The following is a 72,089-nucleotide window of genomic DNA, read 5'->3' as shown; positions in this document are numbered from 1 at the left end:
TTTAAGGACTACTTTTAAAAATAAAACTTAGAAATGAACTAGCTTTCTAAACTCTTTGATACAACCTGAAAAGATTCCAGACCCACTTATAACTCTAATGTGGCTAAAGGGAGTTGAGGGTGGGGATGATGGGGTACAGAGAAATCCATTAGAACACTGTTCAAAATGACCAAAGGGAGCCAATGTAAAGCAATGTATAGCAGTACTCTAGAGTGAGACTAGGGTCAAGTAGGCCACTGCAAATCCTAGTATTCCACTAACATGTCCAGAGGATCAGCAGGGCAGTCCTGACTGCTAAGGAGTTATTTGCAAGAAGAATCATGGAACTTTATGGGAGGCAATTGACCCAAAGAAGGCTGAAGTATGTAAGCTTGGTCCAAGGACAATGGGTCATTGTCAGAGGGGAGGGGTAATTCTGAGGTTAACAAGGTTTATATGCTCAGATTTCTCTATGGCCCTGGTTTTATCCAGGGAGGAACATGTTCGATAAGAAGCTGATTGTCAGTATTGTAAGACACAGGTAAGGCAGGGTGGCTCCGTGGCCTGTAATGGAACATAACCCAAGTGATGGGTGGGGTAAATTCCTCAGTTCAGCTTGAAGGCAGTCAGCACATGTTGCAGCAGTTTCACACTGGAAATGCCATTGAGATCAGCCACCTGGGATTCCCTTGGCCAGTGTGATATGTGTGACAGAGGTAAGACTGTGGCCACCTGGTTGCTGGATATCTGCACAACCACCTGATATCTGAGCAAGTACGGTGGGAGGAGGGGAGGGGAAAGACTCCCATGTCATAGCCAGGAGGATTAACTCTGGGAGCCTTCTGAGGATTTCCTCAGTGACTCCAAAAGTCCTGGTAAGGGGCTGGAGCTTCCTAAGAGGAGCCAGATCAGGCATTCTTGTGAAAAATCTCTTGGTCTGTTGCCTGCCTAGCCTCCCCAAGGCTTATGTGGCTCTGGGAAATACAGGTTAGGTTTCCAAGTGACTTTTATTTAAAAAGCCCAGCTCCTCTCACTGCTTCCTCTCCTCCATCCCCCACCCCCCCTCAACACACACGTGGTACTTCAAAAGCAATAATATTTAATGATCACCTGCAGGATTCGGTATGGGTACCAACAGCACTGAAATAATGGTTCTTATTATAGAACTGTTTAATCTAGTTAGGGAGACAGCATATGTTTAAAAATGTAAAGCGGAATGAAACATGAAATACATATTAAAATAAAGCATTCTAGACCAGGCATGATGGCCCACACCTGTAATCCCAGCACTTTGGGAGGCCAAGGTAGGTGGATCACTTGACCCCAAGGAGTTCAAGACCAGGCTGGGCAACATGGCAAAACCTTTTTTTTTTTGGAGACGGTGTTTCACTCTTGTCGCCCAGGCTGGAGTGCAATGATGAGATCTTGGCTCACTGTAACCTCCACCTCCCAGGTTCAGGCAATTCTCTTGCCTCAGCCTCCCGAGTAGCTGGGATTACAGGCATATACCACCATGCCCAGCTAATTTTTGTATTTTTAGTAGAGATGGGGTTTCACCATGTTGGTTGGCCAGGTTGGTCTCAAACTCCTGACCTTAGGCGATCCACCCACCTCAGCCTCCCAAAGTGCGGAGATTTCAGGCATGAGCCACCGTGCCTGTCCAAAACCTTATCTCTATAAAAATTAGCTGGGTGTGGTGGTATGCACCTGTAGTCCCAGCTACTCAGGAGGCTGAGGTGGAAGGATGGTTTGAGCCTGGAAGGTTGAGGCTGCAGTGAGCAGTGATTGCGCCACTGCACTCCAGCCTGGGTGACAGAGCAAGACCCTGTCTCAATAAGTAAATAAATAAATAAAGCATTCTGTATAGCTATTGTGTTGCAATGAACAACATAGTGGATTCATTCAGGAAAGGTTCTTGATGAAAACATTGAGAGGAATGTTTTACTGTTTCCGCTTGTGAAGAAGAAATCCCAGTCCCCTCTGTAAAACATTACTTCAGGCAGCAAGTCAGATACACTTACAGATGTGTTCACAGACGTTCACACACACAATAAAAGAGAAAGTTATCTGAAGCGAAGCAAGGTCATTGAACAGCACTTTCAACAATTCCCCAGGGCACAATCCACAGTTCTGTTGCCTTCCTCGCAAGATGACAAAGCAAGTAATAGCCGTGAAAACCTTAAGTGCCCATATTTGAATCTCCTGGGCACTGTGAAGAGGGAAGCAGACCCAATATACATTCAAAATTCACTCCATAAGAGCTGAGCACCTACAAAGTGGGAACTGGAAGCAACCAGGCTGTTTAAGTAAGGCATTCAGGTTGAAAACCAAATCTTCCCCTGTGTGGTCATGAAGAAGGCTCTTACGTTTTCTCTGATCATGGGTTCTGTCCTCATCTGTAAAATGGGGATAATAACACTCACCTAAAGAATTGTGAGGATGCAGTGTATATACACATACATGTAGAAGACATCTGGCATATGGAAAGCACTCAATACATTAGGCTTGCAGTTCTGCACATGGAAATGTGTGTCTCTCTAACCACAAAACTGGGAAAGACAGTGGTGTGTGGTTACAGGAAACATAAAAATTCAGTGAAACCGAAAGTTCCTGGCTGGACCCAGAAGAATCATTCTGGAATCCAGGTTCCCACCCATTTTCCAACGCTGGACTCGTGTATGTGTGTGTGTCTGTGTGTGTGTGTGTGTGTGTTTTAATCAAGGGATAGATCATTGCAGTCAAGAGCTGATGTCAAGGTCAGTTTTGCTGAACTAAGTGCCTAGAAGCCAGGTATCTGAGGAACCTCTACTTCCAGAATTGTCCCTTCTTGGGTGCTGTCAACACTGCTGCTGCTCTGGGGCTGGGGGCTGCTGACACTGCTTCTCTGTCTTTGATGCTTCTCCCAGTCAGGGTTACTACTGAGTGCTGGCCACTACTGCTGCCAGTCTGGGCCTGGGGACTGATGCCAGGCAGGGTTAGGAAGAAAGAAGGAGGTGTTTGCATCCTATGTTGGGCTTGCCTCTCTTGGTGCTGGGCTGGGGTCTGGCACTGGGACACCTTCTCTTGTCTCTGGTGCTTCTTGATAGCCCCAGTCCTTACATTTCCTTGAAAGGAAAAATGTGTGTTTCCAACTGAAATAGAGAAAACCCTGGAATGTCTGCATGGCTTAATCTACCATTTAATTCTCTAATCTACCATTTAATAATGCTTTGAAAATTATATCATTTAATCCAAACGGCAACATTGGAATGTGGATATTATTTTCCCCATTGTACATATGACAAAACTTAAGATCAAACAGGTAAAACTCTTTCACAGCTAGTTGAGGGCAGAGTCAGGATACAAACCCAAGATTTTCTGACACCAAAACCCCTCTTCTTTCCATACCTCTATAATTACAGATGAAGCTCTTGAGGGGAAAGACCTAATCTTATGAATTTTTGTATCCCCAGTATCTTAATAGTTGCTAACACATACAAAGTGCCCAATTATAATTGGTGAATAAATGGATGCATGAATGAATACTGAGTGCAAGCACAAGGCATTAATGAAACTACTCAATTATAATAGGGCTGCCCCCTTTTGACAAACAAAGTTCAGATGCAGAGAGCATGTTGTTTATGAATAATGGAGGCTCCGATTAATTTTGCAATGCGTGGCAGAAGGTGATGGACAGGTGAATCCTGGGTGTGAAGACACATCCAATCCAGGACACAATATGCATCAAAGACCTGACCAAAAACAGATATGTCTTTGCATGAGTCTGCCTGGACATGAGCCTATGATGAGAACAAACAGGAATATCAGTGGCAGGCCAACCTGACAAGTGGCTTCTGCAGTTACACACACATGGATATTAAACAGTGGAAGTGAGCTGAAACAGGCAAAGGGAACATGCTAAATATTAGAGAGGAAATGAAATATCCCAGAGGAAGGGAAACGTAAGCAGAAAAAAAAAAAAGCTCATTGTATACAAAGGAAGAAAAGTTACTAGATTGTTGTACAGATCAGGAAATGAAAAGAAATTCTTTTCAGAAGCTTCTATTCCTCTGTCCACAATACTAAGAAAGGATAAGCTCTCCTGAGCATTGTGGACCCTGCTTTCTCTCTGCACCCCCTCACCCTGTAAATTTCTTTTTTGTAAAAGACACTCTAACAACAGCTTTAGAAAGCATAAGTGTTTCTCCACCAACAGAAGACCCGCCATAAGAGTTGGATTACAGGCACAAAAGAGCTCAAGAAAAGACCCAGAAATCTAAGTAACATGATAAAAAGAAAGCACCATGTTATCTCTGGTAATTGACAGTTGTGAGTCATAAAATTTCACTCTATTTTGTAACATTGCAACTCATTTACAAATTCATTCAGTCACCAGTATTTAGTAACTGTTACCAACAGACATAAAACCGGGAGCTAGGGACGGTCGCACTGTCCTGCCTTCAAGGAGTTCACATTCATTGGGGGATAAAAGGGGTATGATTATATATCTTATTAGAAATAAGGTATATAGGCCGGGCATGGTGGCTCACACCTGTAATCTCTGGACTTTGAGAGGCTGAGGCTGGCAGATCACTTGAGGTCAGGAGTTTGAAACCAGTCTGGCCAACATGGTGAAACCCCATCTCTACTGAAAATACAAAAATTAGCCAGGCGTGGTGGCATGTGCCTGTAATTCCAGCTAGGGGAGGCTGAGGTAGGAGAATCGCTTGAACCTGCGAGGTGGAGCTTGCAGTGAGCTGAGATCACGCCACTGTACTCCAGCCTGAAAGACAGAGTGAGACTCCATCTCAAAAAAAAAAAAAAAAAAAGAAGAAGAAGAAAAGAAAGAAAGAAGATATATAAACACTCTGAAAGCCCTGTCTAGAGGATGGGTGGGAATGGGACTGAAGGTTTCCACAGAGGAGGCTATCTGTGAATTACATCTTAAATAATAAGTAACAAAAGGGGGTAGTGGCAGATCCTGACACAGGGAACAGCATGAGGTAAGGCTTAGAAGCCTGCTTAAATACTATAAATAGCATAAGGGGCAAATCCAGGCAATGTAGGGCCTGGAGATTCTGTTTTTGGGGAGACTTCATTAATAAAAACAATAAAAAACATAAATATAACATTAAATATTAAAGTGAAGGTTTACTTAGAATAAGAAAGTAGAACACAACAATTTACAAATGTAAAAGCTGACAAATACCAGAAACTTCACAAAATCCAGAAAAATAAAATAATATTGAATTAATTATCTACCTAACAAAACTCTATAATACTTTTTTCCCAACAGTTTTCGGGGGCTTTTACTCTTTGCTAGCCTCTTTATATGGCAACAGTTTTACCATATAATATGTATTTAAAAAGAAAGATACCATTGATTTCTCTATTATGATTGGCAAATATTGATTTTTATTATTACCTGTTTGGAAAAATGTATATCAATTTCAAACTCTTTGTTAGCAATGCCATGTAAATTTTTAGGAGTGTTATTAATTTGGGGAAACATCTATCAAGTGTCTTTATACATGAGCTATAAGATTTCAGGCCATTACAAGGTTTCTTTTTGGCAGTGATTAATTTCAATTCTCTTTGAATTAATGACATCATCAGCCTGTTGTCATTAATGTTTTCATTATGGTGGCATATCATGTGTTTTATTTTATCTACCTTGATGTCAGTTATTTTGTGTCAAATCAGCAAGAAATTTAATATTTTTTCATTATATTCACATGCTTTACTCTTCTTCATTAATTGGGTTATCAAACAATATCCACAAGCCTTTTTATTACTTTTATTCAAAATTTATCTCTTCTGAATGAATTGCTTTTCAGTGTCAGAATAATTTCTATAGATTTTATCACTCTTTTTAAATCAATTTCCTATTTCATTATCTGAATTTTTAAATATTTCTTTAATAAATAGACTTATACATGCTAAAAGGAGGTATCTTTTATACACATCCAAATCAGGAATCTATAAATTATCATTTGTTCTATTGAAATGTTCATAAGTGACTGAGAAATTATGGTTAAATATGATTTTTGAGCTTCATTAACTGTTCAATAAACTTTTTGCATCATCTTTGTATCTTTGTTGCAAACCTTGAATAGCTTTATATATGGGCAAATCAGAATATTACATCTAGAAAAAAAAGTCCAGGTTGGTATATGTGTTCAAATAATCCACTTGGGAGATGAGCCAGAAAACATACATCTCTCACAAAATATCAAAGTAATCCACAACCTCAGGAACCATGGGGCAGGATTAATCTCCAGCAAGATTAAGGAATGAGTTGTACATGGCTCATAATCTGCGAACTTATTAATGATCTTAATAAGATCTTGGTCCTCACTTTTCTAAGAGTTGTGTTGTCACAACCTTCCATTGAAAATGTTGCATTGTGCAGGTTAGAGTTGAACAGATTTGTTTCATGTTGTTAAAGTCACACATGAAGGCTTTTCACTCAGCAAAATAGTTAAATATGAATATGATATGTATTCCATACAAATGTATTCCACTATATCCAAACTATAACTCCAACCCAACTTTTTGTATGCATCGCCAAAATGCTTATGGTCACTCCAATGCTGCCCAACACAAGGGCTCATGTGACAGAGGGGAGGCGGAAGTGGGAAGAAACAGTATCCTTAAATAATCTCATGGTTAAAATATCTTGCTTTTCCAAACTTATGACAAAACAAATACCCTTATTTATAAAAGTATAAAAATCCCTCCCTTCCTCCCTTCCTTCCTTCCCTAATTCTCTCCATCTCCTCTTTCCTACATAATTTAGTCCAAAAACCATTAGTCAGGACCAAGCAAGGCATGTGTTTCTTAGGGGGTAGTGGTGGCAGCAGATGCCCAGCATGAGGTAACAAAGTCCAAATGGGGAGAGAGAAGAGGGCATCTGTTGGGGGGGACAGGGGGAGGGGAAATGGATAAATGTGGGATGTTGAACTCAAGAAGGATGAAAAGTTTATCCATGAGGCCCAATGCACGGTGTTGGAGTCAAGAGTGGTAAAGAGGAAGTCTGTACTTGGGGTAGGATGGGCTGGGGTGGCGGTAGTTGTTGCCCAGAGTAGTGTGTCAGAGCCCAAATAAGGTGAGAAGAAAGCCAGTGCATGGGTGGGGGGGTCTGGGCATGGGCCGAGGTAGGCATCTAGGTAGCTGGGGTTGAAGGTGGGGGAGAAGATTGACAACATAAAGGGAGAATTGATCTAACAGGTAAATAAATTGAGGTTTTGGTAGGCAAGTTTCTTGCTGTCAGAGAATGGAGTTATAATATGCTAAGGAGACAACTAAAATTAACCTTGAAGTATTGAATTGGAATTGGAGGTATCAGTGTGAAATCCTATGTAGAAAGGTATAAACACAAAAACAGATGTACATCTGTATAGATGCATATATTCCCTAGCTTCTCCACTGAGAGGGCCTGAGAATAGCAACAAGAGGGCCAGAGGAATGAGCACGCTTCATGCCCAGCTCTTGGTTTCTCAATGCCCAGATTTGAAGCAGGGAAAACAAACCTGGACATTGTGTTATTTTGGAAAGCAAAATGTGATCAAAGATGGGGACATGACAAAATTCAGAGAAGCCAACTTGAAAGGGTTCATGCTGGCCAAATCTGGCACAACTTGAGATCAAAATAAAAAATGATAATAACACATTATCACTCATTGAATAAAATAAGAAACATGAATCCATACTGATATGTTAATAAATGCATAAATAAATTCAGAGAAGGAAAATCTTTTACTTACAATAGAATACCAAATAATAAATGTAGATGGAATGAGGGAATTAGCAAATCATTTTTTGGCAACCATTACAGTAATAGTTCAAGTCATTAGTGAATGCTAAAACTAGTGGGTAAAGGTTTGATAAGGATTGGAATATTCAGTTAATCTCAAAATACCTCCTCACAGTTCAAGACCAGCCTGGGCAACATAGTGAGACCCTCATCTCTAAAAAGCAAAAAATTAGCTGGGCATGGTGACATGCACCTGTAGTCCCAGCTACTCAGAAGTTCAAGGTTACAATGAGCTGAGATGGTGCCACTGCATTCCAGCCTGGGTGACAGGGTGAGACCCAGTCTCAAAACAAACAAACAAATAAACCCAAAATATTTAAACAACAAAAAAAGAACCTCCTCACAAAGTACATAAATTACAAAGGGAGAAAGAGTAACTTTAAACTACAGACACCCAACAACCACCACCTCAATCACAATCGAAGTTAATATAACATTAACAGGACAAATGAAAATTATGTACCACCCGAGAAAATGCAATGAGACCACAGCATTACTTCTGTGATCCTGCTAAAAATGCATAAGCTGAATCGAATCCTGAGGAAACAGCAGATGAACCCAAATTGAGGGACAATTTTAAAAATAACCAGCCTGTAATTTTCAAAAACATTGAGGTCATAAAAGTCAAGGTGAGACTAAAACACTGTTCCAGATTGAAGGAATGTAAACAGACCAAAAAGTAAATGCAGCACATGACCCTAAATGGAATCACCTTGCTATAAGCACATTATTAGGATAATTGTCAAAACTGTTTGGTTCTCTGGATTACATAGTAATAATGCATCTATTTTTATAATTTTCTGTCACTTTAAAATTATTTTTTCTAAAAAAATTATCCATACAGCCACATCGAAGTACAGCTACAGCCCCTCCATGAACCTCAGAGAGGACCCATACTGATAGGGGTCCTTATCCTTAAGCTTGATTAGATTCATGATAAATCTGTTTCTGCCTGTAAGTACATGAAGATGAGATGTATTTCTAGAAATGAAAGTACTATCTAAAGGCCGGGCACAGTGGCTCACGCCTGTAATCCCAACACTTTGGGATGCTGAGGCAGGCAGATCACAAGGTCAGGAGATCGAGACCATCCTGGCTAACATGGTGAAACCCCATCTCTACTAAAAATGCAAAAAATTAGCTAGGCGTGGTGGTGGGTGCCTGTAGTCACAGCTACTCGGGAGGCTGAGGCAGGAGAATGGCGTGAACCCGGGAGGCAGAGCTTGCAGTGAGCCGAGATCATGCCACTGCACTCCTGCCTGGGCAACAGAGCAAGACTCGATCTAAAAAAACAAAAAACAAAACAAAACAAAAAAGTACTACCTAAATAAGTATAAATGGGATATTAGGGGAACTATGTTTTCAGTATCATGCTCATGCTCTTGCTATTTCTTCTTAATTGTCTTCAATCCCTGGAGTTATGATGTGTGTCCAGACTAAACATCTTCTAACTTAAATACTAGCTGGTTAATCCTTTTGATCTGCAGTAACATTTATAATGCTTTTCAAATGTCAAGGGACTTTCATCAATTCTCCCTAATTATCTGATGATTGCCACTCTTTATTTTTCCACAATCTCCTTGAAGTTGCCTTGACCCTCCTTGGAACCTTCATTTTAGGTCCAGGTAGCTATTTTTCCCTTTGTTCCTTTGAGTTCGGTCCAAGAATTTAATGTGTATACCTTCAGTTAGCCATCATAGGTCCAAACTCTTTGCCAGATCATGAAAATAAATGACAAGAGAGGCCATGATGGCATAAACCACACACAATGCAAAATAGACACGACTGAGGAAAGCACATTGCAATCTCATTGACTGAAAGCACTTGGCAGCATTTGCAGCAAAGGAAAATGATATATTAAAAGCATACTGTAATATATAACAAAAACAAAAATCACTAAACAAATCATTGTTACATGGGTGGGTCTAAAAGGATTTCACCTGGTGTGACTAAAGTGTGGGGAACAGTGGGAAGTTGGTTGAGGTCAGAGTATTGAGAGTTTTGATTGACATACAAAGCAGTTTAACTTTATTCAGTGAACAATAGAGTGTTTTTGTAGTTATTTTGGTAAATCAGGGTTGTGTCTCAGGAAGAACCCAAAGGTAGTGTGAGGAACAGATGAAATAATAAATGCCTAGAGACAGAAGACTGGTCAGATGCTGTTATAAGAGTCCAGATATCAAAAGATCTGATCTAAGGCAGGAGCAGTGGGAATTGAGATAAAAGAAAAGGCTTGTTAAATCTTTTGCAGACTAAATCATTGGGGCTCAGTCTCCTACTGAATATGTTACATGATATGAGAAAACAATTAAAGGCATTTGGCTTCCAGCTTGGATGGCTTGGGGGAATTTTGAGAGTAGCAGACATTATTAGCTACCTGTACAATCATTCACCCCATAGCAGATTTGCTGGTTATCTCCCAACAGACCTTGTTCCTTGGGAACAAGGCTGTGCACAATGTATCAAGCAAAAAATGGCACTAACCAGCCTCCTTTGCAATATAAGCAGAAATCTTAACTGGGACATCCAGGAAGCCTCCTTAAAATAAAGAATTTGAGCCCTTCTCTCTCATTTCCTTAATCCTACTTTCATGTCACAGCCTAGCAGGTGCAATGGGCTGGACTGTGACATGGAAGCCTCATACAGAAGAGTAGAAAACTGATAAGGAGCACAGTTCTGTCTTTATTCATGGAGCTAAGACAATTGTCCTAGATTGTCTGCCTCAGAATTTCTTTGTATATATAATCTACGATTGAATTAGATCTTTGTTAATATCAGCCACATCTAATCATAATGGATTCAACTACCTTCTCTCTTTTTGAACAGAACCCTGACTCTACTCAGACACCCTCCTCTCTCAAGGCAACCATATGGTGCAAGAGAGGCAGGCTTATCACAGTGGATAAGCCTTTCCATTTTACAGTAGATGGTTTTGCACATCTACTGTAATTTAACACAATTCTGACCAATGGAATGAGAGGAGAAGTCTTCTAGAGGGTCCCTGGGAAAGGTTTTCCTTGCTGATATGAAGAGACACAAGAAAAGAAATATCCCCTCTCTTCTTCCAATGGACACTGCCTTGTGTGAATGTGATGCCTGGAACTGCAGCAGCCATCTCATCAGAGGCTAGCCTGAGGGTAAACCAATGGGCTGAAAATGGCAGAAAGTGAAAAGAAAAAGAAGCTGCATCTTGCCTGATATCATTTATCATCTGAATCAACTAATCAAGGCACTGGATTATTTCCAGAATGCTGATTATGTGAAGTAATACATTTTCTTTATTGTTCAAACCAATTGAGTCTGGGTTTTCTGTTAGGGTGGAAAGCATCCTCACTATGTTATTAACCCAAAAAATGGATAATCAGTTTGGGAAAGGGATCCAGAAAATAATTTATTTCTAAAATGTTGACTTTGATGATTTGTTATGACAAGTAGAAAACTTGAAATAGAGGTGGTGCACAATTTGGGTATTTGGGGAACACATATAGATAGTAGTTGGAGTCATGATTTGGGAGAACTCCTCAGGAAGCACATGCCTGTTGGGAAAGGGGTCATGGATAAATGCCTGGGAAGCAACTTAATTTAAAGCATGAACAAACGAGTGTCAGAGAAAAGGACAGAGAAAGAAGAGACAAAAGTAAGGATTTTTTCCTGAAATCATCCAAACAGTGGTGATTTCAGGAAACAAGAGGATGGAACTTTAAGAAGGGGAAATTGCTGCAGATAAGAGGCTGTGGGATTTATCAGTATGGAGTTCATAACTTTTGAGACTAGTTTTAGTAAAGAGAGGGTGCAGGAGCTTATTTAAAGTGACCTGAGGGGACTGAGAGTATTGGGTGCTTCAGTGTCTCTCGAATATTCAAGTAATGTTGTTTTAAAAGAAAAAAAGTACAGATTGCCACACAGATTTTGATTAATTAGTTCTGGAGTTGAAGTTCAGAAGGCTGCATTTTAAACAAGGGCTGTAGTGTGAGTTGTTCATGAACCACACCTTAAGGAGCCACTACTCTTTCATGAATTATTTATGAAGGATGGAAGAGGAGGGTGGCAATTTGAGGCCAGGCAGGGTTGATGGAAGGCATCTATATTGGGGAAGACTCAAGCATGATTGAAAGGATATGAGAGGGATGACAGACAGAAGACATAAGAGCTGATATCTGGTAACACAAAACCCCAGAGAAGAAGGTGTTGGTAAAGGAGGAAGGATTCCCCAGAACAGAAAAGAGACAGACAATCGGGGTGTCTTAGTCCATTCAGGCTGCTTTAACAAAATAACATAGACTGGATGGCTTATAATCAACAGAAATGCATTTCTTATGGTTCTGGAGGCTGGGGAAGTCCAAGATCAAGGTATTGGCAGATTTCGTTTCTGGTGAAGGCTTACTTTCTGGTTCATAGATGGCACCTTCTTGGTGTGTCCTCACCTGGTGGAAGGGGAAAATGAGCTCCCTTGGGCCTCTTTTATAAGGGCACTAATACCCTCATGAGGTCTCTGCCCTAAGAATCTAATCATCTCCCAAAGGCCCCCGCTTTCCAGCACCATTACCCTTTGGGTTAGAATTTCGACTTATGAATTTGGGAGGACATAAACATTTATATACCATAGCAGAGGGGTAAACCTATCTACCCCAAACTACTTGCAACTAGGCTTTATGTGTGTCTTCATGCACTGCTCTTTCTGCTTTCTCTGTTCACATGGGGTTGGTCACCCCACCCTCTCTTCTGGAAAGCCTTAGAGTTACCATGAAAGATTCTTCCAAATTGTTCCCTCCTCAATAAACACACAAATGAATAAAATGCCACAAGTGGAAATTGACAGTTAAAAGATATTGATTCAATAGAAAACATTATTTTAATCGATTAAATATTTTACAACGAAATGGACTACTTCCAGAGGTCATGAATTTCTTGTGTTATAAGATTTCCAGCTAGAAAATATTCTGACAAATGTTGCAGGCAGAATTGATGTACTGGAGAAAAGTTTGAGCCAGATGAGTTCCCTTTCAACTCTGAGATTCTAGGATTCTAGATAATATTGGAATATAAGAACCTCCATAGGGAAAGAGAAAAGGGCAAGTCAGGGATAGAGCTGGGGAGCAATTTGGAACTTTGGACAGCACGAGAATACTGGGATATGATAAAAGTAGAGGACAGAAGCCAGGTGTGGTGGTGCAGACCTGTAGTCCTAGCTACTGAGGAGGATGAGGCCTTGAAATTGCTTGAGCCCAGGAGTTTGAGTTCCAGTGAGCTAGGATTGCATTCCAGCATAGGTAACAGAGCAAGACCCTGTCTCTAAAAATAATAGCATAAAATTTTAAACAAATTGCTCCCTTAAAAAAAAGGCTGGGTGTGGCGGCTCACACCTGTAATCCCAGCACTTTGGGAGGCTGAGACAGGAGGATCACATGAGCCCAGTGGTCTGAGACCAGCCTGGGCAAGATGGTGAAACCCTATCTCTACAAAAACAAGTTTTTAAAATTAGCTGGGTGGGTGTGGTGGTGCATACATGTAGTCCTGCTACTTGCGAGCTGAGGCAGGAAGATCCCTTGATCCCAGGAGTTCAAGGCTGCAGTGAGTTATTATCACACCACTGTACTCCAGCCTGGGTGACGATGCAAGACCCTGTCTCTCTCTAAAACAAAACAAAACAAAACAAAACAAAAAAAACAGCAGCAGCAGCAAGAAGGGTGGCATTCAAAGTAGGTTTTACCTTCGATATGATTTTTGTCTTAGGCTGGCTGAATATTTTTCTAACTCCCAGCTAACTGATGGTGCCACAGTTTGATGTCAATTTCATGTCAAATTTTGAAACTGCCTCAGGCTATGTCTATGTCTCAGTCTTGCACTAGAGAATTTTCAGTCCATCACTGAGACTAATCCTAATGATTTCAAGGTGAATGAATTGTTGCATAAGGCATGAAAAAGATGATCAAATGTTGTTGGCTTCGAAATGCTCAGCTTTTATAAACAAAAATGGCAACAATTATCAACAGCCAATACATTAAGGCATGGCAGAGAGTAGAGATTGTTTGGGGAGGATTTTTTTTTCCAAAATGAATTCATTTAATAACTGGTGATGATTTTTTTTTCTTTGAGATGGGAGTCTCACTCTGTCACCCAGGCTGTAGTGCAGTGGTGCAATCTGGGCTCACTGCAACCTCTTCCTCCCAGGTTCAAGCAATTCTCATGCCTCAGCCTGCTGAGTAGCTGGGATTACAGGTGTGCGTCACCACACCAGGCTAGGTTTTTGTATTTTTAGTAGAGACGGGGTTTCACCATGTTGGCCAGGCTGGTCTCAAACTCCTGACCTCAAGTGATCCGCCCGCCTTGGCCTCCCAAAGTGCTGGGATTACAGGCATGAGCCACCACACCCGGCCACTGGTGATGATTAATGTGTTGCTTTTTCCATGAGTAAAGTATATATGGCTGATTATCACTAAGTGAAAGGCTAAATGCAAGTAAGAAAATAAAGAATAAAGACAGCAGAGGTGCTGTGCTCATTGTGAAAGACAAAATTGTTGAGTACTAGTAATTATATTAATTAATTGGCATGAATAATGTAACAGGAAAAAGGACTGATTAATATCATTAGTAATGAACTTGAATTACATAACAACCTCTTCATGGCATTGCATGGATTTCAAAGACACTCTTTTAGGCACACACATCCCTTGAATTATCAATTTCTAGTTCATAATGGGAAAAGCAAGTGTGGGTGGGCAGGTGACTTGTGATAGGTCATGTAGCAAATAGCTTGCAGAATCCAATCTAGGAACAGAGTTCAACCACTGTCCTGTCTAATCCTCCAAATATCGATTTGTAACTCAAGCTCTTGTCAGAAAGGATTGTACTGTTGGAAGAATATAAACATTTGGCTGAAATAGGAGTGGTGGAAATACTTGAAATGACTTCACAGTGACTGAAGGAGATTATTTCCTGGTGGAATGGCTTGTTGAGGTAGTGCTGAAAATGCTTGGTTCGAGTTCTTTCCCATCATTAATGGTGTGTAGCACAAATGCATAATGGGCACGGTTGGACTCAATCTATTTTATGCATCCATGCCTGACATTACAAGGGACCTAGATACTATTATTAGAATATGTTTCAAACCCTCTGGCATACTTTTCTATCTCAATGGATTTTAAACATCTCCCGAATTCTTGAGGGGGCCACTGATGAACTTCCTTGGAGCAAATGATTGTACCTTTGAACGAGTCCAATAAGTTACTTTGTAGATTATAGACTGCTGTGCAGTGGTGGCTGAGCAAGAGAACTTGAAATGGGTTTAAAGAATACAAGCCAGTTGGCCCCAAAATTTCATTGATAGGGAATAGTGAAAAGCTCTCAGTGTGGAAATATTTGGAAATATTTATCTGTGGCTCTGCAATAGGAAGGAGAGAAGGGTTCCAGGGTATGCGTCTTCCTAATCTGAAGGAAGATAGTGATTTTTATAACAGTGTAGAGTGTATTCAGCACAGAATGGAGTGCATTTTGGTTGGAGAGCAAGGTATGTAAGGAGAAGGAGCAAATGTACGTAAAAAAAAAAATGTAGGTGAGATAAAAACATGAAGGGTTTGGAAGCAAAGAAGAAGTTTGGACTTTATTTCCTCTAGTAATTTTCCTCTGATCCTCCCGGAGGAGCTTAGATACTTCTATTAAGTGCTCACATGATATCATTTATCAAACACATGTCAGGTTTATTGTTGTTATTGCTTCTTCAATTGTGTGATTTCCCCCATTAAACTCAAATTCTGTGAGGCAGGAACTATGTCAGTCTTGTTCACCTTCCTCTTCCTAGGCACCCAGCAAAGACTCTGGTACACAGCAAGTGCTCAACACACACTTGTTAAATAAGTGAATGAATGAATAATGGGAAGCCATTGATGGCCACTAAGTTGGGGAGGCCTATGGTTTAAAAGAATCATATGGCAGTGAGATGCACCCCACCCAGGCAAGAAGATTTGGGAGTCTGCTACTCCTTAACTTTATCAGCTGCTGGGCTAGGAGTGTATCTCACCTGAATTCAAGCTACTGAATTGTCAGTGCTTGTCACTTAAGAGAGCTGCCAGGCATGCTCCTTCCATCTCTTCCACCACTGAGGAACTTCACTGTGATCATGCCATGACTTGGCCTTAAAATCACAGTTGAGAAATTGAGTCTCAGGGGACTTTGTGATTTTGTGAGGTTCCATGGTAGTTTGTAAGGAGGAAAGCTGACTAGAGTTCAAGTTTCCCAATTCCTACCCAAGAGTACTTCTTGATATGCCTTTCTGCAACTTTTTTTTTTTTTTTTTTTTTTTTTTTTTGAGATTGGGTCTTGCTCTGTCACCCAGGTTGGAGTGCAGTGATGTGATCTCAGCTCACTGCAACCTCCACCAGCCAGGCCCAGGCAATCCTCCCACCTCAGCTTTCTGAGTAGCTGAGATCACAGGCACACACCACCACATCCAGCTAATTTTTTTGTATTTTTGGTAGGCCTGCCTCAGCCTCCCAAAGTGCTGGGATTACAGGTGTGAGCCACCATACCCAGTTTAGAAAGAGCTTATTGTTTTGACATTAGGTTAGACTTAGAAGAAGAGAGGCTTAGCAAGTAAAATGAGTGAAACTCCTAATTCCAGAGAATCTGCTAACTGTGTCAAGAAAATGATGGTTTTGATCCAATATTCTTATATAACAATGGTAAATATGGATCTGTCTGCTGAACAAAGTGTTTAGGATGAAAACTGTAGTACAAAGAACAGAAAGAACGGCAGGAGAAAAATGGGAGATTGTGGGGTGAAGAGTAAAACATCAGTGAGGATGACATAAAATGCTAATTGCCACCAAATAGTTATTCCTTTTTTCTCTTTTATAAAAGAATTCTGAGTTTTAGCTAAGCAGATTACTACATAACAAAAAAACTATATTTCTCAGGCTCCCTTCAGTGTATGTGGCTATGTTTTGTGTAATGAGATTTCATTACAGGCAGCTTCTGAAATGGTCCCCAATGACCTCTGTCTCCTGATACTCACCTGCTTGGGCAAATCCTCTTCTTGAATATGGGCTGGACCTAGTGACTCATTTCTAATGAATAGAATAGGACCAAAGTGAGGGATGTCATTTCCAAGATTAGGTTACAAAGAGACTTTGGCTTCATCTTGGGGTACTTTCTTTTCGTTCTTGTTATGAGGAAAGCCAGCTGCCATGTTGTGATCTGCTCCATGGAGAAACGTACGTGGCAAGAAATTGATGTATCCACACAAGAGCCAGTGAGGACCGGAGGCCTGCCAACAGCTTTGTGAGTGATCTCAGAAACATATCCTTCCCGGGTGAGCTTTCAGATGACTGTAGACCCTGTCAACACTTTGACTGCAACCGTGTGGGATACTCTGAGCCAAGAGCACCCAATTAAGTTGTGCCGGAATTCCTGGCCCACAGAAACAGCGAGATAGTAAGCATTTGTTGTTTTAAGCTGCTAAGTTTTGGTGTAATTTGATACACAGCAATAGACAATTAACACAGATATAAAGGAAGCGCTATGAGGCACCTCCAGAAAGTTTCCAGACAAGAAGAAGACAACAGAGCCACTATGCACATGGCTGTGCTGGTTGAGCTCCATCAGCCATCTTGGATCACAAAGTCAAGAACACCCTCTAGGGGTGGCAGAGTTTTGAGTTAGAAGGACCTTAGTCTTCTGAATACCTTGTGGAATTCCTTTATGGGTCATGGACTGTCTACCTTCAGATTCCTTAACTTAAACTTCCCCGAAATGGCCAGTGTTATTGCTTTCTGGTGTTAGGTCAGTGCAAAAGTCATTGTGGTTTTTGCCGTTTAATATATTGAAGTAAACCTAATCCTGACTGATATAGATGGATGGTGATAGAAACAGGGATTCTAAGAGTGAAAGGGAGTGTGAATCAGGCTGTATGAGAATGAATAGTGGAGACTGGGACTCTTGTAGGATGATGAGCAACAGATTCAGGAATATTTATTATAAAAAGAAGAAAAAGGGTGGGCGTGGTGGCTCACGCCTGTAATCCCAGCACTTTCAGAGGCCAAGGCAGGTGGATCACCTGAAGTCAGGAGTTCAACACCAGCCTGGCCAACATGGTGAAACCCCGTCTCTACTAAAAATACAAAAATTAGTTGGGTGTGGTTGCGCACGCCTGTAGTCCCAGCTACTCAGGAGGCTGAGGCAGGAGAATCGCTTGAACCTGAGAGGTGGAGGTTGCAGTGAGCTGAGGTTGTGCCACTGCACTCCAGCCTGGGCAACAGAGCAAGATTCCGTCTCCAAAAAAAAACAACAAAAAAAAACCTGTCACTAACAGCTATTGCAAAAGATGGCCCAAATAACACTAGCCCAGTGACAGTTAAAATATGGGTTCCCAAATCCCCTAGGCAAAAACATTATTAAAACCTTTCTTTCAAAATAAAGAAATATAAAATATTTCTGATATTTAAAAACAACTTAAGTTCAATATAAAAATTTTGTACATCGTGCCTGATACCTCTTTCAGTTCCATTTTATTGGACAAATATTTATTGATTGTATATTATGTGTTTGGCAATTAAAATGTTACCATTTTATCGTTATCAGTATTATATTTTTTGGTTTTTTAGTTGTAAATTTCCTCTACAATAAATTATTATTATTAACATTATTATGTATTCATTGCTTAAGCAACTTACAATAGTTAATACTCTAACCAATAACACACCAATAAATTCTATGTCGACTTTTCATTTCTAACAGAGGAAAAAAGTTTCTTCTGGATATTGGCAAATCAACAGAGGGTCAATATGTCTGTACCCTTAATCCTATCAGTGCTCCAAGAAAAAAATTAAAACATCACTTTAAATGTGATACTGGCATTAAATCAGCTATCACCAGAAAAATACATTCTTGACAAGCCTTCCTGATAATTCTATCTGCCAAAGGCAAGGAAAGCAGAGAAGGGAAAATGCTACTTTGGATCTACTCACAGCCTATAAGAAAAAATGTGTTGAAAAAGTAGAAGCACTACAATTTTGGAAGAATAAAATGATGTCCAATATTTTGTGATAGCCAAGGAGGAGAAAACTGGACATAATCTGCCATGATTATTTTCTATATGCTAATTGTTTTTTTATTACAAAATAGCTGTTCATTGCAGAGAAATGTAGAAAACTGAGAAACTTACAAAGGAGAAAATAGTAATCCAGAGACAACAATGTTAACATTTTGATGTATACCTTCCTGGCTTTTAAATACATGTATTGTGTTTCTCTTATTATATAATTTGTATTATACTTTACATAAAATTTTATACTCTGCTTTCTCCCATTCACCATAGATCATAAACATTTTTACATTTTATTACATGGTCTACTGAGACATTATTTTAGTGTTTATGTGATACTCTATTAAAGGAAAATACTGATAGTTGATTTTCATTGGCATTATGTGCTAGATACTACATAATAAGTGCATGGTTGGATTATCTCATTTAATGCTCATGACAATCTCCATGCTAAGTACCATTAGGATCCCCATTTATATGGAGATTTAGGGGAAATAACTTGGCCAAGGCTCTAAAGGTAAGAATTAAAAGATTCAGATTTGAATCCAGATAATTTAAAACTGGAGTCTGTGTTCTCAACTATTACATTATAGTATTTCTCTTATTGTAGGAATTTGCAAAAATTTACTTCACCAATTCCCTATTGTTGAACTTCTAAGGTGTTTCCATTTATAGGCTATTATAAGTAATTATGTTATTAGAATTATGACAACATAATTCTACTTAACACAATATAACACAATATAATGTTATAACACTTAACACAATATAATATTAATAGTAGTTAATAATTCTACTTGACACAACATAATTCAACAATTTTGGCCATATGCTTTTGTGAATATCCACTGTCACTGCCTTAAGATAAAGTTATAGAAGTGAAATTGCTAGATGAAAAGCTATACATAATTCTGAGACATTCAATTTGATTAAAAATATATTAGCCAATTTGATAGAAAAAATCATTTTTTTAATCTGTGTTAAAATAATCATCATTGTATTAATGATATATTAATAGTATATTTATTGCCTACTCAGATTTATTTTTAAAATCTCCAATATATTTTTATCCAATATATTTTGTTTTTTCATTTCTCTTAAATTTGGGGACAGGGTTTCACTCTGTTGCACAGATTGGAGTGCAGTGGTGCAATCACAGCTCACTGCAGCCTTGACCTCCAAGGGCTCAGGTGATCCTCCCACCTCATCTTCCTGAGAAGCTGGGACCACAGGCATGAGCCACCATGCCTGACTGACTTTTGCATTTTTTGTAGAGACAGAGTTTCACCATGTTGCTCAGGGTGGTCTTGAATTCCTGGGCTACAGTGATCTGCCTGTCTTGGCCTCCCAAAGTGCTGGGATTGCAGATGTGAGCCACCTCATGTAGGCAATAATTCTTTATATACTCATAGTTGTCAAAATTTATCATGAATTTTGCAAATTTTTCTTCTAAAATTTGCCCTTAAATTCTATTTATGGTGTCTTTTCATAGAAGGATTTAAAATTTTTTGGTAATATATCAATCTTTAACTTTTTTTTATTTGCTTTTAAGTTTAGGAAGGCTTTGTGGCTTTGTGTTCTCTGAGTTTGCACAAATATTTAATACTATTTTTGAGCAGTTCTTAATGAGTTTCTTTGGTAAATTGAATTGATTTTTAAAGCCATGTGAATAGCTTAAAAATGAATTCAATTCACTAAAGAAACACACATAAATATGTGACCTGGTCTGATTTGTACGTCACATATCTAAGTATACAATCTGCAAATCAGACCATACTCAGCATTCTGGGGTAGATGAGAATTGCTTTATATGTTATGACCTTATTGCATATTTGACTTTTTATTAGTGGATGGTGAAACATAATTAAAGGTAATATTGTTTAGATACAGGTCATTTTAACATCTTTCATTTGTTTCTGAGAAACAATATGATATATCCCTGAAAGGATTTCCTGTAAAGCAACTCTAACCATCTGCAGTTTAGAGTGGTTATCTCAGTGAGTGACAGACCGTTCTCTCGTGCAAAATCTCTTGCTTTATCTACTGGGATTGCCATGGGAGGAAGTAAATAATTCCTGTCGTTCACAAACATTACGGTGTTTCTATTGGCATGATCTTTTCATTCTTTCAGCTACCATTCTATATTTTCATGTATGATATATTTAGCATTATTATAAACCACAAAGCACCTACTTCTCTGCAGTGGTTTGCTGATATTACAGCCCAGCATTGCGGGTATCCTACTATACCCCCTCTCTGTATCTTTCTTGTTTCCCTATCAATCTGGATGTGTCTTTTTGGAACTTTCTTCCAGTTTCTAGAGCTGACTTGATTTCCAGATTAAGAGCTGTTAACTTCCAGATTAACCTCCTTGATTTCCAGGGTAAGCTCCTTCAAATGAATTGAAAGAGGACTCTTTTCTCTATCAGAGTTTTACTTGTTGTCATAGATGTCAGCAATTGGGATGGTACCAGTGTCTGTGCTGAACTGGGGAGACCAGGAAAACTGATGCAACAATAATTGGAAGATCATGCTTTCTGAAATTTAATTTTTTAATAAATCTGAAATTCGTTTTGGTGTTTGATGTGAAGTGAGAGTCTAAACTTACATTAATTTCCTTAAAAAGTAATTTACTTTCTCAGTGATTTCATGTGCTACTTCTTTCCCCCCCCTCCCCAAGACGGAGTCTTGCTGTGTTGCCCAGGCTGGAGTGCACTGGCAAGATCTTGGCTTACTGTAACCTCTGCCTCCCTGGTTCAAGCAATTCTCCTGCCTCAGCCTCCCAAGTAGCTGGGATTATAGGCGCGTGCCACCACACCTGGCTAATTTCTGTATTTTTGGTAGAGATGGGGTTTCACCATGTTGGTCAGGCTGGTCTCGAACTCCTGACCTCCTGATCCACCCAACTCAGCCTCCCAAAATGCTGGGATTACAAGTGCTACTTCTTTCATACATTAAATTTATATATGTGTATGGATATATATAATATGTGTATACATATGTGTGTATACATTCCATAGATTTTACATATCTTTTTAGTCTCCCATTCTATTTATCAATTTCTTTAGTCTTGTGCCACTCCCATGTTGTTTTTATTAATAGAGTTTTAAAGTTTATTTTAATATTAGATAGTAGTGATTCAAATCATCTTCTGTGCAACTAATCAATTTATTGTCTCTCGGCTCCAAATTTACCCTTCACTGAATGCTCTGGGAAAATTGAGCTGAGTCCTTTAACTATTTTTCTTTACCAGCTGTGTATGATGTTAATCTTTGTCTGTAAAAGACAATAAAGAATAATTGCAAGAGGAAGGTGCCTTCTTTCCTGGTTCTGGTGTGCAAGCATGGCTTTCTCAGCATGGCTTCTCCAGCCTGCCTCTTGCAGGGCACAGTGGTCAGTAGCACCCAGCGGCCAGCACTTTCCCCCAGCACTATAGAATACACATTTCAAGCAAGTCCACTAGTACAGTACCACAGTGATTTCTCTGTCATTTTGTTAGCCACAATCGTGCCATCCACAAGGTCTGGATCTGGGGTAAAGTGGGGAGTGGAGGGAGCTCTTTCTTCTAGCAGCCTTAGAATCCATGGCTGCCTATTATATGTGCTTGCTTTTTTTTTTTAGACGAAGTCTCACTTTGTCACCCAGACTGGAGTGCAGTGACGTGATCTCGGCTCACTGCCACCTCTTCCTCCCGGGTTCAAGCGATTCTCCTGCCTCAGCCTCCCGAGTAGCTGGGATTACAGGTGTGCACTACCATGCCCAGGTAATTTTTTGTATTTTTTAGTAAAGACAGGGTTTCACCATGTTGGCCAGGCTGGTCTCAAATTCCTGACCTCAGGTGATCCACCCATCTCAGCCTCCCAAAGTGCTGAGATTACAGGTGTGAGCCACAGCACCTGTCCTATATATACTATTCTTACATTATCTAGCTTGCTTTACTTCTTACTAGCTAACCCCTTATTACTCCAATCCCCCTTATGGTTGATAATTCTTTTTGTTGTTGTTGTTGTAATTTTTGTGAGACAGGGTCTCACTCTCTCAAAGGCTGGAGTGCAGTGGCATGATCATGGTTCACTGCAGCCTCAACCTCCTGAGCTCAAGTGATCCTCCAACTCAACCTCCTGAGTAGCTGGGACCACAGGCACATGCCACCACACCCAGATAATTTTTTAAAAATTTTGTTGTAGAGATGACTTCTCACTATGTTGCGCAGGTTGGTCTGGAACTTCTGGCCTCAAGCAGTCCTCCCACCTCAGCCTCCCAAAGTACTGAGATTACAGGCAGAAGCCACTGTGTCTGGCCTAATAATTCTTAATATTAAATTTTCATTGTTTAAATTATTGTTTTGTTTCTGTGTCCTCAATGAACCCTGAATCTTTTTCAAAAATTTTATAAAATCTTCTTTTTATTTTTCCAGATGAATTTTATAATTAATATGTAAATGGAAACTATCATCACAGCAAACTAACACAGGAACAGAAAACCAAACACCGCATTTTCTCACTCCTAAGTGGGAGTTGAACAACGAGAACACGTGGACACAGGGAGGGGAACATCACACACCAGGGCCCGTCGGGGGATAGGGAGCAAGGGGAGGGAGAGCATTAGGACAAATACCTAATGCATGAGGGGCTTAAAACCTAGATGACGGGTTGATGGGTGCAGCAAACCACCATGGCCCATGTATACCTATGTAACAAACCTGCACGTTCTGCACATGTATCCTATGACTTAAAGTATAATTTTTAAAAAAATCTTTTAGATTTTTCATTAGAATCTCATTAATTCTATATACTAATATGTGAAAATTGACGTATTTTCAATATTGAACATTTCCTTCTAGACCAGCCTTCTTTTATGTTCTTCAGAAAAAAAAAATCATTTTCTTTATAGGTCCTACACATTTCTTGTTAATTCCTAGATATTTTATTGGCTCTTTTTATGAATGTAATCTTTTCCATTATATTTTCTATCTGGTTCAGAAGCAAAGGTTAATTTGACTGTTCTCCTGCAATCTGGCTGTAAGAGGATTGGTCTTCTGCAGAACTCCACAGAACTTGGATCCAAGTCAAGCATTAAAATCAATCCTGGCATAATATTGAGGCGGCGGATCAGGCCACTGGTAATATAACCTACAAATGCAAGACTTAAACTCGTGTCTCAGTTCTAGTTTCTATGATTGCATAACAAATTAACCCCAACACTTAGTGGCATAAAACAACCATTTATTATGCCCATGAACCAGATTTTGGTAGGACATAGCTTCTGTCTGCTCCTTGATGCCTGGGGCTAAGCTGGAAGACTCAAAGGCTGGAAACTGAAATCATCTGAAACCTCATTAACTTTCATATGTGGCAGTTCACGTTTGCAGTTAGCTAAGGGGCCTGAGTTCTTCTCCACATTGGCCTTTACATGTCATCTCTCCACATGGGCTAGTCTAGGTTTCCTCACAGCATGTTGGCTGGTTTCCCCAATGCAAGCCTCCCAAAAAGAAAGAGCCAGATGGAAGCTGTGTTCTATTTATGAACTAGCCTTGAAAATCACATGGCAGTACTTCCTCTGTATTCTATTGGTTGGAGAAGCCACAAGCACAACGTAGTTCAAGACTCTATACTTGATGAGGTATGTTAAGGTTCTAGAAGCACATATGGAATCAGAAATGTTGCTGTAACAATTTCTGGGAAATAGACTCTGTCATAGTCCCCAAAAATATCAATGGAAGGACTGATGCTCCTCAAACCATGAATGCTGTGGTGATAGCAAAGGGATGAAGAATAGTCTTTCTGTCATAATCTTGATCATGCTTGGTGAGCAACTGGTCTTTCCCTGGGGCCATGATACCTCTCCTAGTGTCTGACTCCTGGCCAATCACATAAATCTCAGTGTGCTTTTTCAGAATGTGATAGTGCAATATAAAACTCAGATGTCATGCTACTGCTTCAGTCGCTATGAGTCTCCTCAATAAATGCTGTCTCAGAGGCCTATTTGTAAGTGATCTCGCAATTTGCCTTTGTTGCTCAAAGTTGGACTTTTCTGCCATATAAAAATCTAATTTTTATTTATAGTCACATTATTGAACTTTTTATTGCTTGTAAAATGTTTTCAGATGACTCTTTTGAGTTTTCTAGGTAACAGATGATCCAAATGATGACAATTTTGCTTTCTTACTTTTTATTGTCTTATATTGGCCAAAATTCACAGGAAAATGGTAAATAAGAGTGCTGATAGAGGAAGTCTTTGTCTTCTCATTACTGTAAGTGACAAAGCTCTGTGTTTAGCCATTAAAGCACGATATTGGTAGTTGGTTTGAGATATACTTACATTATAATTTTAAAGAAGCATCTTCCTAGTCCTTAATTGCTAAGAGTCTTTTTTTAGAAAAAAATCAGATCAAATCTTCTTTTTAGCATCTGCGGAGATTATTTTTCTTCTTTAAGCCTTTGGTGTAAATGTTTTATATTAGTAGATTTCCTTACATTAAGTCATACTTGGAATAAGCTCTATTTGGTCTTGGTGCGTTTTCTGGTATTAAATTCAATCAGCCATTAATCTTTCGCATACATATCTTGCAGCATCCCATATTTATTATATGAAGTGTTCTCATTGTCATTACAGCTGCATTCCCTTATCTGTGGGGGATATGTTCCAAAACCCCTAGAGATGCCTAAAACTGCAGACAGTACCAAACCATATATAGCTACACCTTATATATACCGAACATATATATACTACTTTGTTTGTATACATGCCTAGGATAAAGTTTAATTTATAAATGAGGCACAACAAGAGACTAACAACAATAACTAATAATAAAACAGAACCATTATAGCAATAGGTTAGCATCACTACTCTTGTACTTCGGAGCCAGTGTGAAGTAAAATAAAGGTTACTTGAACATAACACTGCAATACTGAAACAGTCAATCTGATAACTGAGAGGGCTACTAAGTACCTAATGGGCAGGTAGCGCCTAAGTGTGGATGTGCCAGACAAAGGATGATTCACACCCTGGTCAGGACTTAGTGGGATGGCCCAAGATTTCATCACACTGCTCAGAATGGTGCACAATTTAAAACATTCATTGTTTATTTCTGAGATTTTTCATTTAATATTTTCAGACTTAGGTTGACTGTGGGTAGCTGAAACCATGTAAAACTATGGATAAGGTGTGGTGGGGGACTACTCTATTTTCTAAATAGTAATAACATTGTTTTCTTTCCTCCAAAGTTATTTTGGAGAGGTTTTAAGAAATGATTGCTATTTCCCAGTGGTTGACATGTCTTTGAAATATTATTACTACAACTTAAATATTAAGAAAATGCATTTGTTTGTAGAAAATATGTATGTTATTTCAGAATGTGTTAGTCAGATGAAGCAGGTTAACAAATTAATCCCCAAATCTCAGTGGTTTTCACACAACAAATGTTTATTCGCAGTTACACTATATGTTAAATGGCAGGTTGGTAGGAAGCTCTACTCTAGGACTCAGATTGAGGGAATGTCCAAAATCACTTAATGCTGCTATCTTACCTCGTGGTTTTAGCCTTCCCTTTAACAGCAGAGGGAGTGAATGGAGAACTTACTCTTTTTCTGAAACTCTTTGACCCAAAAGCAACAATGTCACTTCCATTTATAGCCTATTCATTAGAGCTAGTCACGTGGCCCTGCCTGAGTACAAGAATATGTGGTCAAGCAAATGAAAATTCAGAGGACAGTAAATACTGCCAAAATGCCCACGAATCTAAACGGAAGGTGGTTTAGGGGTATAATACTGAGATTTACAACGAAGTTAGAGTAAATGTTAGAATGAGCATTTGCACAAATGTTTTACTGTAAATGAGGAAGACAAGTGGGAGGCATCTAAAAAAGACCAATGTGACTGTGGAGAAACTCCTCTAATTAGCTAAAATGTGAAAAGAACATTTTTAAAATATGAAAGAAAGGATGGAGTACAGGGACTGGAATTACTCTCTCCCTTCAAAAAACCTAACGAATGGGCAAAATCAATGAAAAAGCTGTTTTTAAGAAATTGGACATCAGGCAGCTAATGACAGTAATGCAAGAGAGATAGGTAAAAAATGAGCCAAGCCATATAATTGCTCCAGATTATTGCCTTGAGAAAGTTTCCAGTCTCCAGCACAGGGAAGGGGAAACCAGGTCAACTCTGAACTGAGGAAACAGATTTCAGGATCTGGGAGACAGAAGATGCCTGGAGTTCATAAGACAGAATACCAGACAAGAGAGATCTGCACAGAGATTGAACTCTGGAGGTCTGCAGAGGGTCCCCCTCTAGTATGCAGCAGAGTACTGATCAGCACATATTTGTGATGACATTACCGGAGGCTGAGGAAAGAACTATTCAAAATGATTAGAGGTAATACTGCCCAGTGCTAACATTGAGCTGGGAATAGTGCCTATTTCCATCAGCCAGAATGGAAAACTTTACAATTCACAGGGTGTTAGTAGAATACTCAGGAAGGTTTGCTTCTGTAATGAGAAATAATCAGCTCTGGATTAAAAGATATTCTGGTGCTGTCTAACAAATCTTAAAAACCAGAGCCGAGGGATCAAACTCTTTACAAGTAACTTAGCTGCTTCCCAGAATCAGGCTCAAGAAATAGTTATAAGTATACAAAAACATCCAGCTCCCAACAAGGTAAAATTCTTAATGTCTGGCAGTCAATACATAATTACTAGGCATGGGCTGGGTGCGGTGGCTCACACCTGTAATCCCAGCACTTTGGGAGGCCGAGGTGAACAGATCACAAGGTCAGGAGATCGAGACCATCCTGGCTAACATGGTGAAACCCCATCTCTACTAAAAATACAAAAAATTAGCTGGGCGTGGTGGCACGCCTCTGTAGTCCCAGCTACTCGGGAGGTGGAGGCAGGGGAATTGCTTGAACCCGGGAGGTGGAGGTTGCAGTGAGCCGAGATCGCACCAGCGCACTCTAGCCTGGGTGACAGAGTGAGACTCTGTCTCAAATAAATAAATAAATAAATAAATAATACTAGTCATGAAAAAGTGGGAAAATATAACCCATATTGAGGAGGAAAATTAATAACTGAAACTGAGCTAGGACTGACACAGATGTTAGAATTAGCAGACAAGGATGTTAAAAGTTAATGCAACAGTATTCCTTGTGTTTGAGACATTAAGTAAGCACATGCAAGGTATGAAAAAGACCCAAACCAAATTTCTAGAGATAAAAATACAACGTCTGAAATAAAAAATGCCCTGGATGGGATTAATTAATGGTAGATCAGACACTACAGAAGAAAAGTTTAATGAATTTTAAAACATAAAGCAATGGAAACTATTCAAAGTGAAAAATACAGAAAGAAAAAAGTTTAAAAAGGGAACATAGCTTCAGTGTATTGAGAGACAACTTTAAGCAGTTTAATATATGTATCTCCAAAGATAAGGAGGTGGAAGAAAGAAGAAATATTTGAAAAAAATGGTAGAAAACTTTCCAAATTTCATGAAAACTGTAAACCCATAAATCCAAAAGTTAAGTAAACCACAAACACAAGAACCATAATGATAACTACACCCTGGCACATTATAATTATAATTTTTAAATAATAATAATCTGGGCCAGGCACAGTGGTTCACGCCTGTAATCCCAGCACTTTGGGAGGCCGAGGCAGGCAGATCACGAGGTCAGGAGATCGAGACCATCCTGACTAACATGGTGAAACCCTGTCTCTACTAAAAATACAAAAAATTACCCGGGCATGGTGGCGGGTGCCTATAGTCCCAGCTACTTGGGAGGCTGAGGCAGGAGAATGGCGTGAACCCGAGAGGCAGAGCTTGCAGTGAGCCGAGATTGGGCCACTGTACTCCAGCCTGGGTGACACAGTGAGACTCCGTCTCAAAAAAAATAGAACAGCATAGACCAAATTACATTACCAGAAAGGCAAATGGCCATAAATAATGGAAGCTTATAAAAAATAATACAGGGCACTCATTAAAGCTAGCTCAAGGAGAAGAATAAGAATAGATTTTACTTCATATTCTCTGAGATGGATATTGACAATCAGACTGGAAATATAGATTAGACATTGATCAGAAAGAACTGAAATCCCACCTAGATTAAGAGTTATCTGAGAGAGCTTACTTTCAAGTAAGTTTAACCCTCTGGGACTCATGGAATTAATTCTCAAAATACTAGTACTATGGATTAGATGGCAGATCTTTAAGGAATCTTGCAAAATATGAGAGTTCCTAAATATTTGGAAACTGGTAACTATTACCTTGAGTTTTATAAAAGAAAAAAAAATAGAATTTGCATGATTTAAGATACCAGTGCTAAAAGAGATATGTAGAGTCTCATCTGATTAGATAAGTGACCCCCAATATTGGTACCTGGTGGAATACTACAGGATTCGGCTGTCAGTTTATCCTGTTCATAATATAGTTTGCTACGAACACAATAAAATTTAATGAGAACATATGTGCTCACATGAAAATAAGTCATATGAAAGTCATATGGAAATAATGGAAATAAATCGTCTAAATTATATAAACTGCTTATGTACGGGATTGGGGACAGAAGGGTAAAGTGTAGTATATTTAGAAAAATGTATGTTAGATCTAATATGGCATAGATTATTTAAATAGCAGGAAAAGTGATTTAAAAATATATTTTAGAGCTACAAATAAACAATTCCACTTTAGAGTGGGCAAAAAACTACCAAGATTATCTTGTCAAAGCCTTCATTTTACAGTTGTCAAAACAGATGTCAAGAGAGGTAAAGTGCCTTTCCCACCCTCCCAGCAAGTTAGCTGCATGATTTAATTCTTTATCATCTATCATGCTGGTGTTCTCTCTCTCTCTCTCGATTACTGTCTTTCAGGATCCACTCTTCTGGGAAAGGATGAGGTTTCCTCTGCTAAATGCAATTGATCTTTTCAGAGGAAAAATATAGTCACTGCCTTGGACTGAAACAGGAATTTTCAACTGGATTGAGGATTTCTGGGGAAAGAAAACTAAATCAATGATTGGCCCAGTCTGTCAGACTATTGGTGTCGTTTAATCCCACACTTGGCTCTCTCTAAAGAAGAAAAACCCTGCCCTGTGAGCTCTACTCCCTCCTCCTGCAGAAAAGGCATTCTCCTATCCAGATGGATCCTCATCTGCCTGTCTGGTCTCTCTGACCTCACCTGCAATAAGCCTTCCACCATTCACTATGCTCCAAAGACACTGGCATTCGTTCTCTTCCTCCAACAAAGCTGTCTTAGAAAACCTTTCTCTATACATGCTGTTCCTTTGCCTGAAAGCTCTGCCACCAAGTCTTTGGATGACTGGCCAGAGGTTTCAGCTTAGCTGTCACCTCCCCAAAGAAGTCATCATCATCCTAATTGTGCCTGCCCACCTTCCTGACAACTCTCCATTCCATTACTGTTTTACTTTTTTCATAGAATTTTTCACCATTTGAGATTGTATTTTTCTTTTAATTCATTTATGTATTTATTGTTTGTCCCTCCACGCATTCTAAAATGAAAACATCAGAAGAACAAGGTCCTTTGACAGTGTTTACTGCTGAATCTGCAGTGCCTAGAAGAGTAGCTGGCTCATGGGAATGGCTCAATAAATATTTGTTGAATAAATGAATGAATGAAGTTGCTACTTAGACGGTCTGCCCTTTTTAAGTTGGCATTATAATAGTTGGCTTTATTTGAGCCCCATATTATGTGCATACATATAAGAATCAGGCAGAGTAAAGGGACTCCTCTTACCAAACTAGTTACTATTTAACTACTACATATCTTTGTACCTGAAATAGAAGCCAGAATTTCAGAGCTTGAAGAACTTCAAGAATCATGATGATGATGATGATGATGATGACAATGATGATGATGATGATAGATAACTGAAACCCAGAGGAGTGAAGTCACTAGTTCAAAGTGATACAGATATTTTCAGGTGAAGTTGAGACATAATCCAGGCTTCTGGACTTCCAATACCATGCTTTTTCTATTGAACTAAACTCCCTCTATAAGAGACTACATGCCAACTAACAATGATGGAAAGGATGACAGATGGTAGAAGAAAGTCAGAAAAAAACAATTGATTAGCAATGTCTACCACAGGTACAGAATCAAGAAATGGTGATACACACTAACTCTAGTCTAGAAGGGGGAAGAATGTCCAACAGCTTATAATATCATAAATCAGGAAATCCTAATGCAGCAAAGCTATTACAATTATAAAGGGTATGGGATTTTTTTCCTCAGAAGAGGACAGCCATAAGCCTCCTATAGCAAAGCTATCCTGTATGAGAAGCTTTGAGGGTTTTTGTGGTTGTCCCATTTATTTAGGTAAATCAAATCAATTTTCAATGCTCATGGAAGATCTCCTCCTAGGAGAAATGTGATGCAAATGTAAAAAGCCATGATTTTTCACAACTGTCACATAAAATTCTGTCTTTTGTATGCGTGTCAGAGTTATAAAACTATAGCTAAACATGGATATAGGACTGAATTCATTCAACATGACTTGTGTAGGAGGATGGTATTAGATAAGATAGATACATGTACTCTGTAAGAACTTTACGCTCTAAAATTACTGTTTTCAAGTATCTCAAACTACCTTCAAGAAGTAACATTCTCAAAACTTGCATTTTTGGCAGGGCTTTTTTAAGTTCATAAATGATTAAACATGGAATCTTTTTTATAATATTTTGTAAAGATGGAGACTGCATTTACATTTATGCCATACTTTCATTAGCTCTAGAGTGGTATGACTTTCTTCAAAATGATAAATTTCAAAGTGTTACTTGCTTACCACAATATGTTGGACGGAAATTAAGGAGGAGAAGCTATATTATTCAATAGAAGCTCGGAAATAGAAAGCTTAGTTCTCTCAAACAATACATTATAGGTGTGGGGTAAGCTGAGAATTTGGTCATCATATGGATGTGGAGGGAACCCCTTACTTCACTTTATATTGTCAGTACTGAGAGAAATGTCCAGCTACATTCAAGGACACCAGTGCACTTTTCTGAGAAGAAAGTGAGAAGCAACATCAACAACACCAGGCATGGAATTTTAGATCCTTGTTAGCAATGGCAGCCTGAAATAGTCATTTAACTTCTAAGTATATTGATGATAATGATAATGCTCTGGCTCTCTCCGAAGGTTGTTATGAGTATCAAAAGGGCTAACGTCCGTGAAAGTGCTTCATAAACTACAAACTACTACATAAATGTATTTTTGTATGAAAAAAAGACCTGGCTGGGTATACTGGGGTCAAGGTTAAGAATTCAGACAACTTTCAGTATAACTGACAGGGAGCCCTGTGTGTTTGTTTAATTCTGCTCTTTCGGAATTTTATATATATAATGTCTTAGTCTGTTTGGGCTGCTATAACAGAAATATCTTAAACTGGGCAATTTATGAATAATAGAAATTTATTTCTCACAGTTCTGGAGGCTAGGAAGTCCAAGATTAAGTCTCCCGCAGATCTGGTGTCTGGTGAGGGCTTGCTCTCTCTTCAAAGATGGCGCCTTCTTGCTGCATCCTCACCTGAAGGAAGGGAGGAATGCAGTATCTTCACATGGCAGAAGGGCAAAAAGGGCAACAGGTACAAGCTTGCTCCCTCAAGCCTTTATATAAGAGCACGAATATCATCCATAAGGGCAGTGCCCTCATGGCCTAATTGTCTCGTAAAGGCCATCCCTCTTAATACTGTTGCATTGAGGATTAAGTTTCAACATGAAATTTGGACATTCCAGCCACAGTGTATATATGTATATATATATGGCTATATCTATGTGTCTATATCTATATAGATAGATAGATAGATAGATAGATAGATATAGCCAGATATATAGATAGATAGATAGAGCCAGATATATATATATATAGAGAGAGAGAGAGCCAGGTATATATATATATATCTGTTCTTTGAAAAGGCTAGACTCAAGATACCCCAGTAACAATGAGCATACCTAGGGTCCAAATTTTAGTTTCTAATATCATTTTCCACTAAAAGGAACCAAGATACTTTGGAGAGATGGCTGATTTCAGGACTAGGGCAGAGAAAATAAAATGTAAGCCTGGTACATCTTATGTGAGAAGGTAAGGAAGCAATTATGAGCCTTGTCAAAAGGACACAGAGGCAGCTTGAAGGGACTTCCACTAGCCAAATTTGGGGAAATTGATCATCAAAATAATTAAAGAAAATAATGTACTATCAGTCATTAAAAAAAATTCATTCATATTGATAATACATAGATAAATGGGGAAGAAGAAAAACATGCTCTAAAGCCCATTATTGAGAAAATTGACAAAATTGGAATATGAACTGCAGATTAAATTATTGCATTCATGTTAAGTTTCTGGAATTTGTTAATTGTACTGTGGTTACGTAAGAATATATTTCCTGAGGAAAAACACACTGAAGCACTGAGAGTTAAAAGGCATGGTTTATACAACCTACTCTCTATCAGTTCATATATATGTGCATATATATATATATAAAGTGTTCTATTAGAAAAGCATGGACGTGGGTTTGTTTCCTGGTTTTACCACTTACTCACTGCTTTAATTTTTTCTTTTTGTTTCTTCTTCTGCAACCAAAGTACAAAGGGGCAGGTAAAATAGAGGCATAAGAGGTAAAGGGGGTCTATATAGAGGAAAAATTCTCTTTAGGTAAACTTTTTTTTTGAGACAGAGTTGTGCTCTGTCACCAGGCTGGAGTGCAGTGGCGCAGTCTTGGCTCACTGCAACCTCCATTTCCTGGGTTCAAGTGATTCTCCTGCCTCAGCCTCCCAAGTAGCTAGGACTACAGACATGCGCCACCACACCCAGCTAATTTTGTGTTTTTAGTAGAGATGGGGTTTCTGCATGTTGGTCAGGCTGGTCTCGAACTCCCGACCTCAGGTGATCCACCCACCTTGGCCTCCCAGAGTGTTGGGGTTACATGCGTGAGCCACAGTACCCAGTCTAGGTAAACTTTTAAAGTATAATAGTCATACATAAAAGTACACACTCAATAAGCGTATAACTTGACGAATTATCAAAAAGTAAACCACCCATGTGTCGCAGCATCCACATCAAGAAACAGCGGGTAACATCACCAGCTTCCCAGAAGCCACTCTTTTGCACTCATCCAATCACTGCCCCGACAAGAAAAACTACCACCCTGACTTCTAACAGGATAGGTTAGTATTGCCTGTTTATGAACTTTATAAAAACTATATAAACTACTAACTTCTTTCTCTCCACATTATGTTTGTAAGTTCCATGTTGTGTGAACTTGTGGCTCATTTATTTCTTTGCTGCATAGCACTGTGTTTATACACAAACTACAATTTGTTCTTCATTTTACTGATGATGGATGTTGGGTTGTTTCCAGTCTGGGACTATTGCAAATAGTGTAACTAAGGACATTTTTGGACATGTCTTTTGGTAAACATGTGCATTTACTTTAGTCATATACCTAGGCTAAGATTGCTGAGTCATAGGATGGACACACACACACACACACACACACACATACACACACACACACACACACGAGTGGGTTCTCGAATAATGTTGTTTCATTCTACATCATTTTGTTATAATTTTTTTTTGACACAGAGTCTCTCTGTGTCACCCAGGCTGGAGTGCAGTGGTGTGACCTTGGCTCACTGCAACCTCTACCTTCTAGGTTCAAGCAATTCTCCTGCCTCAACCTCCTGAGTAGCTGGGATTGCAGTTGCATGCCATCATGCCCGGCTAATTTTTGTATTTTTAGTAGAGACAGGGTTTCACCATGTTGTCCAGGCTGGTCTCGAATTCCTGAACTCAAGTGCTCCACCCACCTCAGCCTTCCAAAGTGTTGGGATTACAGGCATTTTGTTATAATGTTGATGAGAAAAAAAAGTAGATTCCTGGTTGGGGCCACTGTCTGTGTAAAGTCTGCATGTTCTCTTTGTATTTGTCTGGGTGTTCTCCAGGTACTCTGATTTCCTCCCACATCCCAAAGATGTAAACATTCGGTGAACCAGTGTTTCTACATAGTCCCAGTCTGGGTAAGCATGTGTGTGTGTGTGTGTGTGCGTGTGTGTGTGTGTGTGTGTGTGTGAGAGAGAGAGAGAGAGTGTGTGTGCCCTGCAATGGAATGGTGTTCTGTCCAGGGTTGGCTCCCACTTGCACCCTGAGTTGCAGGGATGGGCTCTGGCCACCCATGACCCTGACCTGGAATAGTGATTGGAAAATGAATGACTGAATTGAATGAATACAAATTGTTGTCAAATAAAAATTTGTCAGGTATATGATAATCATACAAATGCATGGCAATAAAGGATGTGGTATAAAAGTGCTCAGTGAGCCTGCCATGTTTGTTATTGTTCATTTTAGAACTACATGGATGTGTTATTACTGTTTTTACTTTGCAAAGAGGTGGTGGGTCCTTGATTTGACCCACCACCACTAAAACTGCCATCAGTCACTGATTCACCAAAAGTTAGGTAAATAATTCTCTTGTTTTTATTAATCTTTCTTAAATGTATGTATAGCTCCCATTTATTTCAGTGTTTAATACTGAAAATGTCTTGGGTCTTTGTTTAGAAATTTAATGATGTTTTTGTGACCAGAAATATGTGGCAGGAACTTAACTCTTGCTTGTATCAATTAGCCTATGGTGAAATTGGTTTTGTTTTATGTCAGTTCATTTAAAGTCACAGTTTCTAAGAACCTATCAGTGATGTTAAGTGAGCATTTACTATGCCTGTGTGTGTGTGTATTATTTTTTGACAGATGTTGCCAAATAGTTTTCTGAAGTACCTAAACCAATTTCTACCCTCTTTCATAGTGTATGAAAATTCCAATTATTTTACATCCTTCCTAACACTTGGTATTGTCTGTTTCTTCTTTGCCATTTTAGTGAGTGTATTACTTTTCTATAGCTATATAATAAATTACCACAAACTTAAAGGCTTAAAACAATACACATTTATTATATCACAGTTTCTGTTTATTAAGAGTACACTCTAACTGGGTCCTCTGCTCACAGTCTTCCAAGGCTACCATAAAGATGTGGGCTGGGCTGGGTTCTCATTTGGAGGCTTGACTGGGCCAGAATCTTCTTCCAGGTTTATTCAGGTTGCTGACAGAATTTATTTCCTTCCTGCTGTATGACTGATGGCCCTAGTTTTTTTGTGGGCCATTGGCAGGAAGCTGAGTTCAGTTCCCAGAAGCTGCCCACAGTTTCTAGATGCCACCTTCAACTCCTTCCCACATGGGCTCCCTTAAAATGGCTGCTCACTTCACCAAGCTCACAAGAGTCTCTAACTTTAGTATGCTAATACAGAGTCTTATATAAGATTACGTTAAATAGGAGTGACATCCCATCATCTTTGCCATATTCTATCAGTTAGAGGCACATCACAAGTCCCGCCCATAGTCAAGGCAAGGCAGTTACACAAAGGCATAAACACTAGGAGGCAGGGTTCATTGGGGGTCATCTTGGATTCTGTCTGACAGTGAGCATATTGTGGTATTGCACTGTAATTTCAATTTATACTGAAAGACTATTCTTTCTTCATAACTAATCAAAGAGGAAAACACTGTTTACTTAGAAAATTTGTTCTGAAATATCCAAATTATTTTTTCCTCCATATTGTGAATTAAATTCCCTCCATTTTGCTTTGCTAGTGTGGATATGGGCCCAAAGTCCAGGTTTCAGCTTTCCCGTCCTAGATAAAGTCTAGCTTACATAAAGGTTTAACATTCTGCCAACTCAAGTATCCATGCCATTTTAATTGGACACAAAGGACAGAGACCTGAGTCATAGCAAGAGGTAGTCCAGAGATTTTGGGTACATTTCTGAAATATAAGGAATTTTTATTCAGTTGCCTGGAAATGTGACTTGGCCTCTTCTTTCTTGCTTACTTCCTCTAAATGCATGAAAAATCACTCTGCACTATTAAGCAATGGCAATTTCACCCTAGGGGCAATGGCACTTGAGGAGTGAATACTGGGATCTCTGAGGTTTGTTTATCACTTCTTTTAACTTTCTAAAGTGGTTGGAAACTTCCCTAGAAGGAAGGTACTGAGTAACTATTAAGCATCATTATGGTTAATATGTTTGCTGAATCACACATTATAATGGAATCTTCCATGTTGATCACAAAGAAAAGGTGATCCTTATTCCTTCAATATTAAGAATCTTAAAAGTCACCCAACTAGATAAGAACTGCATTTTTAAATGTTTATTCACTGTAGAAAATACTGTTGGCCAGGCGCAGTGGCTCACACCTGTAATCCCAGCACTTTGGGATGCTGAGGTGGGTAGATGACTTGAGCTCAGGAGTTCGAGACCAGCCTGGGCAACAGGGTGAAACCCCGACTCTACAAAAAATAAAAAAAATTAGCTGGTCCCAGCTACTTGGAAGGCTGTGTCCCAGCTACTCGGGAGGCTGAGGTAAAAGGATCGGTTGAGTCCAGGAGGTCAAGGCTGCAGTAAGCTGTGATCGCACCACGGTACTTCAGCCTGGGCAAGGGAGCAATGTTAAGTTCCCATTAAGTCCCCGTATCAAGAAAAAAAGAGAGAGAGAATAGTTTCACAGATTAAATAATATGACCAGTTGTAGTAATACACAATAAAGTGAGAGTTTTTGAATCAAATAATACCAAGGAGATTCGAGAAAATAATTGTTTGATTGAGCTTAAGGACTCAATGCTGCTTTCCTAAATTTAGAAAACATGAAAGCTCCTCTCTCTATATATTTAACAAAGATATGCATATATTTATATATATATATTTACCCAAAAAGCTCCTCTTAGAGAGATATATATTTAGATATATATATTTAGAGATACATACATATTTAGATACACATATCTATTTACTTCTAACAATCTTTTAAATTTTTGATAATCTTATTAACAGAAATGTATAGAAGGAAATTTACACTGTGGGAAACACACTGTCAACTATAGCAGTATATCCATAGGAGAGTGAGTGCATCTAACAGGAAATGTCACAAGAATAATTCCACCTGAAGCTGTCTTTGAGTCATCTTTACAATAAGACTAAAAAGAAATTTATTCAGATTTGAATTCCCTTGTAAGGAAGTGCAAAATATATGCCAAAATATCCAGAACTCTGAAAGAAACACCTGAAAATTATTTATAATGAAAAAAGTTCAACTATCATAAGCAGTAAATTTGAATTTCTGCTGAATATGGAAAATTACTACTCCCTAAATCTGATTTTAGAAGCAAAAGTCATAGGGAACAAACTGAAACAAATTCATGCCACAAACTGAAGGCATAATAAGTGACAATCAAGTTCTATTGTATTTATGAAAACTCAAGGAGTCAATCCATTCTACATTACCTGTTTTCAGCAGTTATTTTTGCTCCTTTGAAAAAAGGTCCTTGGGAATAATTTTTCAACATTCATTTGTTCTATTCTGCTGGGTGTGCCCAAAGCTAAAATTTTCCTTTGAAATAACACTGTTAAGCAAGACTATAGTGATAGAGCGAACAATTTTGAATTAACTGGAAAAAAAAAGTTCTATCTCTGGAGAGTTAGATGAATGCCAAATAAGCAACTATAAATTTCTATTCTAAAATAATGACGATTTTCATTAACTCTGCGACAGTATACTAAGAGCTCTGGTATCATGATATGGTGGCAGAAAATGGGGCCTAGGAATTTGAATCTCCTCACTTTCTAGTTTAAGGCAAACTAATGTAAACCACCCCAATATGCCAGGATTATATATATTTTTACTTATTATATATATGTATTATGAAATCTTCTTAAGGATTTTGCAAGATGATATTATTACCAATATAGTAAATATTATTATCTATATTTGCTAAAAACAAAAAACAAAAAACTAAAGCTTGAAAGCCCCAGGGTCACACGACCGACCAGTCAGTGATAGAGCTAGAAGCCAAACCCTGCTGTGTGTGGTTCTAAATCACATTGTCTTCCACTGCTGAGGAAGCTCTTTATTTCATTTATGTCAGGTAACATTCCTGAGGCGGTCATTCTTCCCCACCTTGACTTATCATCCTATTGCTTGAAGCCTCTGTGATTGATTCAAATCAACGAGTACAGATTCTAACATTGTTAAAGTGCAATCAGGGTGAACACCTATCCACCAGGTTTTTGAGGCTGGGCTACGCTAGAGGACATCTAGACAGCTGCCAATCTGGCTTTGCAAGTGCTCTGCAATTCAGCTCTAACTTCTCTAATCCCTATTTAAATTTAGTGGATACCACGTCTGTCACTAGTCCTGAGAACAATGCCAACACTTGGTCTAGCCTCTCTCAACACTTTTTCTTCTCTCTTCCATTGCTTCTCAAACCAATGTGCAAAATCCAGGTAAGCAGTTGGATGATGATGTGCCAAGATGTAGTTTTCTTTGTATTCTTATTGGTTTGGATTCACTGAGATTCCATCTTTTTCTTAATTAAAAAAAAATTATGTGGGTATGTAGAAGGTATATATATTTATGAATTCCATGAGATATTTGATACAGGCATGCAATGCGTAACAATCACATTGGGGTGTGTGGGTGTACCATTACCTCAATCACTTATCCTTTGTGTTACAAACAATCCAGTTATACTCTTTTGGTTATTTTTAAATGTGCAATTAAATTATTTTTTACCATCGTCACCCTGTTGTGCAAGCAAATACAAGATCTTATTCATTACTGAGATTATTAAATCTGTGGACTAATACTTTTTACCAGTTCCAGAAATTGTGCAATGGTTATTTCTCTATATATTACTACTGCCACAGTCCCTCTCTTCCCTCCTTATGGGACTCCAATTACATTTATGTTAGGGTTTCTAGCTTACTCTCATGTAATTCTTATATTCTTTTCTGTTATCCTGTTATTTTAGAAAATTCCCCTTGTGCTCTATTTTGAATATTTTCTATTAACCTGTCTTGGTGAGTTCACTAATTTTGTCATTTGCTATACAATCTATATTAAAATAAAAAACAACAAACAACTTTATTGAGATATAATTCACATACCATAAAATTCACCCATTTGAAGTTAAATCAGTTAGGGGGAGAATGCAGTTTGAGAAAAGGGTCTAGGAACAAGCCACAGTCACAGGCATATCTTGGAAGGCTGAATTAGCCAGTGAGTCCTGCCCAGCAACACATTCCTGCTGCTATGTGCAGAGTCCATGTTTCTTGTGCACTTCCTGGTACGTTCACCTTTCTGATCCACCAGGGCTTTTTGTTTCTGGATGATGCTTGCTTTAAACTTAAATCTATCCCTACCTCTGCCTTGCATTTGAACACAAGATACTTTTTCCCCCAGATCTCTCTCCCCCAAAGACCTTAGGTGGCAAGCAAAACAAGTAATTGATTCATTTAATGTAGTAATATAATGTGTTATACATTATACATTAATATGTATATGTTGCTCTGTCTGTTTAGAATGCAAAAGAAGATTCCTAGAGATGAAATACCATAACCTATATTTTCTCAAGGAAAGATTCATGGACCATTTTCTTTAAGGAGTGCATGTAAAAATGCTCATGTCTGGGCTTCATGCCAGATCTACTAAATCAGAATCTCTTGAAATGAGCCTCCAAATCTAAGCTTTTTACAAGCTCTCCCCAGCTAGTTCTTATGGACCTTAGAGTTTGGAAACCAAAGCTTTAGCTCATAAATATAAATCTCAAATATCTATGGACTTCAAGCCCAGGTCAGATAGGCACAATGTAATTGCAGAGGTCTCTAAGAGTTTCAGCTGTGCCACTCTGACTACACTACGGCGCCACCACCAATTTCAACATCAAACAAAACTAACCTAGTTTTAAGTAAATGACTATTTATCTAATATATGCATAAAATTCAACTGTATATGGACTCCTAGGGGACAGATGTGGAAGCAAGTGAAAATAGTTCTTAATATTTGAGTGGTAGAAAGGATCTGCAAGACCAACTTCTATTCTGGTCCAAAACAGATAGAGAAAGAAGTTTGGAAGTGATTAATTTAAAATGATACATCCGTTTCGAGTCTCAGCTGAGAGCACTGATGGAGTGGCTGGAAAGCATCATCACAGTGAACATGAGTAGAGCTGGAGCAAGGCTCTTGTCAGCCCGAAGAGTTTTCTACACTGCTCCTTCATTCTGTGTTTAACGCTATCAGCCTAGAATTCCCTTAAGGGAAATTAAAACTAATCTTAGCATGACATAAAGGCTATCTCCTGTATTGCTGACCTCTAGTTAAATAAATATGTCCAACATGTGCATGGGGAGTATTTGCATGTGATTGGAAAGGCTTTAATAAAGGCAAGATAATGTGTCTACTAGGTACTCTGTTCAGACTCTAAAAATCTAGGCTAGTTAGTTTGTGTTATTAGTCTTTTTTGGTAATCTGCCTCTTTGCTTCTGGTGTCTTGGTGACATGGCTCTGCAATTTCTTTTTTTGTTTGTTTGAGATGGAGTCTTGCTCTGTCACCCAGGCTGGAGTGCAGTGGCACAATCTCGGCTCACTGCAACCTCCGCCTCCCAGGTTCAAGCAATTCTCCTGCCTCAGCCTCCCAAGTAGCTGGGCTTACAGGTACGTGCCACCATGCCAGGCTAATTTTTGTATTTTTAGTAGAGACAGGCCAGGCTGGTTTCGAATTCTTGACCTCAGGTGATCTGCCCGCCTCAGCTTCCCAAAGTGCTAGGATTACAGGCATGAGCCACCACGCCTGGCCAGCTCTGCAATTTCTAAATGGAAAACTCTGGTACATTCATTGTTGGTAAGCTAGCAGCCAGGAAATAATGGAAAGCTACTATTGCTGTAATATTTTTCTTTATTTTTTAATCATGGCCTATATAGTATAAACACTGAAATATGTAAGAGAATACTTTAAACCTCTTAGAAAAAAAATAGGATAATATATTTATGACTTCAGATCGAAAGGAATTTCGATGAGGCACAAAAAGCCTAACTGATAAAGGAAAAGCCTAATAAATTAGATCCTATCAAAATTTAAAACTTCAGCATGATAAAAGACACTATAAACAAAGTTAAAGGCAAGTGACAGGTTGGGAGAAGATATTTGTGACACATAATACAAAGGTTTAGTATCCAGAATATGCAAAGACAGCATACAATTCAATAAGAAAAAGAACCCGACAGAAAATGCACAAAGGCGTTCTCATTGTTCAACTCCCACTTAGAGTGAGAACATGCAGTGTTTGGTTTTCTGTTCCTGTGTTAGTTTGCTGAGAATGATGGTTTCCAGCTTCATCCATGTCCCTGCAAAGGACATAAACTCATCCTTTTTTATGGCTGCATAGTACTGGGAGGGGAACATCACACACCAGGGCCTGTCGGGGGTGGGGAGCTAGAGGAGAGATAGCATTAGGAGAAATAGCTAATGTAGATAACGGGTGCAGCAAACCACCAAGGCACGTGTATACCTATGTAACAAACCTGCACTTTCTGCACATGTATCCCAGAACATAAAGTATAATAAAAGAAAATGCGCAAAGGCAGTTAGCAAGCAATTCACAGAACACAAAATTAAAATGACCCATAGACCTAGAAAAAGTGACTAGATTCACTAGTATTGAGAGAAATGCAATAAAAGCCATAAGATACCACTTCTCATCCATCAAATTAGGAAAAATAAAAATATCTGAATGGACTGGACATTGCAAACTACAGAAACCAACCACAGTTAGTTTAAACAGAAAATCAATGTATAAAATCCTACCAGCAAACAGTTACTGATTGCTGACTGTGTGCCAGCCACAGTTTCAAGTGCTTTACAGGTATTTGCTCATTTACTCCTCACAAAAGCCTGTAAGACAGGTGCAATTATTTCCCACTTGTAATAGAGGAGGAAGCAGAGTCTCTGAGAGGTTAATTTGCCAAAGGTTATGGAGCTAATTTGTCAAGAAACAATGGCTTCAACATAGGCAGCCCATTTCCAGAATTCCCCCTCTTTAGAGCTGCACTCAACTATTAGAAAACTCACAGGGTCTATGGGAAGACGAGGAACCATACCCCAAATAACATCATTCAACACCACTGAAACTCCGCAACTGTCAGAAATCCTGACTAACGACCACTATTTGTGTCACCAGTACCAGCACCAATACCAGAATGTTGCTTCTGGAATCTCTCGTCTCTGAGGCCTCCGAAAAATGGATGCAACTACTGCCAAGAGTGACCTCCAAGGAGCACCTGCTTCCTGTTAAGTCACTGGCTTTCCATTCCTGATCTGATTTGGGTGAATCTGATTGGTGAAGCACTGGGAGGGTAGGGAAGAGACTCATGTCTGTAGTGGAAGGTGGGGACTCATAATTAGAGATTCTCCAAATATGGAAAGCATGATCAGCGTGCCGGGTAGCCAAAACAAATGACAAATATTTACTACATCGACAATGCTACATGCTGAATAGGAGGCAGAAAGATAAGAACCCTGTGGTAGAGCTGTAAGTGGTACAGCTGATGCACAGAGTATTTTGGTAATATCTAGTACAACTTAAAATGTACCCGCCTCACGGTATGTATTTCTACAAAAAACTCCAGCACATGTGCATAAAGAAGACACCTAAAAGATGCCAACTGCAGCAATGTTTAAAATAGCATACTATTAGAAGCGAACTAACTTCCCATTGGTGAGTAAGTAAATTGTGTTATGTAATTGTCTACTGAAAAATTACACAATTTATAAATTTAGAAAGGAGACTTTCTTTTTTTTTCTTTTTTGTTTTAAAAGACAAGATCTCACTCTGTCACCCATGCTGGAGTGCAGTATTGCCATCCTAGCTCACTGCAGCCTCAAACTCCTGGGCTCAGGTGATCCTTCCACCTCAGCCTCTTGAGTCACTGGGACTACAGGCATAGGCCACCACACCCGGATACTTGAAAAAAATTTTTTAGGGACACAGGTCTTGCTATGTTGCCCAGGCTGGTCTTGAACTCCTGACCTCAGGCAATCCTCCTGCCTTGTTCCTTGAAAGTGCTGGGATTATGGGCATGAGCCACTGAGCCTAACCCAAGACTTAATTTTTTGATAAAGGGCTACCGCCTGCAGGGTAGCAATTCTGACAGGCTGGGAAGTGTAGCCTCTGACAGAGATTGTTAGAAGGCACTTCAAAGGAGGAGGGATTGGGGCAGGAGCTTTATACCAAACAGGTTGGCTAAACATACATATTCAACAGATTATAGGAGGAGCTATGAACATTCACAAAGGGGAGCCTGACACACATGTACTGAACCAATATACATGTTACATGGGTCCCATGTTCACCTTGAGGTGGAGGCTTAACATTAAAATGCATTATAATTAGGCCCTATATGTCCAAAGGGGAAGCAGGGACACAATGGCACTCAAGTGAACAGACTCTGTAAACCAGCCAGAACCAGTCCATGGTCGGCGGTTTCCTATCAGGAGAAAGTTACTGAAATCAGTCTCTTATCCAATCAAAGCTGTGGTTATGGGTTGTGGAACAGGGAGTCAATTAGTCAGTGCCTGGCAGCAGTGGATGAGCTGCAATGGTTTTTTGTTTGTTTGTTTTTTGGGTTTTTTTTTCTGTTTTTTTTTTTTTTTTTTTGAGACAACGTCTTAACTCTGTCACCAGGCTGGAGTGCAGGGACTCGATCGTAGCTCACTACAGCCTCAAACTCCTGGCCCCAAGTGATCCTCCCACCTAAGCCTTCCAAAGCACTGGGATTACAGGCATGAGTCACCATGTCCACCCATGCAATTGTTTTAATATTGCACATCTCAAGGCCAGTGCTTGTTTAGCTGCTAGAGAAAAAGAAAAACCTTGTAGCAATTAGAACACAGTGTATTCTTTAAGTGTGGGGTTGGGTTGTCCCATGTGGCTTTAGGGGCTGTATAATTTGATATCTTATTGTCATAGAGTCTGTTCTATCAGTCTTATGATCTCTATTTTAATATTAATGCTGGTCAGCTGTTGCGTCTAAACTGCAAAATGGAGGGGATATAATGAGGCATGTCGGACCTCCTGTCCCATCGTGGTTGGGAACTCAGTTTTTAAGGTGTCTCTGGGGTCCCCCTGGCAAACAGGGGGTCCATTCTGATGGCTGGTTGGGGGGCTTAGGATTTTAGTTTTAGTAATTGATACAGCTAATGTGGAAAGTATTTTGGTAATATCTGGTACAACTTAAAACATTCCCTCCTTACAGTATGAATTTCTAGAGAAACTCCAACACATGTGCACAAGAAGATATGTAAAAGATGCCAACTGCAGCAGTGTTTAAAATAGCATACTATTAGAAATGACCTAACTTCCCATCAGTGAATATGTAAATTGTGTTATGAAATGAAATATTTTATAGCAGTTAAAGTGAATGATGTGGAATATGGTTGTCCTTAATAACATAATGGTGAATAAAAATGATTCAGAAATGAGAGATACCATATGAGAGTACTTAAAAACAAACAAAAAGAGCACATAAATGACACATTACATTCATGCTCATTGATGTAGGAGTTGCCTCTGGGAAGGAAGAGAGAAGATTGGGACTGGGGAGGGAGACAAAGGAAGTTTTAACTTCATTTGAAATATTTTATTTCCATGGCCGGGTGCGGTGGCTCTCGCCTGTAATCCCAGCATTTGGGGAGGCCAAGGCGGATGGATCATGAGGTCAGGAGATCCAGACCATCCTGGCTAACACGATGAAACCCTGTCTCTACTAAAAATGCAAAAAATTAGCGGGGCATGGTGGCAGGCACCTGTAGTCCCAGCTACTCAGGAGGCTGAGCTGGAGAATGGTGTGAACCCAGGAGGTGGAGCTTGTAGTGAGCCGAGATCACGCCACTGCACTCCAGCCTGGGTGACAGAGCAAGACTCCATCTCAAAAAAAAAAAAAAAAAAGAAATATTTTATTTCCTCTATTAAATTTAAGAGACAGAAGCAAAAATGTTAAAATGTCAACAGCATTTGTTGATTTTTGATGATGGGTATATGGAAGTTGGTTAATTATTTTTCTGAATATTTATGATTTTCTGAAAAAAGGGAAAAATCATGGTTATTCAACTATATTATTTGAGTTTTGGGTTCCAGCTAATTTAATCCAGTTTTTCCAGAACTATTTTATTCTGTTTCATAGGCTCCTCTTTTAGACAAGAGCACAACCTTTTTTTAATTAATACTGAAGCTATATAGTTCATTTAAGTAGCATCCCATTTTGATGACTACAGAGATTTGTGCACTTTCCAGGATATTTAATATTAAAGGTTCAGATATAATCTTTCTTGAAGGTATAATCTATATTTAACTCTTTGTTCTTTGTATAATTTGCCAAATGAGAGTTATCTGTTGCCTTCTGGCTAATGAAGATAGAATTCACCTGGCAGCAGAGAGTAAAACCATTTTCAATGAGTGGAAGTAAAAAACACTTTTAGAATTAGTTTTATTTCAATTGCAAGAGTATTGAAATCAAACATTATTTCACTGAAGGATTTATTTTAAGCAGCAGAAAATGGAGAATATTTGCTTCTAAAACATGTGTTCAGAATATCCTTGAAGCTACAGTGTTAAAGACAGATGTTGAGATACTTACCACCTCCCTAGGTATTCTATTTTATTGATAAAGTTCTTTGAAGAATTTGACATTTCAGTAGGATCGACAGTCTCTAGTATGGAGAAAATTTGGTCAATTCCTACTAGCTTTGTAACAAACAATATGTTATATATGCAATCACTTAAGGTTCCTCAGGAAAGCTGATGTAAATATCCGTGAGATCCCACTTGGAGATTAACCTATTAATAGACTTTCAGAACCACAGAGGTATGAGGAAATAAATCTAATCTTCCCGAGAGAGGCTCAGACTACCAAACGAATATCACCTCTGATATAGGAAGTGATTACAGTTCTTATGGCTCAAGCTTTTCGCAAAGAAAATATAAAGTAATTGTAAACCTATCCACACTGGTGAAGAGATATTCTCACAGATTTTCAACAAGTCTTCAAATTATATTGAAGGGGTTATGTCAGATATGGAGAGCAGGTGTTCTCTATTTCCATGAATGTTACCCCTAGATTTAATTGAATTAGTTGATCCTAGTTAGAATTTAAGTTAAACATTAAGAAATCATTCAGAGAAATGATAGTGAAAAGCTGCAAAACAAAGATTAAGAGCTACTGCTTACACTAACTCTCTTCTGGAAGGTTTATAAAACAAGATTAATAGTTATCAGCTTCAGATAGCATGGTACCATAAAGGATAATTAAAACTGGTATTTGGTGGCATAAAAAATATATTGGAATGGTAAACAGTGATTATCATTCTGTTCATGATAACAGTAGTATTCTACAGTGATTAACTCTGGAGGACCAGAAGAGGAGGCTAAAGGGAGGGCATACAGAAGACTTTATTTGTTTGATAATATTCTTTTTGACCTTGTTAATAGGTACAGAGGTGTTTGTTGTAATATTCTTTATGCATTTTGTCCGGAGTGTTTCATAATCATTTTTAAAAGAAAGAAGCATTTTGAAGTTCAAGAAGAGTGTGTGCTATTCTGGACATCATACTTACTTGAGGAGATATTTAGACAAACTAGAGAGTATTTAAAAGTTAGTGACCCAAATACTTATGAGCCTGGAAACCCTGACAAAAGAAAAAGTTGAATGAATCTCCCCAGAGGTTTAGCCAGAGAAGACTTGGAGGTGAAGGGGATAATTTTGCACAGCAAGAACCAGAGGACAAAAATATTTGAGTAACGGTGATATGCGAGAAGGAGTACATTTGTTCTATGACCACAAAGAGTTAAAACACACACACACACACACACACACACACACACACACATGCACACACACAATTTAGTAGAATTTGTATAAAGAACAGCGGCCTGGAGAGGGAATGGCTGACATCTCCATACTGGTCATGTGAAAGCCTGTCTCAGAGGACTATCTGATGTGACTGTCATAGAAGAAATCTAAGCAAAGTTGAACTACTTCAGAGTTTTTCAACACAACTACTTTTTTTTTTTTTTTTTTTTTTTTTTTTTCTAAACAACAAACCACATTTATTTGGATGGCATTGGGGAAGGATGGATGTTACGGCTAATAGCAACTCTCAGCTGTGATGCTGGTGAAATTATCTTTTGCCTTCAAATTTTCCTCCTGCATTCAAACAAGAGTGTTTAAGTTAGCTAGACCCACCCTCCCTAGAAGGTACTTTAGTAACTTTCAGATATTGCTTCAGATTGTCCTTTGAAGATCTCACTCCCTGCCCAGAGCAGCTGATGGCAGTAGAGCAGAAACTTGATTCAGCCTGTGCTTTCCATTTTTTCTTTCAAACAAACCGACTTATGATCAGGGTCCAGTGAAAGCCTATGGCCACTCTCTAGTATCCCAGCAGGCTTTCGCTCCCAGTAGTTGACTTGTATGCTTGGCCAAAAGCTGCTCTTTTTTTTTTTTTTTTTTTTTTAATTATACTTTAGGGTTTTAGGGTACATGTGCACAATGTGCAGGTTTGTTACATATGTATCCATGTGCCATGTTGATTTCCTGCACCATAACTCGTCATTTAGCATTAGTGTATCTCTAATGCTGTCCTCCCCCTCCCCCCCCCAACATCCCGAGTGTGATTTTTCTGTGTCATGTTTCATTGTTCATTCCCTATGAGAGAAATGGTGTTTTTTTTTTTTTGTTTATGAATTTTTTCAGTTTTTTTAAAAACAATCATTTTTTTTGCTGTTTTTTTATGTGCATTTTTTTATCTTCGTTTTGATTTTTTTCACTTTTGTTTCAAACTACTTTTTCAAAATGGTAAACTATATAAATTTTTCGTTGGATCAGCACCTTCCTTGGTGGGGAAGCTGTTCAAAGAATTGGTCAAGCTAGTCATTCCCACAATTCTGAGGGTCTGACAATGTGACTTAGCCACCATCAAGGTACGTGATGTCTGAGGACAAATGTCAAGATCTCAGAGAAAATGCTGGTCTAGACAAATTATGTTATTCAAAGGGGTTGTCAGAGGATATATATTTAAACAGAAGCTAGAGAACAAAATTAACTGAGTTACTGATCAGAATGAATGACGTAAGACTAAGCCAAAGAAATTTCAGCCATATAAGCCAATAGGCTTTTGTTCAACTAATGCCTGGTTACACAGCTAACTTAAGCCCATTTAAAGGCCTCATGATGGGGTGAAGTAACTATTCTGGAGAAAGAAACAGAACTTCATTCTCATCACTAAGGAGTAGAATGGCTCTGTTAGAACAGCCAACACAGTATTTTATGGCATTCATAAACATTGACCTCGGTTCAAATCCAACATCCTCAAATTACCATCTGTGTGACCTTACAAAAAAATACGTATTTGAGTCTTAATTGCTTTACCTGTAAAATGGAATATTACTTTTACATATAGCTTATGTTAAGTGAGAAAATGTATATAAGTGTACAGAAATCTATCAGCTTGCTCCCTGGCGCTCAGCTTACTCCCTGGTGCATAGTAAATGCTCAATAAATGGGCTCAAAACTGGGATGGGGCAGTAAGCAGGGAGAATTACTTTTATTTATTGCTGTATTCTCAATGCCTGATATGTTCTAGGTATTCAATCAATATTTGAAAAATAAATTAGTGCTAAGACTACAAACAAAGGTCCATAGATGTGATTTAGGTAATTAAGCACCAAGAGATAGAATGTGGACAAAATAACAATGGTTGGTGTTGTGTTGGACCAGGAATGGCAGAGGTAAGGCAGAAAAATAAATATGTCATTGCTGAAAGAGGGGTTCTCACCTATGAGATGCAGTTGTGGCTGGGGAAAAGAAACTAAGGCTAAAAATGAAGGGTGATGATGTTGCAGACACATATGCATTGGTGAGCAAGTTCAGTGGTTCCTTGACCCATGATGGATATGGCAGAGAGGGCTGTGCTGGAGGATTTCAAATCAAATGAGTGGCCATCAAAATGGTTTTTATGCCTTAGGCCTATTTGGTCTGGCCGTAGAGCTCATCAACACTCCATGACTCAATGACTATCCCTGTATAGAACTGGATTTCTGCTGGGCACTACTGCCACGGCATATCATCTTCCCTAGCTTCGCTGGTGTCAGAGGATTTCCTGGGGTTTCAGGTTTCTTCTGTCCCCTGACATTCTGGTTTTCAGAGGAAGGTCATGGAGGTCTTTGTCCAGCATGTAATACACATATTGGCTTAAGTGGTCCATTTCAACTGCCATGAACTGAGTCTGTAGGTTTCCCTCGGCTATTCGTGGTTGCCTAGGAGCACCATGGACGGTCACTTAGGAAGATCACCACATGTTTCAAAGGTGGCTGTGATGCCTAATACCACTTGTTCTCATACAGAGTAATTGGCCTGGGCTGTGATTGCCTTCTAGAAAAAATCGTAAAAAACAAAGGCTACCCAAACTTGGGTCTGCTTCTGAAAGAATATGCTTTCCTACAGTGATGTAGGTATCATCAAGGTTAATGAAGAACCAAGTTGGGTCTGAGTAGGTAGGGTTTAGAGCCGAGATGAATGAGATTTTCAATAACTGTGATGTCTGTGTTCTAGGAAAACCCTTTTTCCACATAAAGATTTCAAGAATAGTCTGGTTATAACACTGGCTCTCAAACTTGAGCATGTATAAGAATCACATAGAGGGCTTTAAAAGCTCAGATTACTGTCCCCTGCCATCAGGATTTCTGATTCAGTAGGTTTGTGGTGGGACCCCAAAACGTGATTTTCTAACAAGCTCCTAGATAATAATGCTGGTCTGCGGAATACACTTTGAGAATCACTGGGTTAGGGAAATGAAAGATAAATGACCAGAAAACCCCAGAAACCACCTGTAACTAGAACAGTTTGGGAATAATTTGGAGTTCTTGATTTTGTAAGGCACTTTCATATTAAAATTGTAGTCACTTTCTTTGACATCATCTGATGGTCTTCAACATTCTCAGATTTGGCCAGGAGGTGGCACTACAATAAGCAGCCCATGAACCATGGGTTTATTGGAGGTCATATGCATAAGGAAACCCTTCTGGCCTGGCATGGTGGCTCTTGCCTGTAATCTCAGCATTTTGGGAGGCCGAGGTAGGAGGATTGCTTAAGCCCAGGGGTTTGAGACCAGCCTGAGCAACATGAGCCAACTCCCCGCCGTCTCTATAAAAATTAAGAAATTAACCAGATGCGCTGGCGTGCACCTGTAGTCCCAGCTGCTACTCAGGAGGCTGGGGTGCGAGGATCGGGGATCGCTTGAGCCTGGGAGCAAAAGACTGCAGAGAGCCATGGCTGCGCCACTGCACTGCAGTCTGGGTGACAGTGCAAGACCCTGTCTCAAAAAAAAGGAAAAAAAAAAAAGAAAAAGAAACGTTCCCATCTAGAAAGTTATCAAGTCATGGAACATCCCATTTATGACTCATTAGAAGATGACAGGGATATTGGACAAGCTGAAAATTATCACTAAATACTTGAACTGGTTGAGATGTTTATCTGAAGCCATTGTTACTTATTACCCTTTTCATTTTGCCCAAAGTTGTAGATTTTCTGAAAGTCTTACTTCGTCAAGCCCAAATTTTACGGAACTGGTCCGTAATAGGGATTAGTAAGAGTATCTAGTTATCTTGAATGGTAAGCATGTTAGACCACAGTAATTTTCACAGAACCCTAAGGTGCTGTGGGAGGTTGTAGAGGGCTGGAGGAACTACCACCACAATGTGGTAGTCCCTCTGAACTTGCAGAAGGCCTTGGTTCTGAGCAATAAGAGTGACTATGTCTGCCGCTAAGACCCAGGTGCTAAGTCAGGTGAGTTCAGCTGCCTACTTCATTTCACTACAGAGAAGAAGGTCCCCTGCCTCTTTGTTGCAAATTTACATAGCCTTTAGTGAATAGGAGAGGGGTAAAGTGGAGACTTGAAGAAAGTCTAAGCAGTGCTGGTGGCAGAATTTCATGGAGAGAGGATATGGGATACATGGCTCTTCAATGACTTATTTTGCAAATATTTATGTGACAGGCTCTTTTCTAGAAGCTAAGAAAAAACAAGCCGAAGTCTCTGCTCTCAAGTGGCTAACATTTTTAAGTGGAAAAGGCTGAGGAGAATGAATAAAGATAATGAATAAAGAACACCATTAGTCTCTTGATATCTTGACATGCTTTCTAATATAGAGCCCAGCAGAGGGTGGTTATTCATTTGTACAGTAGTGGCACTAGGTCAAGTGTGCACCCAAGTCGCCTGAGCAAGGGCATGATCCATGAAGCTACATGATGTCCCTGAATTTATCAGTCTTTACCTGAAGGTAGGAGGGAGCCAGTTTTAAATCAATTGAAACAAAAACATCTCCTTTTTCCAAGGGATTCAACATGGATATGGGAAGCAGGGGTAGAGTGTTGGATGGAGCCAGAGTGGAGGCGCATGGTGCCAGAAAGCCAATATCATCACTGTGTCCAAGAGTCATAATACATGTCCAGCATGAAAGATCAGAATTGGAAGTAAAAATCAAGAGTGGAGCTGTGGAGTACCCAGTGGGGGTTGTGAAGGAAAATGACAATAAAGATTTGTGTGTGGAAATGAATACACTGGGGTATATTCTGGATGAATGCCAGAGACAAAAGTAAATAGCCAAGGCTAATTTTTATATGCTTTTAGTGCATTCTTACTTGGGCAGGGAGGATCCCTGTAAGGCGGCCAAAATGGAGCACATATTTTCTGACACATATACTAGAAATAAAAGCAAGCAGAAGTATGGTAGCAGAATATAAAACAGTATTCAATTACTGCACTGAGAGATCAAATGAATGTGTATTTATTGAATAATTAATATATGCCTTGACTGTACTAAGTGCTTTAGTTCATTTAATCCTTCAGCTAATATAGAAGCTTAGAACTACTATAATCTCTGTATTAGTTACAATAACACCAGGTACTATAAAAATAGACTTAAAATGAAAATTGGCTTAAATACAACAGAAGTTTATTTCTCATTCGTGTATCAATATAAGGCAGAGTTCCTGATCAGCAGACAGCTCATCTATCCTTCAGTCCCATCATCCTCCAAGTCCTTATAATTATTCTCTGCATCTAGGCAACAGAAGGGAAAAGAAGAAGAAAACAAGACACATCCATTTCTTACAAGCCTGGCCCAGAAATGATACACATGATTTTCACAAACATTTCTTTGGTGACAACTAGGCACTCAACACACCTCGACGTAAGAAGGGCTGAGAAAATAGTGTGCCTTCCTGGAAATATATCCGTACTCTGGAAAAGGGAGCACAGACTTCTGTCTTCAGAGAGCTCTCTCCACAGCCTGCCCCTCTAGCACTACATATGTGTTCACCCTTCTTTGCACCCAAAAGACACACTCACTCCTCCTTAAGGGAATTAAGCGTAAGTACCACCTGCTTTCTGCAACCAGCTCAACCTCTATGATCTCTTGATGATTATTGTCCTCTTCACCCAGGCCAAAATGTCTTCTTTTGGTCTGGCCACAAATTAACTGAAAAAGAAAATATGGAATGATAGAGCAGGGACAGATCTCATTCGGATGAAGAAGGAATGGGAAATACATAGCCAACGCAGCACGACAGCAGGGCTGAAATCCTACCGGGAAGGCATTGTCAAGAATATGTACCTTGGAAATGAGGGGAGTTCCTTAATTAGACCCCAGTTCTGCTCTCCAGAAGGAACTCCCATGTTCACCTTTGGATCTCTTCCAGGCTCTTTCTCTGCCTCTTACCTTCTGGGGCCACATCTGAAATAACTGCTGGGGAATATGCCATCCTTGGGGGCTGTCCAGCTTTCATGGCCCTCTTCCTGTTCATGCAATTTAGGGGTCTGACTTTTTTTTAAGCTCAATCAGTTTTGGGTCAGGGGTATCATCTCTTTAGATATGAGTTAGCTCTTTCTAAGTTTTACTGTGTTAATAAATAATACTGAAATCTCAGTGGCTTACAAAATAAAGGCTTAATTTCTTGCTCACACTAAATAGCTGTAGCTTGTCAGCATTTTGTTCTAGGTGACTTCTTCATTCTAGGATCGAGACTGAAAGATCAGCTCCTGTTGGAATTAGCAGAGCTGTATAATGGCTTCCAGGATGTATGAAAGAACAGGGTGACATTCATTGCTGCTTCTTGCAGTCCATTGGCAAAAGTCTGATATCAGTGGAGCAGGGAAGTAGATTCTTCCTCAAGGAAACATTGCAAATCTTAAGGCACTGGATAGAGGTTTAAAAGGGGGGGATAATAATACAATCTACCTTTGACAATACAGGTCTCTCAGATACTTAGACCTTAGTTTATTTCCTTCCAGTTATTTCCATGTGTAATCACACCTGAATTCTTTCCTATAGATAGCTCTCAATTCCACTTTGTTTCTTTGCTCTCTTTCCCATAGGCATTTATCTCCCAATTTAATGAGACTCTCAAAAGCCACAGGTTAAGGTGAGAGGGCAACACTCTCAATTGTACCTTTGCTTTAGGGTTGAATCACTTTATTTGAGGAGTCTCACGACCGGACTTTTGTCATTCAAGGCCTCCTTGAACTTTTTTTTTAATTTGTTTTTTGACAAGGTCTCACTCCATCACCCACGTTGGAGTACAGTGGCTTGATCAAGGCTCACTGCAGCTTTGATCTCCTGGGCTCAAACAACCCCATCTCAGCCTCTCGAGTAGTTGGGACTAAAAGCACTCACCACCATGCCTGACTAATTTTTTTATTTTTGTAGACATGGGGTCTCACTATGTTGCCCAGGCTGGCCTTGAACTCTTGAACTCAAGCTACCCTCCTGCCTCAGCCTCCCAAAGTGCTGGGATTACAGGTATAAGCCACAATGCCCAGGTTATTTCCTGTTGCTTAAAGTCCAGAAGCATTCTTTAACACTGGAAAACTTTACATTTCTAGACTCTTTCCATTCCCTTTTATTTCTTGCACTCCAATCGACAATCTTTTCCTGAGCTCATCACTTTCTTGCAATATCTTACTAAATGCAGCAGCCAAGCAATTGCCGACACACACTAATATTCTGGCTTTTTTCAAACCTCTTTCTCCCCAGATCCCCCACACCAAGCGTTATAGACCCAGTAGACATTTCATCTTCTTTCCAAGAGATTGCAGATGATGGTTTTGCTAAATGTTTTGTCATTTCATATCTCTGTTATTCTAGCATTAGATATATTCCCTTGGTGCTTACAATCCTCCCTCTATGCCAGTACCATATATTTTAGTTTTAACATAATGGTGGCATCACACTTCAACTTGCCAATTTTTGTTAGATAGGATGACACTAGGTGCTGTAACAAATAGCTTTTCTTTTAAGAAACATACATTAACTCAAACTAAATAGAAATGTATTTATCATGCAAGTAGCTATCCAAAGTGGATTTCCTGTTTGTCAGGAGACTCTCTTCCATGCAATGATACAGAGATTTTGCTTCCTTCAATATGGTGGCTCCATCATCCTTTACTGCATAGGTTGGCAAATTTTGGCTTGTGGCCAAATCTGGCCTGTGGCCTATTTTTGTGAAAAAAATCTTATGGGAACATACCTATGGCCATTAATTTATGTATGATCTGTGCTGCTATTGCATTACAATGGTAGATTTGAATAGCTGCAATAGAGATATTATGAGCTGCAAAGCCTGAACTACTTACTACTTGGCCTTTTACAGAAAAAATTTAGAGACATCTGTCCTAGGATCGAATTATCGTCATTTGAATTTAGTTGAGAAAAGGAGAAAGAGAGCCTGGAGAAGGTGCAATGCTCTTTAAAGCCCTGGCCCATAAGTATCACACAGACTTGCATGCAAATTACTCTCTCACATGGCCTCACCTAGATGCAAGGTGGGGTGAGAAATACGGTCTGTTGCCAGGCAGGCACTTTGCTACTTTTCAACAACAACTCTATATTATGCAAAGGGGAGTAAGAATTTGGGTGGACAGCTATTCATCTCTGCTATAATGCCCACCTTGTAGATTTTTTTTTAAGTTAGGCTTTTAAGAGTTAGTAACTTGACTAATGACTTTAAGACCTGTTTGAAGATATTATATCAAAATGGTTAACAATTCAGTCTCAAGAATCATAAAGACCTGGGTCTTTATGATTAAGAAAGACCTTAAGAGTAAATGCTCAATAAATGTTATTAATATATTCTTCCCTCTGGAATACAGTAGAAGCTCTTGCTAGACAGGTAAAAATTTACCTTCCTTATCTGTAGCTTGGAAGTTGCAAAACACTGGCCTAGAAGGTCCTTAAGATCTTTCCACCTTACAAATATTTACTTCATTCTCTAACTTTTACTTGGTCCCTCCTGTGTACCTGAAACTGTGCACGGTAGTAGAGTCACAGAGAAGAATGAGGCAATGAGGCCATATGAGGCCATATTCCAGCCGTCGATGAAATGGCCCAAAGAGGAAAACAGATGTGGCATCAATGCCTAACCTTAATACCCGGGAGTGGAAACACTGACCTAGAAATATTCACAGAGAGCTGTGAGCCACGGTAATTCTTCCCTGTCTGACAACCTTCAACCTGAACTGCTAAGCACCTAGACCCTGCTGGGCATACCTGTTAACTTCTCCCACCAGTTGGGTCTTTAAAATACATTATTTGTGCATTCTTTTAAACATATGTTTGATCTTTGACTCTGGACTTCCTCTTCATTTAAAGTCTGTGCCATAGGAAACTCTTTCTCCCTATATTTATTTTCCATGCTTACACCACACCCCTCTTACAACTTTGTTCTTATTTTTAAAAGAAATTAAAAGTGATTGACAATTGATGTTTTATTCTAGGAAGTTTGTGAACACCTCAAATCCTGCTACAAATGTGTGAAAAAAAATTTTAATAAATGAAAACCTCAAATCCTTTGTATTTCATTACTCTTCTTACCTTCACTAGGCCCTGGACTAGAGTTTCAAAAACTAGTGTGTGGAGCTCTGGAAGTGCACAAGGGTGTTCTACAGAATTTTGATTTTTGGCAAAAGCTTTTTAATTTTATGTTTTTATTTCATTGATAAACTTAAAAATTAATGTAAATGTATTCTGGCTTATTAGATGTATTATCTTATAATTGATTATGCATTGTAATCCTAATGCCTGAGCTTGTGTTTATTTATGATTGTGTTTGCATCAGATGACATTGTGGAGCGCTGAGTGGCCAAAGGATTCAAAGTTATAAGAACAGAGGAAAGTAGTGGAAGAATTGGGTCATCACATGGAATATGATGGTGTAGGCATTCAGACTTAAAAAAGGAGAAGGCAACCTATCTGTTGCATCTGGTATCATCCTTATTTTGCAAGTGGGTCTACTGTTCAGATACTAATTAGGAATAATTCACTAACAATAAGTATACAACGAAGTATTCATTATTTTAATAATTAAATTAAATACCCATACACATATTTTAAAGGCCACAATGTCAATTTTGTAAGTTATTTTTAAACAATTTACAAAGTTGACACTTCAAGAAAATTACTCTAGAATCAGTATTCACTGGAAGACTTTCGATTCTATTGGAAAGCTATTGATTCTAAACTAGTAAACAAAATCATACTTAGGGGAACACATTTCTTTCTTACATTACTGTTATCAAAATGAAACTATAAAAACTATTTATAGACCTTGACCTGAGGCTGCATCCTTATGTATTAAACCCGACATCAGTAATGTAGTTCCAGTAAACATCATGTATCACATTAAATTAATGCTGTTAATTTGAATTTTAATGGTGTTGCAATGTTGTTAGTGTTTAATTTATAAATTTGCTTTTTAGTTTGATAGAAGCATATACTTCTTTTACATTCAAATAAAATATGTGCATATTTATTTTATATTATAATAAAATGATGTAAGACTACACAGGCCAGGGGGCGGGCATCTCTGTGAGAGTGCCTTTACTTAAAAATGAGAATATGCTTTACTCAAGCGGTAGAAATACTGCATGAAACAGCTATCACTCACAAGAGCTCAGAAGTTCTAGTCTTTGAATTAGCACAGACTGCTAATGAAGACTTGGTGTACTCAAGACAAAATGGGCAAAATAAGGACAATGAAGTGAGTTTTGGATGCTACTAAATAACACTACATTTAAAAGAATGTCTATTAACTGACTATCCTAGTTTTTTGGAGAGCTATCATTGTCCTATAAAATGTCAATGATAACATATGGTAGGCTTATTTAATGCTTTTACTTGACAAAAATTTTATTGTAACATTTTTCATGACATTCCAGAACTATAAACTGCTGGTTATCATGGTCTTCTGCAGCCCGCTGAAATCTCTAGCTTTTTGTCACTAGTTTTCTGGCACTGAAACCACTTACATTTCAGAACTTGCAACCTCAGGTGCTTGTAGGCCACACAGAAGCTTGTAAACCAATATAACAAGATAATAAATTGTGTTAGTTTGTTCTCCCACTGCTATGAGGACATAGCTAAGACTGAGTAATTTATAAAGGAAAGAGGTTTAATTGACTCACAGTTCTGCAGGGCTGGGGAGGCCTCAGGAAACTTACAATCATGCTGGAAGGGGAAGCAAATACACCCTTCTTCGCATGGAGACAGCAAAGAGAAGAATGAGTGCCCAGCAAAGTCGGGGGAACTCCTTAAAAAACCATCAGATCTCGTGAGAACTCACTCACTGTCATGAGAAAAGGATGGGGGAAACCGCCCCCATGATTCAATTGTCTCCATCTGGTCCTTCCCACGACACCTGGGGATTATGGAAACTACAATTCAAAATGAGGTTTGGGTGAGAACACAGTCAAACCATATCATAAATTTCTTCTTATTTGTAATTGGTACTCGTTGCTCAGCGAAGAGAAACAAAATAGACTAAAACAAGGAGTCTTAAAGCCATAATTATTTTTTCTCACTTAATATAAACCAGTGTATATTCACCAATATTTTGATGGAGAGTCACAAAAGTATGGGCTCGTCAATTGGTGTTTAAGCCACATTCAGTTTCAAATTATTTAAAGCAGACAGGAATAAGGCACGTGCTATCAATCTAAGTGCATAAACCTGTCTGATTTTGTTGCTCGGTTTTTTACAGTTGTGTTACTTATATCTATTTCAACAGGGTTTTTTAGTGGCTTGGTTTCATTAGTAGTTTCTAAATCATGCAATCTTTTTTCATAGAAATGGCTGCCTTTTATCTTTATTTTATTAATATAATATTTCAAATACATAAGTGTGATAACAAGTACAGTTGGATTCAAGGATTTTGGGGACCAGCCCAAGTGACTCTTGCTCAGCAAACTGTTTGACTGATGTGAGTAGTATGAAGGCACATTGAAGAGTAGAATCCTTAAGCAGTAAGTGCCGTGAGCCTCAGTCAGCATGTTTTATAGAAGGAATGGAGAGCATCATCTATTTTGGCAACATGGTTAAATGGATGCCAGTTAAAAACAAACTTATTGCAAAATGTGATGAGTATGAAAAAAACGTAAGTACAAAATGCTATGAAAACCGAAGGGAGGAAGCAACTAACTGCCTATGATTCCGGGCTTCTTCAACCCTTGATTAAGCAACAGCAGAAATTAAAATAACTTTTAAAAATGTATTTCTACATCTTCACTATTTAAAATATTAGTGGGTTATTCCAACACAAAAGTTTAATCTGAGTTGATATGTTTTCCCTTAAATTTGGGGGATAATCCATACTATATATTTTCTCTTGTTTTGAATTGTAAGTAATTGTTATGTCAATTGTTATTTTTAATGATCTGATGTCTTGAGTTGTGAAGAGTTAGAATTCCCCAAAAAAGGTTTTTTTTATTCTCACAGAAAGGACAAATTCTGTGCTCCAACCACACAGGGCTCATTGCAAATGGTTTCTCCTGATGGCCTATCCAGTCACCTTTCTTCCATGTACCCATTCTTGGTGCTAATCAAGTCTCACCCTCTATTATCTTCTCTTGGCTTCAGTCCTTATTGGTCTTTCCCCTTAGCAGAACTCCTAGGGCACTGTGGCATCTAATGATATCCTCTCTTGGATCACTTACTATCCAAAGGATCATGTCCTGTCCTTCTAAAATAGACTGCAAATCTCTTGATGAAGGGTTGCCTTTCCCGTGCCTTTTTTCTGTTCACAGCATCTCTCTATCACAGGTACAAATAATTGCCTGTTGAATTGAATTTAAACAACTATCAAGCTGCCAGAAGAAAAATGTGGGCATATTTAATAAATGGACTAGATTTTCTGAGCAATAACTAAATTTTATTCTATAGTAAGTGCCATAAAAGATAGGTATAGCAGGTATAGCACAGAGAAGTTGGTAAAATTTAAGGTGACCTTCATGAAATATAAAATCAAATGGTTCATTTGTCTACCACTGTAACTTAAGTGCTGAAAAAAAATTGCATCCTACTTCTACTGCATAAACAAATGTAAGGAAGGCGTGTCATGCTTCTTATTCAGTTAGAATAATGCCTGACACATAAAAAATGTTAGTTATCATAAAAAATGTTTGCTATCACTGTTGTCATCACCACCAAAAACATAATGAGAGCATCAATACATTAGTTGATTATTCGTTGTTCAACAGCAAGTATGGTTGAGCTAGGATTTGAGATTCACAACAAGAACAAAAAGTCTAAATAAAATTTTTGTAGTGAGAAATTCTCTTTACAAATTCTTTCTCCATCTGTTTCATTTGTTTGCTGAAATAAAAAGGATTTGCCTCTAAATTTTTCCTTTTCTGCTGCTTCTTTCTTTCAGAAGCAATTTTCTTCTTGTAGGAACATTGTGTAATGTAACCTAATATGTCTTCAATGCAAACCTCAGGGCTTAATAGGACTTTCTGATAGAAAAGTTCATTCCCTCCCTTCTCCCTGTTACTCTGTAAAGTGTTCCTATTTCTTGAGCCATTTCTAAGACAGTTGTCTTGTTAATATTTAGGTATTCTGGCTCAAAGTCACTAGGCATACTAATACATAAGGAAGAGAAATACACATTTTTCTTTCTGTTTTCCTTGTTCTGAGTATCAGAAACCAGCATAATAATTTTATTGCCTATTTCAGACCAAAGCTATGTAGCTTTTTTCTCTGGATAAGAGTACCTCTGGGAAAAACATTAGTGTTTTCTTTGAAGCAAGCACTAAACATTAGTGTTAGTCTAATGCTAACACATTAGTGTTAGTCTTTGGAGCAAGCGAGTCATTTGATCCTGTGGTAAGGAGGCCCTATGGTTTAAATGTGTCCCCGAGGTTCATGTGTTGGAAACTTAATCCCCAATGCAGTAGTGTTGGGAGGTGGGGCCTAATAAGAGGTGATTAGGTATTGAGGGTTCTGACCTCATGAATGAATTTGTGTCATTATTGCAGAAGTGGGCTAGTTATTGCAACATTGGCTTGTTATAAAATAAATTTGGCTCCCTCTTGCTCTCTCACTGTCACTCTCTATTGCCTTCCTGCCTTTTGCCATGGGATGGTGCAGCACAAAGGCCCTCATCAATATGAGCATCTTGATATTGGACTTCCCAACCTCCAGGACTGTGAGAAGTTCATTTCTTTTCTTTATAAATTACCCAATCTGTGGCATTCTGCTATAGCAGCACAAAGCAGACCGAAGCAGGAGGCGACTTATTTTTAAGGAAGAGACAGATACAGAAGTCTAATAAGAGGTGGGTTTCCCCATTTTTAAGTCATTCCCACATTACTACTGTTGAAAACTCTTCCCTAATGGGGAGAATGTATTGAAGACTTAGACTACTGGAAAGGGGATACCTGTGGATGAACATAGAGGATGCTCCAAAGGAGGTATCAATGAAGGTCTCTCTCCTGACTGCAATAAGAAATATAGCTCACAAAACTCCTGTACACAAAAGAGAATAGAGGTCATTCAAAGGCAAAAGGAATGGTTTATAGGCATGGCTCTGCTTCATGGGACTTCCCACTGAGGACCTATAGGTGCTCAAGTTTCTGTGGATATTGACTTCTTTTTCCATCTGGCTGTCTAGTTTTGGGTCTTTGTAATTGCACCACCTCCAAGGTTCTCTAAGATTATCTTTCCCTATATAAGTTAGGGTTCTCCAGAGGAACAGAGCCAATAAGATGTGTGTCTGTGTATATGTATATAATATATAACTTATTAGAAGGAATTGGCTCATTTGAGACTGGCAAGTCTCAAGTTTGGTCTCAAGCTCTGCAGGGTGAGTCAGCAAGCTGGAGAGCCAGGAGAGCCAGTGATTTAGTGCTAGTCCAAGCCTGAAGGCTTGAGAACTGAGACAGCCAATGACGTAGTTCTCTAAAGACCTGCAGGTTGGAGGCCCAGGAAGAACTGATGTTTCAGTTTGAGTCCAAAGGCAAGAAAAAAGCCAATGTCAGTATAAATGCAGTCAAACAGAAGAAATTCTCTCTTATTTGGAGGAGACTCAATCATTTTGTTCTATTCAGGCCTCTAATTGATTGCTTGAGGTCACCCATATTAGGGAGGGTAATCTGCTGAAGTTGGTGTAACAATTTAAATGTTTTCTCATTCAAAAACACTCGCAGAAACACCCAGAATGTTTTACCAAATATTCAGATATCCCATGGCTCAGCCAAATTGACACACAATTAACCATGACATTCCTTCATCCCTCTGCTAAGACACACACACACACACACACACACACACACACACACACACACACCAGGCTTTCCTCTCTTTTCCTGACCAAAATAGTCTCATCAGAAATTTCCAGGGCCAGCATCATCTACTCTTCTCAATTTTATCGCTTTTGCAGGTGAGGTTTGAAACTGAGTTAGTGGGCAGAATGTTTATTAGGAGTGCTCCCTTGGGATCCATCCCTGTGGCAAGAAGGGAAGGAGGTAGGATTTGGGCAGAAAGAGAAGTCTAACTGTGATGCAGCTTTACCACAGCTTGGCTGACTGCACAGGGAGCTCTGGAACTAAAATGATCCTGTGTAGTGGTACTGAGTTGGGCCAAGGGGGCCAGGTCTTTACACTCCCTCCTTTATCAGCCACTGGATGTGGGTCATCTTGTAAATATCACAACCTTGGGTGAGGCTGCTAGCTCTCTGCAGCTAGGCTGTCTCTGAAGAAGCTGACAGCTGATGAGTCTCTGCCGACAGCATCCCCGTCTGCTGGGGCGACAAGTCTGCACTGGAGGGAGCTGTGGGGGTGCTCTCATGTCCGCCACAGTGGTTATGGTTTAAAGGCTGTGTCCTGTTTTTAGGGACTTCTTTGATTCTCAACATTCTCTTTTTGAAAGTTAAAAAAGAAAATTTAAACATTTATAATTTCTCTTTATATCCATGCCATAAAAATTCTTTTCAAGGAAGTATGAAGAGCTCTTAATGACTGGGGGTAGGAAGGTGGGGAGAGGTTTACATAAGGATGTGCTTTAAAATGGCAAAAATTGACCAAAGATCAGAATTTCAAAATTGTATGAAGAATCATTCTCTTTTAGAGTTGAAATGATTTGACTTAATTTAAGTCCTAGTTTCTTTTATTATTTTGTATAATACCTGGTTTGCTATTCCTAGGGCCCTGATTTGGCTTAATTTTCATCCCAAACTATGAAAAATCAAGGTTTCTGTGCATTTACCCTACAGTCTATGACAGAACTGAGAGTCATGATAAAATTATCTCCATCCTAGATAGAAATCTAATCTCCCCAAATAAGAACTTTCAAATCTTCAGTTTAAAAGTGTTGCCTACTTCCAATGCCAGAACTGACTTGATTCATGAGCAGACTAGATATAGGTTTCAATTCCAGATATCCTGCTTGGTAGCAAAGAAAGAGATCAGCCAGCTGAATCACATTTTAATATTTTCTCTTCATACTGAATACTTTGAATCTAATAGCAGAGCATAAAGACCCAACTCAGCTGAAATATGAACTACCATTTGTTATTATCAATGCTGTGTTTCATCATTACCAGCCTCATATTTCAAGAGGACAGCTGGCACTTCCAAGGTCAATGACAGTTTTATATAAAAACTCCAAATGAAAGGACTGCAGAGATCAAAGATTTGGGACAATCATACAGAGAAAGATTGCCATAAGCTAGCTCATCCATCCCAAAAATTGGGTTTTTATTTTTGGTACCTATGATAAAGAGGCAGAAAGAGATTTAAAAGGATGATTTAATAAAAGTTATCAAGACAAGACTATACTTTCCAAAATAAGTAAAACACTCTGCAGAAGTTAAGGAGAAATGCACGCCAATAATTGTTACTGCTGAATGTCCACTCCCTGTTGGTGAATCATTGTGAGAAGGCCTGATGCTAATCTGCAACAATTTAATTATACAGCAGGATAGTAATGATCTTGCAGACAGATGAAAACAAATCAAAATCAGCTCAGTGGTACCAAAGAATAGATATAGACATGCTGTGTTAGGCTTTCAATGACCTTGATGCGTGTATTTACATTAATGGAAGAGGGAAGGGTACCAAGTTTTCAAAGTTTTTTATTTTTGTAAATAGGAATCAGAATTATTCTCACTTTTTCTTGCTTCAGGGAATACTGGGATTATTATCAGAAATTATCAAAATCCAGAATATTCAGGCCGGAAGTTGCCAGCATCTACTGCAGTGACCTTGATCCTGTCCATGAATGAAGTATAATGAGACCCGTATTTGGGAGCAATGAAAGGAAACACAAGATGTTCCCAATTATTTCAACTTTCCATGCTACCCGCCTCACTCATTTGCCTTCATTTTGAAGCCATGAGTTGAAGCTGTTTGGAAAATATTATGGAGAGGAAAGAGTGACTTCTAGCTAGAAAGATGGAAAACATTGCTGGGACCCAGGAGAGATGTGTATTAAGCAAAGTTTAACTTCAAGCCCCCAGGCTTTCTCTACTGAACATTTTCTTGCCTCAATAATGTCTGGCCCCTCCTTTCAGGCTTCAGCAGTATTTGTGCTCATTCTTTGGTCCTCCCTGCCACCCCGACCCCATTTTTTGTTATCAAATTGTATGTTCTCGTTTACCAAGAAATTGGAGGGATTCACATAGACAAAAGTCTGTTTTACTTATGAAAGCAGCATTTTATTCAAAATATCGAACAAAGGTTGAAAATAAAGTTGTTATTCCGAGTCTCATGTCAGAGACTCACCACTCCCAAACCCAGCTGGGCCTGCTCTGGATTATGGCAATGTCATTATCAAGGTTATGACTCTCTTTGGCCCAAGTCTTCACAGTGGGATCCGTGAGCTCATGGCAGAAGGTAAGTATGGAGTTCTGCTAGATATGATGCATATTTAGGAGATATGAATGGGCTGCATAGAGCCCCTCTGCAGTTGACTGAAAATAAAATGTAAAGTTAATGCAATTCTTCATCTTAGACTTCATTCCTGAGACTATATGGAAAGAGATAAGAACTGATTTTTGGTGTTGCCATCAGCAGTGGAGGGTGCTGAATTAGGGGGGTTGTGGAAGGAAAATTCTCATGCACTTCTCTTACAAGCTCTACATACTCAGCAAATAAATGTGTGTATTCTTTCTGGAAATGTGTGGTGTCCTTGCTGGGGCTGGGATTGAGCCTGACGCTGAAGCAGGGTGTCCAAGTTTACTCTGAGATGATCTGAAAGGAAGATGTGAAAAAGAGTGGTGGGAAAGAAATTGTTGTGGGGTGGTAGCATGTCTTAGACTGTTTGGGATGCCATAACAAAGAGCAGTTGATGGACTGGGTGGCTATAAGGGATATAAACAGCATGCATGTTCATCGATGGCAAGCAGGATATGTCTTTGTTGTTTTTCTCCTAGGTGCTTGTCTAACATGCTATGCATATTTTAGTGCCATTTATCTACTTTATCGTCCATGTCTCTAATGGAATATTTTCCCATTGCCTACACTAGTGCTTGGCACGTAGTATGTGCCTGATTAAAAAATTTGAGTCCCCCCCACAATAATAATGGGAGACTTTAACACCCCACTGTCAACATTAGACAGATCAACAAGACAGAAAGTTAACAAGGATATCCAGGAATTGAACTCAGCTCTGCACCAGCGGACCTAATAGACATCTATAGAACTCTCCACCCCAAATCAACAGAATATACCTTCTCAGCACCACATCACACTTATTCCAAAACTGACCAAATAGTTGGAAGTAAAGCACTCCTCAGCAAATGTAAAAGAATAGAAATTATAACAAACTGTCTCTCAGACCACAGTGCAATCAAACTAGAACTCAGGATTAAGAAACTCACTAACACTGTTCAACTACATGGAAACTGAACAACCTCTTCTCGAATGACTACTGGGTACATAACGAAATGAAGGCAGAAATAAAGATGTCATTTGAAACCAATGAGAACAAAGACACAACATACCAGGATCTCTGAGACACATTTAAAGCAGTGTATAGAGGGAAATTTATAGCACTAAATGCCCACAAGAGAAAGCAGGAAAGACCTAAAATTGACACCCTAACATCACAATTAAAAGAACTAGAGAAGCAAGAACAAACACATTCAAAAGCTAGCAGAAGGCAAGAAATAACAGATCAGAGCAGAACTGAAGGAGATAGACACATAAAAAACCCTTCAAAAAATCAATGAATCCAGGAGCTGGTTTTTTGAAAGATCAACAAAATTGATAGACCACTAGCAAGACTAATAAAGAAGAAAAGAGAGAAGAATCAAATAGACACAATAAAAAATGATAAAGGGGATATCACCACCGATCCCACAGAAATACAAACTACCATCAGAGAATACTATAAACACGTTTACACAAATAAACTAGAAAATCTAGAAGAAATGGATAAATTCCTGGACACATACACCCTCCCAAGACTAAACCAGGAAGCAATTGAATCCCTGAATAGACAAATAACAGACTCTGAAATTGAGGCAATAATTAATAGCCTACCAACCAAAAAAAGTCCAGGACCAGACAGATTCACAGGTGAATTCTACCAGAGGTACAAAGAGGAACTAGTACCATTCCTTCTGAAACTATTCCAATCAATATAAAAAGAGGGAATCCTTCTATGGAGGCCAGCATTTTATGAGGCCAGCATCATCCTGATACCAAAGCCTCGCAGAGACACACACAGAAAAAAGAGAATTTTAGACCAATATCCCTGATGAACATTGATGCAAAAATCCTCAATAAAATACTGGCAAACTGAATCCAACAGCACATCAAAAAGCTTATCCACCACAATCAAGTTGGCTTCATCTCTGGGATACAAGGCTAGTTCAACATACGCAAATCAATAAACATAATCCATCATATAAACACAACCAAAGACAAAAACCACATGATTATCTCAATAGATGCAGAAAAGGCCTTCGACAAAATTCAACAGCGCTTCATACCAAAAACTCTCAATAAACTAGGTATTGATGGGACGTATCTCAAAATAATAAGAGCTATTTATGGCAAACCCACAGCCAATATCATACTGAATGGGCAAAAACTGGAAGCATTCCCTTTGAAACCTGGCACAAGACAGGGATGCCCTCTCTCACCACTCCTATTCAACATAGTGTTGGAAGTTCTGGCCAGGGCAATCAGGCAGGAGAAAGAAATAAAGGATATTCAATTAGGAAAAGAGGAAGTCAAATTGTCCCTGTTTGCAGATGGCATGATTGTATATTTAGAAAACCCCATTGTCTCAGCCCAAAATCTCCTTAAGCTGATAAGCAACTTCAGCAAAGTCTCAGGATACAAAATCAATGTGCAAAAATCACAAGCATTCCTATACACCCATAACAGACAAACAGAGAGCCAAATCATGAGTGAACTCCCATTCCCATTCACAATTGTTTCAAAGAGAATAAAATACCTAGGAATCCAACTTACAAGGGATGTGAAGGACCTCTTCAAGGAGAACTACAAACCACTGCTCAATGAAATAAAAGAGGACACAAACAAATGGAAGAACATTCCATGCTCATAGATAGGAAGAATCAATATTGTGAAAATGGCCACACTGCCCAAGGTAATTTATAGATTCAATGCCATCCCCATCAAGCTACCAAAGACTTTCTTCACAGAATTGGAAAAAACTACTTTAAAGTTCATATGTAAGCAAAAAAGAGCCCACATTACCAAGACAATCCTAAGCCAAAAGAACAAAGCTGGAGGCATCACGCTACCTGACTTCAAACTATACAAGGCTACAGTAACCAAAACAGCATGGTACTGGTACCAAAACAGAGATATATAGACCAATGGAACAGAACAGAGCCCTCAGAAATGATACCACACATCTACAACCATCTGATCTTTGACAAACCTGACAAAAACAAGAAATGGGGAAAGGATGCCCTATTTAATAAATGGTGCTGGGAAAACTGGCTAGCCATATGTAGAAAGCTGAAACTGGATCCCTACCTTACACCATATACAAAAATTAATTCAAGATGGATTAAAGACTAAAATGTTAGACCTAAAACCATAATAACCCTAGAAGAAAACCTAGGCAATACCATTCAGGACATAGGCATGGGCAAGGACTTCATGACTAAAACACCAAAAGCAATGGCAACAAAAGCCAAAATTGACAAATGGGATCTAATTAAACTAAAGAGCTCCTGCACAGCAAAAGAAACTACCATCAGAGTGAACAGCCAACCTACAGAATGGGAGAAAATTTTTACAATGTACCCATCTGACAAAGGGCTAATATCCAGAATCTACAAAGAACTTAAACAGATTTACAAGAAAAAATCAAATAACCCCATCAAAAAGTGGGCAAAGAATATGAACAGACACTTCTCAAAAGAAGACATTTATGCAGCCAACAAACACACGAAAAAAGGCTCATCATCACTGGCCATCAGAGAAATGCAAATCAAAACCACAATGAGATACCATCTCATACCAGTTAGAATGGCGATCACTAAAAAGTTAGGAAACAACAGGTGCTGGAGAGGTTGTGGAGGAATAGGAATGCTTTTACACTGTTGGTGGGACTGTAAACTAGTTCAACCATTGTGGAAGTCAGTGTGGCGATTCCTCAAGGATCTAGAACTAGAAACACCATTTGACCCAGCCATCCCATTACTGGGCATACACCCAAAGGATTATAAATCATGCTGCTATAAAGACACATGCACACGTATGTTTATTGCGGTACTATTCACAATGGCAAAGACTTGGAACCAACCCAAATGTCCATCAATGATAGATTGGATTAAGAAAATGTGGCACATATACACCATGGAATACTATGCAGCCATAAAAAATGATGAGTTCATGTCCTTTGTAGGGGCATAGATGAAGCTGGAAGCCATCATTCTGAGCAAACTATCACAAGGACAGAAAACCAGACACCACATGTTCTCACTCATAGGTGGGAATTGAAGAATGAGAACACTTGGACACAGGGTGGGGAACATCACACACTGGGGCCTGTGGTGGGGTAGGGGAGGGGGAGGGATAGCATTAGGAGATATACCTAATGTAAATGACGAGTTAATGGGTGCAGCACACCAACATGGCACGTGTATACATATGTGACAAACCTGCACATTGTGCACATGTACCCTAGAACTTAAAGTATTATTAAAAATAAATATATAAATAAAACAAACAAACAAACACAAAATTGAGTCCCACCTGTAATCCCATTTTGTGAGGCCGAGACAAGAGGATCACTTGAAGCCAGGATTTCAAAACCAGCCTGGGCAACATAACCATACCTCTATCTGTATTTAAAAAGAAATTAAAATTTTGAATCATTTGTTTATATGAATACTACAGTTTTACCTGCACCATTGTCAGTGATCTGTGTTGTAATCATATTTTCCTATGCTGGACTCATCTTGTCATTGTTTTTATAGCATCTCGGTAACATAAATTCTTTTAATATAGTTGTATTTCAATTATTTTCCTTTATAGCTGTTGCTATTTATATATAGTTAAATAAGCTCTTCTCTATTCCAAAGACATAAAGATACTCTCCTCCCTTTTAAGTGGTTAAGGCTTTAGAGGAGTTACATGTCTTTTAGTTGAGCTTATTTCTGAGTACTCAAAAATTGGGAAAATTTTACTTTTTGTTCTTAATGTCAATCTTAATTGTTATTACTTACAATGATTTAGTTTTGCATATTGCATATACAGCAACCTTGTTAAATTCTACTAGGAATTCTAAGAGATTATGTATAGATTCTTTGATATTTTCTATGTATACAGAAATTTCATTTGTGAAAATTACCATTTTTATTATCTCTCCTAGTCTTTTCACTATTACATAATTTTCATTTTTACTGTGATATTGAAGACCTTTATTACAATGTAGGATGGATGTAGTGATAGTGTGCATCTCTGTCTCATTTCTAATATCAAAGCAAAGCTTTTCATGTGTTGCTACTAAGTATGATATAGTCAGTAGGCATTTTTGTAGATAACCTTCAGTCGATTGACAAAGTCCCCTTTTATTTTTAGATTGCTAAGAATTTTCATTATGAAATAATGTTAAAATAGTATTAAATGATTCTCTTGTTTCTTGGTATGATGGTATAATATTGTTTTACATAATGCCAGATTTGGTTTGCTAACACCTGTTTCTTGCTTAGGAGTTTTGCGTATTGTTCATGAGTGAAATTGGTCTGTAATTTTTGTCCTTCTTTTAGATTCTAGTATCAAGGTTTTGCTGGCCTGACAAAATGAGTTGGGAAGTGTTTCTTCTTTTTCTGTTCTCTGTTAGTGTTTATAGAAAAATGGACTATTTATTCTTTGAGTATTTGAAATAACTCACAAATGAAACTATTTGGCTCTGACAAATTTTTGTTGGTCTGTGTAGGAAATTTAACTACAGATTCAATTCATTTCATAGTTACAGAACTATTCAAGATTTCGACTTCTTGAGTCTGTTTTGGCTAGTTCTATTTTCATGTGGGAACTTACCAATTTTGTCACAGAGGTGCCTGTTGAATTCAATTTATTATCTTTTAAAGATGTCTAAGGCATCTGTAGTGATACTCACCTTTTCATTCCTGAGATTGTTCCTGATATGATTAAAAGTACCTTCACTATTAATTTCTTGATCATTTTCACAGTTTTGTAATCTAATTATTATTCTCAGAAAACAGCTTTGGCTTCGTTGTTCCTCTCTACTGTATGTTTATTTACAATCTCATAAATTTCCACTCTTCATTCCATTTCTGCTTTCTGCTCCCTTTGAGTTTTATTTTGATCTTTTCTAAACGTCTTCAGCTGGGTATTTAGCTCAGTGTTCACCAATTTTTTTTTCTCTAATATTTGCTTGTAAGAGTATACATTTCCTCTTAGTACTGGTTTGGCTATATTCTACAATTTTTGATATGTAATATTTTTATTATCACTCAGTCCAAAATATTTTCTACTTTTCATTATGATTTCCTGTTTAACCAATATAGTTGTTTTAGACACGTTTTTTAATATTTCCAAACATATGGGGATTTTATAGTTATTTTCTTGGTTTTTACTTCTAGCTGAATTGCAAGATAGCCAGAGAATATATACTACATGATTTCAATCCTTTGAAACTTGATGGCTCAGGAATCAATTTCATAAACTTTCCCGTGTTTTAAAAGGAACATGTATTCAGCAGATATTGATGTTGTGTTCTGTATATGACCATTAGGTCAGGGGCGTAAATTGTATTGTTCAACTTTTCTATTTCTATGCTGAACTCTTGCCTCTTTGTTGAAAAAAAATTTTTAAACAGTGTTAGAAAACTTCCACTATGGTCATAAATTTATCTGTTTTTCTTATGTGTTTACCAATTTTTGATTCATGATTTTTGATACCATATTATATATTTTATACAAATTTGGAAGTTATATTTTTATATAAGTATCTTAATCTCTAGTATTTTTTCTCTTGAAATCCATTTTGTATAATATTATCTTGTTATACCAACTTTTGATGGGGGAGTTATAGTATTTAACTACATCTTTTTTCAATCCTTTTAACCTTTCGTATTTTAGCTCTATGCCTAGTAAACAGCATATAATTGAAATTTTTTGGCTATCTTTGTCCTTTATTTAAAGCATTTACTGATGCATTTAGTTTTGTATCTACTTTATTGTTTTAAAAAATTTGTCCCATCTAGTCTATTTTTCTCTCTGTATTGCCTTATATGGACTTGATTTTTCTTCTGCAAATTTATAATGTTATTTACTTTGTTTCTATTTGTTTAGTTGTTACGCTAGATTTGCTGTAGCATGTGTACTTTAATTATACAAATATTAAGCTAATAAATACCTTTACTTTTGTCATTGATCTTAAAATACTTCCATTCCATTTAGCCCTCCCATAATTTTATTTGATTGTTTTCATGTATTTTAATGACATCATGTTATTCATACTTCATAACATTATTACTGTCATTTATAACATTCAATGGTCATTTAGATCAATCCCATATTTAACACTTCCTTTGCTCTTCTTTTCTTCTTGGATTAT

Source organism: Nomascus leucogenys, chromosome 10 (assembly GCF_006542625.1).
Source record: "Nomascus leucogenys isolate Asia chromosome 10, Asia_NLE_v1, whole genome shotgun sequence".
NCBI lineage: Eukaryota > Metazoa > Chordata > Mammalia > Primates > Hylobatidae > Nomascus > Nomascus leucogenys.
This window is presented reverse-complemented; position numbering follows the sequence as displayed.